The sequence below is a fragment of the Lissotriton helveticus genome, chromosome 7 (genome assembly GCF_964261635.1).
Source record: "Lissotriton helveticus chromosome 7, aLisHel1.1, whole genome shotgun sequence".
Lineage (NCBI taxonomy): Eukaryota > Metazoa > Chordata > Amphibia > Caudata > Salamandridae > Lissotriton > Lissotriton helveticus.
Genome location: NC_136068.1, coordinates 100091831 through 100163919, shown reverse-complemented (window position 1 = coordinate 100163919; position 72089 = coordinate 100091831).

Sequence of the window (72089 nt, the reverse complement as noted above, 5' to 3'; positions counted from 1 at the left end):
AATGAACTCAGAATAGACTACCAATGACCTCAGAATGGACTACCAATGACCTCAGAATGGACGACCCAATGACCTCAGAATGGACTACCAATGACCTCAGAATGAACCACCAGTGACCTCAGAAAGGACTACCAATGAGCTCAGAATGGACTACCAATGACCTCAGAATAGACTACCAATGAACTCAGAATGGACCACCAATGAGCTCAGAATGGACTACCAATGACCTCAGAATGGACTACCAATGAGCTCAGAATGGACCACCAATGACCTCAGAATGGACCACCAATGACCTCAGAGTGGACTACCAATGAGCTCAGAATGGACGCAAATGACCTCAGAATGGACTACCAATGACCTCAGAATGGACCACCAATTACCTCAGAATGGACTACCAATGACCTCAGAATGGACTACCAATGAGCTCAGAATGGACTACCAATGACCTCAGAATGGACCACCAATTACCTCAGAATGGACTACCAATGACCTCAGAATGGACTACCAATGAGCTCAGAATGGACTACCAATGACCTCAGAATAGACTACCAATGAGCTCAGAATGGACCACCAATGAGCTCAGAATGGACCACCAATGAGCTCAGAATGGACGACCCAATGACCTCAGAATGGACTACCAATGACCTCAGAATGAACTACCAATGACCTCAGAATGGACAACCCAATGCAGTAACCTTCAAGGTGGACTGTCCATTAAGGAGCCTGCCCACCAAACATGCTGCAACATTATAAACTGTGTCTCTCATACCTCTTCATCCATCGCACACTGCTAAGCGCTGCGTCTCATAACACAATGACTGCACATCAGTGGTCAGCATGCACAACATGGAAACTCTTACCACAAAAGGCTAAAACAAGCACTACATACTTCCAAGCGCACACCCTACACATAATATCACGCCAGCTGTGCGTTTAAGCACTTCAACGACTCCCTTTAGGAGTAGATGGGGCTTTATAAATATTGCAATACAATAATAACACCAACTGTCATTCCTCCCCATTGACCATTGTCCCATCCCCACCTCCTGTTGACTTCTTCAGTGCCTCTTGGGATCAGAGTGCAACCCGCCCTGCACTATCCAGCATGTAGAGCATGCTACATCCCCGTGTCTTTTCCTTTGCCTTTCTCTAATCTTTTCTTTCTCTCCATCACTATACCCTCTGTCTTTTTCTCCTTTTTACTTCTGCATTGCAGCTTTTACTTTTTCTTTCCAATATATTTTATTCCTTAGTCTCTCTCCCATTCCTTGTTCTTCTCTCTTCCTCTCCTATTTCCTTTCTTATTTTTTTCTCTTTTTACCTTCAGTTCTGTAAGTCTCTTCCCATCTCCTGTTTTTCTCTACCATTCTCTTGCTACTTTGTTTTTCCACCATTTTAGTTCTCCTTGACTACGCCCTTAAGTATGTTTTACTTTTACTCCTCCACTTTTCTTTTTCTGTATCTATTTTCCACGAACCCTCTCCTTTTCCTACTCTCTCCTTTACGCTTCACCCATCTTTTTCTGAATCGTGAAATTCCACATACCACAAAATTACTGAAATGGTGCAAGATTACACTGGTGTAACGGAAATTTTGCCCAGACCCAATCAGAAGCAACCTCTGCTGGAGGGGAGGTCGGAGCAGGGGAGGGACCACCAAGGTTGAGCGACGCCGATGCTTGTCCAAGGCTTGTACAGGCAAGAGATGGTCTGTGGTGGCAGCGCAGTGTGGGGTCCACCGAGAACGGGATCAGGAGGTGATCAACTTGTGGAAGAGGTATGGCGCAGCGGCCAGAACGACTGACTCTGGAACCTGGGTGCTCCCGGTTCGATCCCCGGTGCTGGCAGCAGATTAGCCCAGCACCATATGACTCTGGGCAATAGCTCGCTTAATCTTCCCGACATCCCTCAGCGCCTTGACACCTTCGGGTAATTGGTGCGCTTTACAAATACTGGACATTTACATTTTACATTTTTCACTTGTAAAATGGCTACATGAAGAACGACCTTGGGCTCATGATGGCATCACAAAAATGTCTGCAGCAAGGAGCACAGTCAGGATGAGTGGGCCGGACACAAGCAGCCAGTCAGTAATGGAGACAGGACATCTCTACTCTTGTCGCTGGCTCATGCCCATGGACACGCAGCTAGTCCATAAAAGGCCAGCATCACAGTGTTTACGTCACATTTGCATGTCCACTGCCATGTGGGTACCAACAAAGAGTGAGTTACCTCTTCTTATGTCAGGGTATCTTGCCTACTGATGAAAAGTAGTGTGAATACCAGCTAAATACGGAGCCAGTGACACTCTGCGGCCCAACAGCCAATGACCAACTGACAAGTGCTTCAATCTCCAATCCTTGTTCCCCACTGAATGTATAATGTTACAACGCATACATTTACAACGCATGCCTTTACAAAGCAGTTTTTACACTGCAAACTCTTTTATAACGCATGCCATTTTTAGAAACTACCTTTACAATGCATCCTATTACATCGCATTATACCATTACAGCGCATACCATTACAACGCACACCATTTAGGGGTAATAATTACTATTTTAACTCCAGTGAGTGCAACAGTAGGGTAAGTGTTGGATAGTGTAGGGGTAAGAATTACTATCCTAACTCCAGTGAGTGCAACAGTAGGGTAAGTGTTGGATAATGTAGGGGTAAAAATTACTATTCTAACTCCAGTGAGTGCAACAGAAGGGTAAGTGTTGGATAATGTAGGGGTACAAATTACTATTCTAACTCCAGTGAGTGCAACAGAAGGGTAAGTGTTGGATAGTGTAGGGGTAAGAATTACTATCCTAACTCCAGTGAGTGCAACAGTAGGGTAAGTGTTGGATAATGTAGGGGTAAAAATTACTATTCTAACTCCAGTGAGTGCAACAGAAGGGTAAGTGTTGGATAATGTAGGGGTACAAATTACTATTCTAACTCCAGTGAGTGCAACAGAAGGGTAAGTGTTGGATAATGTAGGGGTACAAATTACTATTCTAACTCCAGTGAGAGCAACAGTAGGGTAAGTGTTGGATAATGTAGGGGTACAAATTACTATTCTAACTCCAGTGAGTGCAACAGTAGGGTAAGTGTTGGATAATGTAGGGGTAAAAATTACTATTCTAACTCCAGTGAGTGCAACAGTAGGGTAAGTGTTGGATAATGTAGGGGTACAAATTACTATTCTAACTCCAGTGAGTGCAACAGTAGGGTAAGTGTTGGATAATGTAGGGGTAAAAATTACTATTCTAACTCCAGTGAGTGCAACAGAAGGGTAAGTGTTGGATAATGTAGGGGTAAAAATTACTATTCTAACTCCAGTGAGTGCAACAGAAGGGTAAGTGTTGGATAATGTAGGGGTACAAATTACTATTCTAACTCCAGTGAGAGCAACAGTAGGGTAAGTGTTGGATAGTATGGGGTTAATAATTACGATTCTAACTCCAGTGAGTGCAACAATAGGGTAAGTGTCGGATAGTCTAAGGGTACTATGCGTTGTACTTGTATGCATTGTAATGACTTGTGATGTAATGCCTGTGTTGTAGTGACAGTGGGGAGAGGTGTGGCGCCGCGGCCAGGGCGACTGACGCTGGAATCTGGGGATCAGGGTTCGATCCCCGGCTCCGGCGGCAGGTTAGCCCAGCACCATGTGACTCTGGGCAATAGCTCGCTTAATCTTCCCGACGGCCCCCAGCGCCTAGAGACCCTTACGGGTGATTGTGCGCTTTACAAATGTGGATTATTATTATTATTATTATTATTACATGCGTTGTAATGACATGCATTGTAGGGACATGCGATGTAATGGCTGCGTTGTAATGACATGCAATGTAGAGGATGTTGCGATGCAATGACTGCGTTGTAAAGGTAGTGCGATGTAATGACTGCGTTGTAAAGGTTGTTTCCCCACTTCCTTACCACAAACATAATATGCTTCCAGCTATCTGATTAATAGTGAGTGTCTGAATCCGATGAACCTTGGCCCAGATCGCTGCTTTTTGCAGGACAAGTGATGTTCATTAACGTATTATTTTTACCCTATCGTGTAGTCACCATCATCTAGCAGCTGTGTAAGTCTGTAGATAAGAATCCAGTTTTGTAACAACGTGTTAAATACACTCCTTTTATGGCATCCAGAATTAGAAGTGTCTTTACAACAATTTGTGCTGTGTAGACAAATTATTGAAACCTTAAATGTTTAACATTTTGTAAGATACATTTACAACGCATGCCTTTACAAAGCAGTTTTTACATCGCAACATCTTTTACAACGCATGCCATTTTTAGAAACTACCTTTACAATGCATCCTATTACATCGCATTATACCATTACAACACATACCATTACAACGCACACCATTTAGGGGTAATAATTACTATTCTAACTCCAGTGAGTGCAACAGTAGGGTAAGTGTTGGATAGTGTAGGGGTAAAAATTATTATTCTAACTCCAGAGAGTGCAGCAGTAGGATAAGTGTCGGGTAGTGTAAGGGTACTATGCGTTGTACTTGTATGCGTTGTAATGACTTGTGATGTAATGCCTGTGTTGTAGTGACATGCGTTGTAATGACATGCGTTGTAGTGACATGCGATGTAAAGGCTGGGTTGTAACGACATGCAATGTAAAGGATGTTGCGATGCAATGACTGCGTTGTAAAGGTAGTGCGATGTAATGACTGCGGTGTAAAGGTTGTTTCCCCACTATCTTACCACAAACATAATATGTTTCCAGCTATCTGATTAATTGTGAGTCTCTGAATCCGATGAACCTTGGTCCAGATCGCTGCTTTTTGCAGGACAAGTGATGTTCATTAAAGTATTATTTTTACCATATCATGTAAGTCACCATCATCTAGCAGCTGTGTAAGTCTGTTGATAAGAATCCAGTTTTGTAACAACGTGTTAAATACACTCCTTTTAATGGCAACCAGAATTAGAATTGTCTTTACAACAATTTGTGCTGTGTAGACAAATTGTCAAAACCTTAAATGTTTAACATTTTGTAAGATAATTTTACTTTCCTGGTGCATGAATTTCTGTTGATTCAGTATTTAAGGAATGGGGTAAATCCAAGATTGCTATTTAATTCAGATGAGTAAATCAGCCAATTACAGGAAGGCAGCATCGACCTGGAACCCATAGCATAAGAGTTATATTAATGCATCGCTGCAAGGCAGCATGATGCTTTCTTCGAATGTTGGGCCAAAGTGTGAAACATTTTCTACCCATATTAAACTTATCGCCCTCCAGACAATTACAATTGCTTTACCTGATCAGTACTAAAAACAGGAAAAGGACACGATTTTTCCTCTGGTCACATGTTGTGATACTGATGATTGTGGCAATCTGAATCCCTGTCAATGCATCAGGAAATGGCCCTCTGTTCAGTTGGGGTACTGTGCCTGAAAAGAATGCCCCTTTTCGAGAGTGTGCAAATATTGCCTCCGATGGGCAAAATCAAAACATAGGCCAATGTCATAAGAATATTGTAGTCTTGTAATACACAGAGGATTTCTGTGACCACATTGCGGCGTAAGCAGGGTTATTTTTATAAGGTCGCAGAAGTACAGGGTGATTTGCAATGACCTTGTATTGTACAATATAAATCTGTTCTATTATCTCCATATATTTTGTGTCATGGGTCCTCGAATGCAGGATATGCTCCTAGTCAGTGCTTAATTTGTAAAATATTAAGTGCAGGTGCTCAAATTTTTAAAGGAGGCCACACCCACACACCCAACTCCACCCACTCACTCCACTGGTTCCACCCACTTCCTCTATTGGCCCCACCGACCCACATCCAGAACTAGTATTGCTGAACGTGCCATAACAAGGGTTAGGACTAACCATGGGTGGAGAACTCCGCTCCGGCCGTGCAGTGTGCAGAGTTGGACCTACTCCGCGTTCCGCAGAGAACGCAGAGTAGGCACAACTCCGCACACTCTGCAGCGGAGCGGAGTTGGCCACCGAGGAAGAGGAGTATGGCAGCCTGGGGATTCCACAGTCAAGCTAAGTGTTTATTTTTTTACCTTTACTGTGTATTTAATGTAATTCTTCCTAGGGAGGGTGGAGGTGGGCGGCAGAGCGGAGTTTCCACGTAGTTGTTCCCCAACTCCGTGGACCTCAGCATAGTGCCACTCCGCCAGCTCTGCCCAGGGTTAGTTAGAACCAAAATCTTCAGGTTGAAAGGTCAGGAAAAGAGCCATGTGCATGGCCATAAGGATGCACGACTCAACAGTCTATACCCTGTACTGTGCACCTGTGGCCGAGGGTCAGTCACTAGCTGCATGTCATCAAAGCAGAGATGGGCCAAGCTGTGGCACAGCAAGAGCCTGAGGAGGTGCCTGTCACCCACAGGGGTGTAAATCTGAAAACACCACACATCAACCCAGAGAGGTGGAACACTGAGCACCACACACCCATGACATATCACCTCCACATCCCTGGCCCACAGGAAGACCATCATGGCCCCATTAGCTCCTGTATACACAGGCTGTCAGGATCTGACTTGTAGAACCCCTGCAGGTGCCCAGCACTGGGGAGAGAGCCATGCAAAGACAGAGCGCCTGTCTTGAGTCCAGTGCTGGCAGCAAGCGGACCTGGATAAACTCTGAAATTAAAGTCTTGCTGTTCCTTTCTGATGATGCTTATTCTGGAATGTCACTTACACCTGACTTCCCAACCCCTTCTCCCTTGCTGCAATCGGACCGAACCCTCCAAAAAAGAAGGATCAATCAATGCAACGCACTTGCAGGAATGGAGGCTCGCAGTCACAATATCCGATCATAACGTAATGTCTTGCAACCCCTGCTCCCTAAATTCAGCAGCAGCCTCTGCCCCACCACAGAGAAGAAGACATATTTTAATAAATAATATTTATACAATCTAAGGTTTTTAGGTGAGCCGCACCAATACTTCATTGACAAAAGTTGCAGTTGAGCTCTATTTGCAATTGCTGCTCATATCTAATTTCCTGCTTAATAAGGTCCTCTAAGTTGTTCATCGCCATGCAATGTCTGGTTTTGTTTAGCATTACTCCATATGGACATAAACTAAACATTCCAGTCTCCTCTAACTATCCCAAGCTTCAAATCGGGTAAACTTTGAGAAAAAGTGGTGACGAATGATCAAGGTAACAGCAAACCAACCCTCTCCCTTTCAGTCTCCTGAGAAATTCCCAAGTTATGCAGGTACAAATTACTTCAAACAGAAACAGCGCTAATTCATCACTTTGCGGAACGATGAAGTGGTCAGGCAGCCAGAAGGTAGCTGTGGGTGCGCTAGTGTGAATTACATGAAAGGGGCACAAAGTGTGTGTGAAAAATACACGTACAAGAGTGATAGTGGTATTCTCTTATTTGGCCAAAACACAAGTAATATAGCATGCACTGTTTACATTCTGCTGTTTAAATTAGTTTCAAGTTCAAAAGAAATCATTTTTAATATGAAGCTGCCCCTTGTTTTTTGGAAAAGTCATTCTCATTTTAACTCCATCAGCAGCCATGAGCGCTGGAGACTGGAGGTTCTCCAAGCAGCTTGCCTGAAGAGTGTAGTATTCATTTGATGTTGCCTTGCGTTGGTGGGGAAGCAGTGCAGATGGAAAGTGCCACGTGAAACGTGACCCAGACCGGGCCTTTGAGATGAATGTGCAAATTTAAAATATCTGTGAGTGTTTACGCACAAGGCCTGTCTGATAATCATTAAACTGCATGATTTGCATCTAAGGTTACTACAAAAATGGAGATGCTAGAGCCAGGGGTCCTACAGTGGACCGATTTGCGCTACACAAACATACAGAACTTGTAGGAACTCCTGTCCATACATGTGTCACTGGGTTCTGCCTAAAACTTGTACTGCAGCTGCAGACAAGGGATGTAACCTGCCATTTTCATTTGCAGATTCTGCAAAAAGAAAAACATGCCGGTTTACATATGCGGAAAAGCACTGGCACTGGCAATTTACTCTGGGTACCCATAAATCGGGAGGTCAGGTGTGGCAGAGGAAAGGGGCCGTGGAGTCACGAGGCACTGAGCTTGAAAAAGCAGAGTTGAGAGTTAACTTATACATTTATTTGTTGCAAAGAAATTAGTGAAGAGGACACACAATTGTAAATCTGTTCAAGATTACTTAAAAGCAATTTGTTGGAGTACTTTCTACTACTCTCTTACCTGCAACCTGCAGTCTCCGTGGCGCTGGCTCCATTAGATCGCTGTCAAATAATGTGTTTTTGTGCGCCCCCAGCCCAGGCCAAGAGCATCAGCATGCAATGCAAACGACAAGTCAAAAGGAATAATTTATGGCCTGCTTCTGCTGGGTCTTTATTTAAGTGCGTGCGAGTTGTTAACAGAAAACTGTTACGCACTTTTTAATACCTTCGACGATATCGCATTAAGTTTATTGCCGAGACTGGAACTTTTCAGGACCCAGACGGTCTTGCCCGCAGCTCACCCATCAGCCTGCCCTCAACCGTAATAATTAACCAATGCAAAAGAAAATGCTTCTTGAAAGGCAGGAGTGAATGACTGACATCACTAACGTGGTGCAGTCATCATGCCTGCTTCTGGGTGGGCCATCCTTTGAAGACATACAAGACATGACATGAATCCGAACAGAAGGTGAAGGACACAGGACAGATATGTACATTTCTTTGTAATAATTATTGAGCTCATCTCACTGGGGAGAAAAATTCAATAGCCCCGGCCCTGTTAAAAAAGTGCCGGTGCTAAGCACCTGAAAGCTCCTGCGCAAATTAAGCACTGCTCCTAGAGTAGATATGTTTTAATCCCCAGTATGTTAAAAACATACAATATATTATTTAGATTGTCATTTTTAGCAAGGAAAAGTTTTAAGCCCTTGAATGGAGTAATTATAATTAGGGGTGGGCGGACATCTCCGTTCCGCCCACGGAATGTGCGGAGATTTGCCCTTCAGCCCTTGCGCAATAAAGGTGGACATTTGCAGCAACCTAAATAAAACTTACCTCACTGCGGCCGCATCCTTGCCCATCGCGGTTTCATCAGCAAACTGCGCATGCGCGGGAGCCTGCGCATGCGCAGTCCTGGCAAGGACTACGCATGCGCAGGCTCCCGTGCAGTTTGCAGATGAAGCCGCGATGGGCAAGGAGGCGGCCACTGTAAGGTAAGTTTTATTTAAGTTTAATTTTATGCTTTTACATAAAATTTAATAAGGCGGGAGGGAGGCGGGCGGGAGGCGGGCGGCGGGCGGGCGGGCGCCGCGTCACGGACATATTGCGGAGAGGCACGGAGATCGGTTCAATCTCCGTACCTCTCCGCGATAGTCCCTTACGCGACTTCCGCCCACCCCTAATTATAATACTGCGATTTATAAAGCGCTTCAAATGAATTGTCCCAGCGCTGAAGTCCAATTCCAGTGGGTCCAGGCACATCTAATGTACTGTAAAACCAGCCAGAGCTAAATAGCAGGTTTTTAATTTTAATAAAAGGTCACCACAGTTTAAGACATTAAGGCCCTCATTACAAGTGGCCTCTTAATTCTAGTGGGAGTGGTAACAGCTGTTACCATCAGAATTATAAGATCGGCAGGAACACTATAGCTCTCTTTACGCTCACGCAGGAATGTCAGCTTTTTACCTTTCTGGCAACATCTCTGTGCGAAAGTCCAGGGAAAAATAAGCACATAAAGGGGAATCAGATTTAAAAATACTGATTTCACCTGTAATTCCACATTTCTTAGTGGACCCCCAGGGTCCAACTTGCAATGAGCTGAATCTTATTCACCCTCTGAGTTACTAGAACCTAGGAACTGGTAACTCCAGGGGGCATATTTACAGGAAACTGATGGAGTGAGGTGTTACGTCAAAGTTGATATTGCCGCATTCCGACAGTTTCAAAAACGCAGGGATGCGCCGTATTCACTAGAATGCGGCACCCCCCTGCATTAGCCCTAGCGCTGGAGCTAAAAAAGCTGCCTAGCGCCAGCGCAGGCACCCTAGTGCCATTTTGCTAGGGTCCCTGTGCTGAGGGGAAATTGTTTATATGCAGGAAGGGACACCTTCCAGCACTTAAACAATCTTTAAAGGCGGTTTGCTCCATCTATGTGTGCTGCAGAATGCAGCACATGTGGAAAGTGCAAAAAACTACGAGAGATAAAAAATTTCGCCTCTAAACTACTGCTTAAGAGCAGGTATTCCCTGGTGGTATTTTTGGAGCTGCCCCATACTTTGTAAATATGGGGCAATGTCAAAAAGCAATAGGTGTTGCGGCGGAACGCCCACTGCAACACCCATTGCACGCCCCTTTCACGCTAAGTACTGCGTGAATAGGGGCATTATTTACAAGGCTGCGCTATGCCACGTTAAGTGGCTTAACGCCACCTTGTAAATAAGACGAAGGAGTTCACGCCTCCAGAACGTCAGAAATAGTGACGTTCTGCTGGCGTTAACTCCTGGTAAATATGCCCCCAATGTGTGGAAAATGCCTGCACATTTTCGGGGGTTTCTCAAACTGGAGGCCTCCATGAAATGCAGATAGATTCTAGCACATATATTGTGAACTGCTGATCGCCAAGCAAACAGATCAGAGGCCTACACATACTTCACTGTCAGCTGATGACTGTTATCTATCAGAAAAGTAAAGTTGACAAAAAAGGGCCTCTGAAGACTCATCCATTTAATTAAGTGTTCGAGCTGCCGCTAAATTGTAAAACATTGTGCTCAGGGAGCTGCTTTTCACATATTGCTGGCAGTACACATTGGGAAATGTAAAGGACCATGGGCCTGGGTTCTGGGATGCAGGGAACAGTTTGCAGATCACTTTTTACTTTAAATTACATTTATTTCCCATTAAAGTATCCATGCAAAGCACTTGGTTTTGCATGCCAACGTACATTTGAATACATATGCTTCGTTCATCAAAATGTTGAACAGTCTGCCCTGTTGTAAGTGATTTTTATGATGTAAGAACTGCCCTGGAAAAAGAAAACAAACTATGCACATGTAGTCTATTGCACTGGTTCTCAGCATGTAGTTTGGGGACCCCAGGGGCTCCACAAAGCCTTCTCATAGGGTCCAGGGCTACTTAGAAAATTAAATATTAACAGATTAATAAAGTGTATATGTTAGACCTGTCTGGCTTTTTGCGTAGTTCCTCCAATTTATTATTTATTTTGTCCCCTTTTTGCCCCTCATACCCTTGTTAATTTTTGTCCACTAACTTTTTATAGGTGTTGGTCAAGGGGATAGGTGTTCTTTTTCCCCCTCATAGTTTTTCACCTCAGGCCCAGAGGCCTGTTCTGACAGGAAAAGTTGGAACCACACAAAATGGTGGCTACCAACTGCCTTAACTGCCAAACCCAGAACTTGCCCATAGACCAGTATAGGGCGTTCCAGAACCTTCTGGTCCATTCTGGACCACTGAGGGTCAGCCTATATAAGGCGGAATGCGGGGCAGCCATTTTGTCTACCTGAGAGAGTCAGCTGGAGGACAGGCTGTAGCTAAGGGTGGGAAGAGGCTAGACATAGGGTTGACCTCCTGGACTGGGAAGCTGCCTTACTGATTTGCCACACTGCCCCCTTTGGGTTACTTGTCCTGGCCCCGCTGTTGAGGGTTACTGGAGACCCTGGGCGCCTAGCTTGCCCCTTGTCTAAATTACACAGGGGGAGTCTACAGAAGAAGGAGACTGCAGCGCTGCGGGGTGCAGTCCTCTGCCCAGTAAACAGACTTCTGCTGTGATTCCTTCAAGCGGAGGAGGGCTAAACCTGGTGCCCCCCCTTGCCCAGTTCGTTAATGGGGTGTTGACTGCCTGCTGGGAACCCCTCCCTTTTGCGCTATATCCCCACCGTGCCTTCTTCCTACCTGTTGCAGTGGAGGTAGTGGGTCGAGGAGCCGCTCTGCTCTGGAGCCGGCGTGTGCGTGCTGAGGGAGCGGAGGTGGCGAGTTGTCAGGCCGTTCTGCCCCATTACCGGCGCGAAGTGAGCGGCGCCGTGGCGGAGCAGAGGCTGAAAATCCTGAGGTGAGGAGCGGATCTGTGGAAACCCCGGTCTGTTTCCGGGTGGGCGGAGACGAGGAGAGGTGTCTCCTAAGGAGCGCGGTCTCCGGCGGGGAGACACTCGCTCTCCGCGCATGCCTAGTGGAGCCGCCGGGCTTTGTGAGGAGGAGCCGGCAGAGGAGGCGTGAGCGGAACCAGCGCTTGCCTGCGCAGCTCAGCCTCGGCTGAATTAACCACGAGGGTGTGTACGGGGGCTAGGCGCCAGCCGCGGAGACGTCCTTAGACCGGGGGAAATTGGGAATTAACGTTTTCCCCACGCCAGCGCCGAGTAAGCAGCTTGCTGGGCGTGGAGTCGTGAACTTGGCAATTTGAGCTATTGAGGAACCCCAGAGCAGCAGCGACGCGTGGAGACTGGGAAAGCATCGTCTCCACGCTACAGTAAGGAGAACGTGGGGGTAGCTTTAACTCTGGTCATTACCCTCAGCTGTGTAGAAGAGGTGGGGCCTGCTGAGTAAATAAAGATAACAGTTCCTCTTAGAGACTGCTAAAGCCCATGTGAAATTCTTGTGGATCTGAACCCTCACAGTGACTGCTTAGTTGTTAGGAGGGTGAGAGGAATTGTGGGAGGAAGATTAAGGGCACCTTATGGAAGCGAAAGTTAATTAATGCTGGAGTCCAATTACACATTCCAGGAGTATTTACAGATTGAATGTAAAATATTAATGTTGGTGTCTGATTCAATGTGTTATTGATAATAATTATTGAAACAGGTTAACCTCTCTGGAAGTGGAACTACCGATTTGAAGACATCTAAATGTAATGTACTGAAGAAGCTAATTGATAATTTGCTTAGCAGTTTAAAAGGTGTAATTGCTATTTCTAAGATAAACTGAAATGTCCTAAGCTGTATATTTGGAAACCGAAGAACAGAGTATATTATTTTTATAAACCAGTACATATTTTCCTAACAAATTGGTGTAGCGTCCTTTTTAAGTGTTATTGCGTGGATTTACTGCTGGGTGGTCTGCAACCTTCACACTTGTGCCTCTAGAATTGCTTGTCTTACCCCTAGGCCAGGCTACCCTAGGTGACCTGACATCCCGGGTTCTAACATTTGGTGCCTAGCGGTGGGATTCTGACTTGGTTGCAGCTACTCATTAGTAATTCAACGCAATACATTGACCTACACTAGGAGTTTTCTCCTTGTGGCCCTCCTAATTTGAATTTTGTTTTTTCCAAATTTATTTCTGGTGGTGGGTGGAGGTTAACCTCAGGTCACACTTCTTGGTTCTCTCCTGAGTGTTTATTTTATTCCATAATAAAGATGGAATTGAATTTTAAAGAGCTAGAATCCTATACTGTGACCCAACTCAAAGAATGGTGTCAGCAACAAGGGGTATTCTTTAACAAAGGTGCCAGGAAAGGCGAGTTGCTGACAAGCATAAGGGCATGGGTGGAAGCTCATTTAGTGGAAGAACCAGATACCGAAGAGAGTGACGGGGACACTGTCCTTTAGATTGCAATGTTGAACCAAGCTGGAAGGGGGAATCTGCTGACAGGTCCCAGGACACCTTCGAGGGCGGGCAGCAGCGTCTCAGAGAGGGGTTTAACTGAAGCCGAGCTGGAAGATAGGAGGGAGGAGAGGAGAATGAAGTTGGAATTAGCTAGGATGGATATGGAAAGGGAGGACAGGAGGTTAGCCCATGAACGAACCATAAAGGAACTAGACCTACAAGCCTTAATACGAAGGTCTCCTAATCCAGATAATGGTGGCAGCGAAAATAAGATGAATACCAGGGAACCCAGACCCTATCTACCCAAGGATGTCATTGCCAGTTACACCACAGGCGATGACATTGCCAAATGGTTAGCCGCATACGAGGTTTCTTTAAGGGCTCACGGGATCTTAGAAACTCACTGGGGGGGTGGGCTGTATAAATACATGCCACCTGCTGGCAGAGACACCTTGTTGGCTCTGGAGCAGGATGAGCAAACCCACTACCCCACAATGAAGGTGGCACTGGTGAAGAAGTTTGGACTTACCCCTGAAAGGTACAGACAGAAATTCAGGGGAAGTCACAAACTGAGTACCCAGAATTGGGTAGACTTCTTAGACTACACCAAGAAAGCTTTGGAGGGTTGGGTCAAGGGCAGCGAGGTGAAGGATTATGAGGGGCTGTACAATCTATTTTTGAAAGAACACCTCCTCGAGAAATGTTTTCCCGAGTTGCGCCAACACCTGGTGGACAGCAAGCTGACCAATCCCCGGAAGCTTGCAGAGGAGGCGGACACTTGGGCGAGTACCCGGGTGTCCTCAAAGGGGACTGGAGGGGATTCTCAAAAAGCCGGACAGGGCGCCCCCCAGAAGAAGGAGGGGGGAGATAAAAAGAAGGAGTTCTCCAAAGGTCCCCAAAATAATTTCCAAGGAAAGGGAGCAGGTTTCACCCCTAAGGCAAACCCGCCCAGAAACCCTAATCCTGGCCAAAGCCAGCAGCCAAGGGTTCTCCACTGTTTTGAGTGTGGTGGTGTTGGACATTATAAGGGAGATGTCAGATGCCCAAAGAGACCACCCCCTCCCACCGGAGGAAAGTCACCGGGAGTAGCTAGTGTAGCGCTCGGGGAGGAGTTGCCCTTAGATAAGGGGGGTGAGTGGGCGGGTGTCACCTTAGTGTCCCTGGGAGAGCGGGAGATGGTTCCAAAGATCCAGGTGCCCCCAAATACTACAAAGTATGGGCAATGGGTCACCATCAATGGCCAGAGAGGGGAGGCTCTGAGAGATACAGGAGCCAGTATGACTATGGTGAGGAGTCAACTGGTGTCTCCAGAGCAGGTGGTTCCCAATGTACTCCATCCCGCCGCGATGGCTGATGGCAGAATGGGCTACTATCCAGTGGCTGAGGTTCCCTTTGAGTGGGAGGGGGTTGCAGGTTCACTTCGAGTTGCCGTAAGCCCTGCCGTGCCAGTCGATTGTCTGTTAGGGAATGACATGGAGCACAACACTTGGAGAGAGGTGGAATACCGGACGCATTCTGCGATGCTGGGTACACCTGACTGGGCCTGTGCAAGCACACGGTCTGCGACTGCCCGGAGAGGGAGTTCGCCTGGGTTGGAGCCTGGAACAATGGCCCAACCCGCTGCCAAAAAGGGACAGACCCGGAGACAGGAAGAGCCTACTTCGGTTTCCACGCCCCATGTGACAGATCGGCCACCTGCGGTGGTGGGCCAGGAGTCCATGGAGGGGGAAGTAGACTCTCTGGAGGATTTACCCATCCCTGCTGAGTGGCATGTGGAGGGAGGACCTACCAGAGAGGAATTCTGTAAGGGGCAGAGGGAGTGCCCTACCCTTGAGGGACTGAGGCGTCAGGCTGAAGCCCAGGCAGCAGGTGATGCTACGGGACACCACCATATTTACTGGGAGGATGGACTCCTCTACAGTGAACCCAAGGTACCCCTACCTGGCTCATCAAGGGCCTTGGTGGTCCCGCAGCAATACCGAGCCTTTCTGCTGGAATTGGCTCATGCAATACCCTTGGCAGGACACTTAGGCCAGGACAAGACCTTTGCTCAGCTTGTCCTCCACTTTTACTGGCCTCAAATGAAAGTGGCGTCCAACACTTACTGTCGGACGTGTGTATCCTGCCAGGCCAGTGGGAAAACAGGGGTGAAGCTGAAGGCTCCCCTGGAACCACTTCCAGTCGTTAGCACCCCCTTTGAAAGGGTGGGCATCGACATTGTAGGGCCTTTAGATCCACCAACAACAGCTGGTCACAGGTTTATCCTGGTTCTGGTGGATCATGCCACACGTTATCCAGAGGCCATTCCTCTGAGGACTGTTACTGCACCTGTGGTGGCTAGGGCCCTGATGGGAATCTTTACCCGAGTAGGATTCCCCAAGGAAGTTGTGTCTGACAGGGGGACCAACTTTCTGTCAGCTTACATGCGGGCGATGTGGAAGGAGTGTGGAGTGACTTACCGGTTCACCACTCCTTATCACCCCCAGTCGAATGGATTGGTCGAGAGGTTCAATAAGACCCTGAAGGGCATGATAAGAAGTCTGCCTGAGAGCCTACGGAGGAAATGGGACGTCCTCCTGCCTTGCTTGCTGTTCTCCTACCGAGAGGTGCCGCAGAAGGGAGTGGGCTTCAGCCCTTTTGAACTGTTGTACGGGCACCCTGTGCGTGGACCTCTCAGCCTGGTGAAGGATGGATGGGAAAAGTCTCCCAGGAAGCCTCCTCAGGATGTGGTGAGCTACATGCTGGCCTTTAGGAGCCAGATGGCAAAGTTGTGGAAGCAGGCTTCTGATAACTTGGAGGCCAGCCAGGCAGTAATGAAGGAATGGTACGACCAAAATGCTCACCCGGTGGAGTTGGAGCCTGGCCAAAAAGTGTGGGTAATGGAACCTGGAGAGCTAAGTGCCCTTCAAGATCGTTGGACAGGCCCATTTGAAGTGTTGGAAAAGAAGGGTAAGGCCACTTACTTGGTGGATCTCAAGACCCCGCGCCAGCCCCTACGGGTGCTGCATGCCAATCGCCTCAAACCCCACCATGAGAGGCCAGAGGTCATCCTGATGATGGTGACGGATGGTGCCGAGGAAGCAGAAAGCGAGCCTCTCCCTGATCTCTTTTCATCCCAAGAGAAGGATGGGTCGGTGGAGGGAGTGATTCTCTCCCCATCCCTAACTCCTGAGCAACGAGAGGATTGCCGCCAGGTATTGGAGCAGTACTCTTCGTTGTTCTCCCTTGTCCCGGGAAGAACCCACCTGTGTACCCATGATGTGGACACAGGAGACAGCCCCCCAGTGAAGTCAAAAACCTACAGGCTGTCAGACAAGGTGAAGGCTAGCATCCATGGAGAGGTTGCCAAGATGCTAGAGCTAGGAGTGATAGAACCTTCCAACAGCCCTTGGTCCAGTCCGGTGGTGCTAGTACCAAAAGCCGCCCCACCAGGCACCACACCAGAACTGAGGTTCTGTGTGGATTACCGAGGACTAAACTCAGTTACAAAGACGGATGCTCATCCGATCCCGAGGGCGGATGAGTTAATTGACCGGCTAGGAGCTGCCCAGTACCTAAGTACCTTTGACCTCACTTCAGGGTATTGGCAGATCTCCTTGACAGATGGAGCAAAGGAAAGGTCAGCCTTCTCCACGCCTGAGGGACACTTCCAATTCTGTGTAATGCCCTTTGGGCTCAAAAATGCCCCTGCCACATTTCAGCGGCTGGTGAACCAGGTCCTCTCTGGAATGGAGAGTTTCTCTGCTGCTTACTTGGATGACATTGCTGTCTTAAGTAGCAGTTGGGAGGACCATTTGCAACATTTGCAAGCAGTTCTCCAGGCCCTGAAACAAGCTGGATTGACCATCAAAGCCAGTAAATGCCAGATTGGGCAAGGGTCGGTTGTGTACGTTGGACACTTGGTGGGTAGGGGGTCAGTGCAGCCCCTGCTGGCAAAGATTGAGGCAATCATGGCCTGGGAACCCCCCAAGACACAGACTGAGGTCCGAGCTTTCCTGGGCCTTACAGGCTACTACCGTCGCTTTGTGAAGGGGTATGGCACTATAGTAGCGCCCCTCACGGAGCTCACCTCCAAGAAACAACCTCGACGGGTAGTTTGGACGAAGGCTTGTCAGCAAGCCTTTGAAAAGTTGAAGCAGGCAATGTGTGTAGCACCGGTCCTGAGGGCCCCAGACTTCTCCAAGGAGTTCATTGTCCAAACGGATGCATCAGAACATGGCATTGGGGCAGTGTTATCGCAACTAAATGAAGAGGGCCTGGATCAGCCTGTAGTCTTCTTATCCAGGAGACTGCTTCCCCGGGAACAGAAGTGGAGTGCAATTGAGAGGGAAGCTTTTGCGGTGGTGTGGGCTCTGAAGAAGCTGCGGCCATACCTCTTTGGCTCGCACTTCCTGGTTCAGACTGACCACCGACCCCTTCGTTGGCTGATGCAAATGAAGGGGGAAAATCCCAAGCTGTTGAGGTGGTCCATCTCCCTACAGGGAATGGACTTCCGGGTGGAACATCGGCCTGGAGTGGACCACGCCAATGCAGACGGTCTCTCCAGGTATTTCCGCCTTAGTGATGAGGACTCCCAAGGGGTTGGGTAGTTCTCCCCACTTTCAGCTGGGGGGGATGCGTGTTAGACCTGTCTGGCTTTTTGCGTAGTTCCTCCAATTTATTATTTATTTTGTCCCCTTTTTGCCCCTCATACCCTTGTTAATTTTTGTCCACTAACTTTTTATAGGTGTTGGTCAAGGGGATAGGTGTTCTTTTTCCCCCTCATAGTTTTTCACCTCAGGCCCAGAGGCCTGTTCTGACAGGAAAAGTTGGAACCACACAAAATGGTGGCTACCAACTGCCTTAACTGCCAAACCCAGAACTTGCCCATAGACCAGTATAGGGCGTTCCAGAACCTTCTGGTCCATTCTGGACCACTGAGGGTCAGCCTATATAAGGCGGAATGCGGGGCAGCCATTTTGTCTACCTGAGAGAGTCAGCTGGAGGACAGGCTGTAGCTAAGGGTGGGAAGAGGCTAGACATAGGGTTGACCTCCTGGACTGGGAAGCTGCCTTACTGATTTGCCACACTGCCCCCTTTGGGTTACTTGTCCTGGCCCCGCTGTTGAGGGTTACTGGAGACCCTGGGCGCCTAGCTTGCCCCTTGTCTAAATTACACAGGGGGAGTCTACAGGAGAAGGAGACTGCAGCGCTGCGGGGTGCAGTCCTCTGCCCAGTAAACAGACTTCTGCTGTGATTCCTTCAAGCGGAGGAGGGCTAAACCTGGTGCCCCCCCTTGCCCAGTTCGTTAATGGGGTGTTGACTGCCTGCTGGGAACCCCTCCCTTTTGCGCTATATCCCCACCGTGCCTTCTTCCTACCTGTTGCAGTGGAGGTAGTGGGTCGAGGAGCCGCTCTGCTCTGGAGCCGGCGTGTGCGTGCTGAGGGAGCGGAGGTGGCGAGTTGTCAGGCCGTTCTGCCCCATTACCGGCGCGAGGTGAGCGGCGCCGTGGCGGAGCAGAGGCTGAAAATCCTGAGGTGAGGAGCGGATCTGTGGACACCCCGGTCTGTTTCCGGGTGGGCGGAGACGAGGAGAGGTGTCTCCTAAGGAGCGCGGTCTCCGGCGGGGAGACACTCGCTCTCCGTGCATGCCTAGTGGAGCCGCCGGGCTTTGTGAGGAGGAGCCGGCAGAGGAGGCGTGAGCGGAACCAGCGCTTGCCTGCACAGCTCAGCCTTGGCTGAATTAACCACGAGGGTGTGTACGGGGGCTAGGCGCCAGCCGCGGAGACGTCCTTAGACCGGGGGAAATTGGGAATTAACGTTTTCCCCACGCCAGCGCCGAGTAAGCAGCTTGCTGGGCGTGGAGTCGTGAACTTGGCAATTTGAGCTATTGAGGAACCCCAGAGCAGCAGCGACGCGTGGAGACTGGGAAAGCATCGTCTCCACGCTACAGTAAGGAGAACGTGGGGGTAGCTTTAACTCTGGTCATTACCCTCAGCTGTGTAGAAGAGGTGGGGCCTGCTGAGTAAATAAAGATAACAGTTCCTCTTAGAGACTGCTAAAGCCCATGTGAAATTCTTGTGGATCTGAACCCTCACAGTGACTGCTTAGTTGTTAGGAGGGTGAGAGGAATTGTGGGAGGAAGATTAAGGGCACCTTATGGAAGCGAAAGTTAATTAATGCTGGAGTCCAATTACACATTCCAGGAGTATTTACAGATTGAATGTAAAATATTAATGTTGGTGTCTGATTCAATGTGTTATTGATAATAATTATTGAAACAGGTTAACCTCTCTGGAAGTGGAACTACTGATTTGAAGACATCTAAATGTAATGTACTGAAGAAGCTAATTGATAATTTGCTTAGCAGTTTAAAAGGTGTAATTGCTATTTCTAAGATAAACTGAAATGTCCTAAGCTGTATATTTGGAAAACGAAGAACAGAGTATATTATTTTTATAAACCAGTACATATTTTCCTAACAAATTGGTGTAGCGTCCTTTTTAAGTGTTATTGCGTGGATTTACTGCTGGGTGGTCTGCAACCTTCACACTTGTGCCTCTAGAATTGCTTGTCTTACCCCTAGGCCAGGCTACCCTAGGTGACCTGACATCCCGGGTTCTAACAGTATATAAATGAAGAAAAATGTAAAACTGCAAATGTTTAAACGTTCTGTAAATGTGAAGGAAATTGAAATGTGATGCAAGAAATAGAGTTTGTATCCTATCTAAACAGAATATAGTGTGGACAGTAAGTGGCCCCAATTGAATTTAGAAAAGTTCCAACCTTCCCATTTGAATGTATTTTTTGTGTGTGTAATTTTGTTGGTGAATTAAATAAGATATTTCATCCTTTGTGTATTTGTTTGATGAATGTTCCTGTATTTTTTCAATATTGTTTTGTGGTTCCAATAATCGAAAATGCACTAGGCCGTGTTCCCAATCTTCCAATAATAACTCAGTGGGGGGTCCCAGATTCCAATAATGATTCAGTGGGGGTCCCCGGGTTCCAGCAATGATTAAGTGGGGGTCCACAGAAGTCAAGAGGCTAAAAACCACAGGCCTCATTTATGAGGCCGTGCGTCACTTTTACGCCGCTGGTGTGTCACTTTTTGTGACGCACCAGCAGCGTAAAAAATGTGCCTTGTTGCACCAAATTTACAAAGTGACACATCTAGGTAGATGCGTCACTTTGTAAACCCCTGCGCTACATTATACCTGCGCAAGGTATAATGTATGCAGGAGGGCGTTCTGGCGCAAGAAAAGGTCATAGAAGTGACGCAGTGAAATCTATAAGATTTCACTGCGCCACTTCTAGGACGCAAATGCGTCAATTTCTTACGCCTGCCTCACAGCAGGCGTAAGAGGCTTGCCCCATGTGAAAGGACACATTGCTGGAGTTGCGTCACTTTTGTGACACACTCCAGCAATGCGTCACTTTTGTGCCATACAGATACGTCAGAAATACTGACGTATCTGTAACTCCTTGCGCAATGATGCATCATATTGTAAATATGACGCATCATTGGTGTCGCAAGGAGGGCGCAATGAAAAGTGACGCATCGCTGTGTTGACGCAGCGATGCGGCCCTTTTCATAAATGAGGCCCCACTGGTTTATTGCATTGCAGCAGCAGCCTATGTGGGAAGAGTTGTGGTTTTGATGCATGCTATGCCGTTGTGGCATGCGAAAGCAAATAAGGACACAATGGGGCATATTTACAAGGGGATGTCACCACCAGAAAGTCACTTTTAGTGAAGTCTGGTGGCGATATCTCCTCCTTATTTACAAGGCGGCGTTAAGCCACTTAACATGGCTTAACTCGGCCTTGCGAATAAGGCCCCTTTCCACACTTCGCTTAGTGTGAAAGGGGTGTTCAATGGGTGTTGGAGTGGGCGTTCCGCCTCTATACCCATTGCTTTTTGGAGCTGCTCCATATGTACAAGGTTGGGGCAGCGCCATAAACTAGGCCCGGACAAAACCTGGTTTTAGTATGGCAATACGTGGAAAAATTATGTATTTCTCGACATATTTTGCTTTTTCTATGCGTGCTTCATTCTGCAGCACACATAGAAATAGCAAATAGTATTTACAGATTGTTTATGTGCAGGTGTTCCTTCCTGCACACAAACAATCACCCCTGCGCAGGCACCCTTGCAGCACGGGGCAAGGGGGCCTGCGCATGAGCAAGGCAGTATTTTAGCGCCAGCACTTTCTGGAAACACAGTTGTGCGGCATACTTTTGTAAATACAGTGCATCCCCATGTTTAAAATATGGTGGAGCATGGCGTTACCAAGTACCAGCGCGCTCACACATTTTATTGTAACTATCCCCCAATGGCTGTTATGTTATTGTGGTGCCTTGGGGCTGGTAAGGATGCCATAGCTGTGATGCTGATGTGGAGGGCGGGAACATGTAAGGATGAAACAGCGTTTAAGCAGCTGTTGTGCACTGAAGCATGCAATGATGCAATGGGTGTTATGCTGCTGTGGTGGGTGAAAGCACATTATGTCACTATGGTTGGCATGCTGGTGTGGTGCCTTCCATCACATAGGCTTGCAATGGTTGTTATGCTTTTGTGGTGCGCCTGAGCCCAATGTGATGAGGTAGGACCAATGAGGTTGTGCTGCCAGGCCATCTGACATTCCTGTGGGGACACTGTCATGAAGACCGAGCAGGAAACCAGAAGATGGACTCACACAGGAGATGGATGGCAAAATGAATAAGGGTCTCTTTGTTGGTGATGTAGAGCATGGCTGAAAGCAGAGTGTTGCAGTATTTCTATTTCTTTCTTATGTTGGGGGAGAAAACAAGGTGTGACTACTCTGAAGGAATCTGCAGCTTCGCATGCGTGCGGCGGCTATTTTCGCGCTGTGCGGCATTTAAAAAAAAGCCGCGTTACATGACGAGCTGAGCTCGTCATGAGCATGCGAGCGGCGCAACTCATGACGAGCTCAGCTCGTAATGAACACGGAAGGTGTTAAGGATGTTCCCGTGAGAATGGCAACCCATCTATGTCACCAGTGTAGAATTCAACAGAGGAAGGATAGACTCCCTGAGGTGATGCACCGTTACATCGCAACTTTTACAACGGGAGTCTTTTACAACTGAACTTTTACAACGCAGGATCCATTACATCGGATGCCATTACAACGCATGGCATTACATCGTAAGTATAGGTAAGTATTAATTTTTTTTTAATTTTATTAATATTAATTATAATTAAATATATTTATTTATGTTTTTTAATATTATTAATTTATTATTTATTATATTAATTAAAGTAATTTTGAAAATAAGTACAGGTGTACAGGGGTGTTTTTAGGTTTCAGGGTAGGGTTTGGGTTTTGGGGTACAGGGGTGTTTTTAGGTTTCAGGGTAGGGTTTGAGTTTTGGGGTACAGGGGTGTTTTTAGGTTTCAGGGTAGGGTTTGGGTTTTGGGGTACAGGGGTGTTTTTAGGTTTCAGGGTAGGGTTTGGGTTTTGGGGTACAGGGGTGTTTTTATGGGTTTTGGGGTACAGGGGTGTTTTTAGGTTTCAGGGCAGGGTTTGGGTTTTGGGGTACAGGGGTGTTTTTAGGTTTCAGGGTAGGGTTTGGGTTTTGGGGTACAGGGGTGTTTTTAGGTTTCAGGGTAGGGTTTGGGTTTTGGGGTACATGGGTGTTTTTAGGTTTCAGGGTAGGGTTTGGGTTTTGGGGTACAGGGGTGTTTTTAGGTTTCAGGGCAGGGTTTGGGTTTTGGGGTACAGGGGTGTTTTTAGGTTTCAGGGCAGGGTTTGGGTTTTGGGGTACAGGGGTGTTTTTAGGTTTCAGGGCAGGGTTTGGGTTTTGGGGTACAGGGGTGTTTTTAGGTTTTAGGGTAGGGTTTGGGTTTTGGGGTACAGGGGTGTTTTTAGGTTTCAGGGTAGGGTTTGGGTTTTGGGGTACAGGGGTGTTTTTAGGTTTCAGGGTAGGGTTTGGGTTTTGGGGTACAGGGGTGTTTTAGGGTTCAGGGTTGGGTTTGTGCTTAGGGCTAATTAAATTATATTTACCATTTATAAATTAATTAAAATATATTTATTAAATTAAATTAATTATATTATATTAATTACATTTTTTAATTAAATTAATTAAATTAAATACATTATTTTAATTAATTTATTTTAATTATAATTTTTAAAAATATTTAAATTAAATTAATTTCATTATATTAATTAATTAAAATTAATTACAATTTTTATTAAAATTAAATTAAATAAATAGATTTAAATTTATTAAATTAAATTAATTACTATTTTAAAATGTATTTTAATTAAATTAATTAAATTAAATTAATTAAATTAACTTAATTACATTTTTTTTAAAAAGATATACTTACCTATACTTACGATGTAATGCCATGCGTTGTAATAGCATCTGCTATGTAATGCCATGCGTTGTAATGGCATCCGATGTAATGGATCCTGCGTTGTAAAAATTCCGATGTAACGGAATGCGTTGTAAAAAACCGCGTTGTAGTGACACCAATCCACTCCCTGATCATGTAGGTAGCTTATTTAATATGTCACATTAAGGGCCAGATGTAGGTAAATCTTTTTTACCAATTCTAAAATACCGAATTTTACGGATTCAGTATTTTAGAATCGGTAAATGAGATGTAGGCAATAATTCGGTATTTTTTACCGAATCGGTAAGATTCGGTAATTACCGAATCGATATTTACCGATTCAGTAATTGCCATTCATTCCTATGGGCCTGGATTGTGAAATAGTCAAGGGTGGCAGGGTGTCACTTTGACACCCTGTTGCATCCCTGATTAGTGCTTGTGTGCCATGTGGCATACATACATGCCCTAAGTATGTCTGTCACATGACACAGGTGTAAATGCACATATTTGCATTTACATAGGAATTCGTTATCCTTAAAGCCCTGAAGCACTGTTTACAGTGCTTCCTACATTTCATTTACCGATTCGGTAAATTTACTGATTCGGTAAAATTACCGAATCGGTAAAGTTACCGAATCAGTAGTTTTTTGAACCCCTACATCTCAATATCCATATACCGGTCAAAAACGGCCAAAAATCTGTTTTTTCGGCCGTTACCGACCGGTATTTGGATACCTACATCTTGCCCTAAATGCCTGGAAATGCTGCTCTACCAGAGGCCCTATTACAAACAGAGCCCCGGGTACATAATAGGCATGTGTACCCTTTAACTGCCCCCTGGGACACTATAGTATTACAGAAAAAGGCAGAGACGCTTGTGCACCCTCTTCAGTAATACAGATAGTGCTGGTGCACACTGAGCGCTGGCACTATCTTCAGGACGCTTTCCATCATTAGCATGGAGGCATGGGCCCTTGCTAATATGAGAAACACTTTGGGCCTTATTTATGAGGCCTTGAGAAAGTTTTGCGCTTCCGTTGCGTCAATTTTTGTGATGCATCGGCGGCGTAAAACATGCCTCCTGTTGCACCCTATTTACAAAGTGACGCATCTAAGCAGATGTGTCACTTTGTTAACCCTTGCGCTATGTTATACCTGCGTCAGGTATAATGTATGCAGGGTGGGCATTCCCACGTAAGTAAGCCTCGTAGAAGTGACGGAGTGAAATCTACCAGATTTTCCTGCACCACTTCTAGGGTGCGAATGCGTCATTATCTTACGCCTGTCTCACAGCAGGCATAAGACTGACGCAGGCCCTATCACATGGGGCTTGCCCTGTGTGAAAGGACACATTGCTGGAGTTGCGTCACTTTTGTGCCACACTCCAGCAATGTGTCACTTTTGCGCCATACAGATACGTCAGAAATACTGACGTATCTGTAACTCCTTGCGACATGATGCGTCATACAGTAAATATGGTCCATCTATCATGTCGCAAGGAGAGCGCACTGAGAGGTGACGGATCTCTGATTTCACGCAGCGAAGCACCACTTCTCATAAATGAGACCCTTTGCCTCTGTGCTTGCCCTTTTATGGATGTGGGCACAGAGGCAAAGAGGCCTTCAGAGAAGCACTGACTGCAGACCTCAAAATGGTGGTGCACCGTCAGTGCTCGCCCTGTGTGTGACACCTCAAAGGGAGCCAAGGGGATCCATCAACACCCAGACATCCCCCTGCAAGTGGGTGCCGTCACTCATTACACCTGCCTGCATGGGGAATCTCTCTCCTTTCCTTAGTGCATTCTGGTGCCGTCTGTACAGAGAAAGATGGAGTGGCTGATTCAAAACAGCCACTTCCTATTTCATTAATACACTGTTCTGGGGCAGCTGGAGTTCGCGCCTGCTCTAGGGGCAGCGCATTACTTGTAATAGGGTGCACTTCCCCTGTTTGCGCTTAGCAAAGCTGCTTAAAGGTGCACTGTGGTACAAACCATAGGCTGTGCACTTGTTCTGTAATATGGACACAGGAACCAGATATCTTTATGCTCAGCCTTCTTATCAACTGACCTCTGACCTTCACAGACCCTAGATGACATGCTACATATTCAAATCGGACCACAGAGGAGCATTCTAGTCACAGTCGCACTGGAGGTTATGCAATGTCTCCTAAAACATATGGACAGGACATTAAACATGTCTATGTGTACATAGAAGCACAGTCCACCATTGCGAACAGCCAGGCTGGAATAGAATGTAGCATCCTTTAAGGGCTAGATGCTGTAGTTGTTGTTGGATGAAGGTGAATCTTTGCTAGGGATAGCTCAGTAGCAACTTCAGGGAACCTTGAATGAGATGTGTCTGGTGACAAGCAGTGAACCGTGAGGGCACGAGTTACAGTTACTTCAGTTAACTATAACTGGTGACTTTCTGTAGCTTTTTGAGTTTAAAATTTAATGTTTTAACTGGCTTATTCACCTAACTATAACATTACTGTATCCTTTGTTTTTTTCAGTGAATTACTATGATTCGATCGGTTACCGTGGAATGCGGACAATCGCATAGCGTGGCATAATTAGGAGCCGACATCGAAGACTGTAGGAATTATATCCTATGTAATTTCAGTATGCATTAAAGAACTTTAGTAAACTGAATAAATAAAGAGGAACATAATATACCAAGGACTCTGAATATTAAACACTTTACAGTGTTTTTAGAATAGCGTACAGAAGTAAAAAAAGACCCTGCTCCATAAAAGACTTGCATCTTTTTTATGACACAGGCTTAACCAGATCAGGTACATCAAACAAACTACTGAGAAAAGAAACTTATGGCTATATTCTTATAAGCTCCCTGCCAATACAGAAATAGAGAAAGTTGAGACGGTCCCCTGATGAAGACACCTCAGCCGAAACATGCATATCTTCCATCTACCACCAGCCTTCCCATTGTTTATGGTTTACCTGGATCTCACTTCTTGTATATAAATGTGCAATGAAACAAATTATCTCATTACTTGCGTAAATCAATTGCACTGTTTTCTCATGAATACATGATTATATTGTACTGTTCTTTATGTATTGACAATTTTAATTAGTTATCATAAATTGAAAATAATGTTTTGATACTTAGATAAACATAAATGAAATAAAACTAAAACAAAAAGTTTTTTGATAATAAATAATTCAACATGGTCATGGTCATTACCTTACAATAATGCACAATGTTTTCATGTATGATTATTGTTATGTTGTCCTGAAATTTATAATTTTTTAGTATTGTGCACTTGTTTCTAGCTTCTCTTTTTCCCTTTAATGTCAATTTCCCAATGACTAGCAAATACATTTTTGCATGTAGGGGGTCCCCATCTTCTCATCTATTATTCACCTAACTATAACATCACAGTATCGTTTGTTTTTTCAGTGAATTTCTATAATTTTTTAACCTAAAGTAACATTTTATTAGCCATGCACGTCCTTTGGCTGTGCACTGTGAGGTGTTGGCCGCAGGGCATGGCCTGCTTGGGGTTGGCCTCAGGGCCAGGCCATCACAAGACAAGGGTGTGTCATGTTAAATAAGACCTGCCCATCACAATACTAGGGACTGCTGTTTTAAGTAAGGCAGACCTACTGGCATATATAAACATATAGAAAGGCAGGGGTATCAGTTTTGTTAGGATGTCAGAACACCAATCTATATATAAAGCGGGCCTATTGGCTTTGTCAAGGGGTCTCCCAAATAATAAATTAGCCACATCTCATAGTTTAACATAAAAAACAATAGAATCAATAACTATACTCGAATGCATTAATTAGTAAAATATATATAGCATTGTTATTACTGGCAGTTGTTTTAAAATGTTTAAATAATACATCTTCAATAAAAAAATAATTACAAGCAATGTGTTTGAGGCTTATTTTAACATTCTTCCGGCCACAAAATGCAGCTCTAGGTGAAGAGCATACATTCCAGGGGGCTGCTGTGATCCCTGCAGCACCCATCATGGAGCCGGCAGCATTAGTTTGCTCCTGCCCGGTGGGAGCAGCTTTTGTTTATGCTTCTACCAGGCATGAGCAATCCTATGTTCCCTGCCCAGTTCAGTTTAGGCAGGGAGTTGTTCCCTGTCCATGCTCTTCTGGCCAGAGAACAACACAGTGTCCTGGGGAATGGGGCCCCTGGTGAGGTTCTGTGAATTCTGAACCCGTGGGTTCCATTTTGTGTATGGCAGCCATTTTTTGGTTGCCCTCACATAGGCCATGATTGTGGCTGAAACTAGTCTTTTGAGGACATGTATACCTTAGCTCGAGTTCATGCTGACTCCTGTTTGACCTGAGTGAACTGACCCTGTTGCCTGAAGCTGACCTTGTTAAACCAGTTCCTGCCCTTTAGCTGATCAAGATTGAGGATCAAAGCACAGGACATTGTAGAGTTTGGTATGCACACACACACCCCTTATCCTGCTTTCTGTTCCTTCTTTTATGGTCTGTTTATGATATGGGTTGTGGTCCTTTTATTATGGGTTTGTCCGGCTTGTCTAAAGAAGAATGTTAGGTTTGTTCAATGATTGATTATGGGCCGGACAACTGTAAAATGGGTTTGTCGTTTGGCAGACCTTGCATGTCCATGTTAGGCATTTTTTGCATGCTTGCAAAAGCTAGGACTGCCCCTTACTTGTATGCTGAAGTTTGTAACCCTAAGCATATAAAAGGCCTCTGTTTTCTGTATTCCTCAGACTACCTCATTCAGTTGCTACGGCTTCTGTGTGACGTTGCCTCACTTATAATTTAATAAAGATGTCTTTTCATATTTTCAGCTTCTGTGCCAAGTTCTTTTTTATTAAGTAAGTATTCCCTGAGAATGAAGATTTCAGTTCTTCAAATGGCGCGGCCAACGTGGGCTTCATCAGAGAAGTGACTTTCTGAAGGAGTGATCTTGTCAGGAGACTGAAATCTACTGAGGAGGAGAGGATGGGACTCTGCTACTTTGTGCACAAGGATTGTGGAGATTCTCTGTCTTCGCAGCCCGGTATATTTCTTATCTTCCTGATTTTGATCCTCCACATGATGCCACTCCTGACTGAGAACCTTTTTTTGGCGTGAGTATTCTAAAAAAAGACCGTTAGGTCATGTAGAACTTGACAATTAGAATTTGGATAACCTTTTAATTAGTAAAAATAAGAAGTACAAGTGGGTCGCTCCCACGACTTTGTTTGGTTTCTTGGTTTTGATTTGGTTATTGCAATTACCAAAGCCGAGGGGTTGGTTTCTTGGTTTTGATTTGGTTAGTGCAATAACCAAAGCCGAGGGTCTCGTATATTTGCGAGTATATCGTTTTTGATAACCCCTTGAAGTTTGAAGCTAGATTAGTGAGCTATAAGATGCCTGGTCTTAGCAAATTTAGGACTGTAACTTTGGAACTTTGGAATTTGTGTTGGCCAACTTTGGATTTGTATAGGTTTGTATATGCGAATTGCAATTTGTGTAGAACAGGTAATGAGGAGAATTTTCTCTATTTGGTTTAGTTGAACGGTGCACGTACGAAAATATTTTTGGCATGCCTGTTTAAAAGCTCACATAAGAATATGTGGCTTTATTTGGACGGTACCATAGTGTGATGTGAAATTAATTATCCAGCTCTCCTAGAAGGAATACTTAAATAGGTTTAAGTATACAAACATATTTCTTCCTTGGTGATTCTGTAATCCCCAGGGAATTAAAATATGACATAATACATATAAGGATCCTTTGTTCTGCACAATGTTATGAAGGAAGATATGCAGAGCGATTTTTTGGTGTTCTGCTAGCCAAAGCTAGTGAATTGAGTGTATTTTCGCTTCTTGGACATACATCAGTCTGTTGGGCTGTTTTTGCAGTCTTTTGAAACACTATTGAGAAGCGTTTCTTGTAAATATGACTTACAACTAGTATTTACAAATGGTTTGGTTTAAGTACAGTCTGTGGGCTGTCCTTGGTTTCTGTCCTGAGTATTGATTTGTGGGTTAAATTTGTGTTTAAATGTCTATGTGGTTTTCCCATTAGTGCAATTTCTGTAAGTGAATAGCGTTGGCGCTATTTATGAAATGCATGGCTAAAGCGCGCCGTATTGTGTGTCCGGAGTGTTTCACTCCTTTCTGTTTAATTCTGAAATAACGGATGCAGCTTGCTTTTATATGTGAAATTAGCCAAAATGATTGGGTTTATTAAAAATAATTATTAAATTATGAAAAATAATTATTAAAAATAAGTGCTACAAAATTCGTTTTTTTACTATTCATGAAGCTTAATGCTCATACTGTGACATCCTAGCATTATAATTTAATTTGAGTTGTGTTGCACTGCATAATGAAGACATTAGCATATGACATTTCACTTAGCGCCGGCGTAAAAAACTCATTTTTCTAAGGATTTACATGAGATATGTCTAATGTCTATTATCTGTATTGTGTAAAGAACATTATGAGGATGATTAATATGTAATATACTTATAGGATATTTATTTTTAAGTGCCCCAAATATCAAAGTCGATTTTGGGTATTTTTGCCATTTATAATAGCTTTAAAGTGAGATCCATTTAAGGTTGATGAAATAAGTACCATTGCAACAAGCATTTGTTCTAAAACTGGTATGTGTGTTATTAGGTTCTGTGAATTATTCAATGTAAATGTTGTTTAATAATCTGGAAACAGAGATAATTTTTTTAGCGCCTAAAAAGGAGACATTATTTTTCAAAATAGAGTGAATTATTGCAGGTTAGAAGGAATTAGGAAGGCCTTTTGCCTTTGTCAGCCTCAAAATGAGCAGAGGGTGGGGCTAGTAGAAATGCAGAGGCTTGCTCAAATCGCGCTGAGGTGTTATCTTTAGTTTCCTTGTAAACAATGGAGGGAGGCTGCCATGTCGACATCTGTGACCTCCTAAATTAGAGCCTTGTCTCTCTGAAGTGTAGAATGACCTTGCTAAACAAGCCTCTAAAAGGAAGGGTTTCTGATTTCTCCATAAAATTAAAGATTTAATTCCAAAGGGAAAATATGAAAAAGGTTTCTTTGAAAGTCCCAACACATGCTAAATGCTCTGCAGAAATGATATATTTGTATCTCTGCCTCTAAAAAAATAATGTCTGCTAGTTGCTTTTATTTGACCGAAAATGAAGCATTGCATTAAGTCTTAGACAGAAAATAAGACGAAGTTTTTTTTATTGAAATTGTGAAGGCTACATGCCTAAGTGAGAACGAATTGTGGCGCAAAGATAACATGGAGTGTCAGTGAAATAATTTTACTTTTGGAAAGTTAAAATGGCTTAATGTTGCAAGCTGACTGACAAGATGGTAACAGTTAAGTAATGGAAATTTATTTTTGTGTCTGTTCATGTGTATTATGTTTTGTCTTCTGATTAAACGTTATAATTGATGTCTGTTTGTTATGAGAAATGTCTCTCTTTTGTGTGTTGTGTATTTTTTTTTTTGCTTCTGCTCACAGATCATTCATGGATTGTTCTGGGTGATTTTAAGGCTGACAAGACACGTGAGTTTGGTTGGTTGAAAAGAGATGTGTTTTTGCGTAATTTCCTTGAAAAGAAATGTTTGTGCATTTTACATATTCTTGCATTTTATCCTTTTATGAATTGTTCCTGCTGGTCCTGTGTGTCAGAAGTGACACACAGTAAGTTGCATTTGACAGCCAAATCTCCACTACCTGATGATTTGCTGTCAAAAGGAGGGTGAGGATTTTAAACCTGACAAATTAAGCAGGCCCGAATATTGTTAGTACATGACCTGGTGTTGTGCGTCATCGCTCATTTATATATGCTATTGTTTTGTCTATGCTTTTTTGTGCTTGATATACAGCAAGTATATCTGATGGCTTGACATGTGCGTTTTGTGCATTTTTTATCTTTTTTTTGCATGTTTTTTGTTTTATGTTGCTGCTTCTGATACTATTACAAGTTTACCTGTGTTGTGAAGGGATATACATGACGATGTGTATCCTGCCCAACAGTTGGGTAGATTTGCTCTGACACTAAATTTCACAGAAAGACAGACAACACTTCATCAGTGTATGTCAAATTTGGCTTTAATGGTATTTGAAGGAAAATAAAAAAGAGATATACAGAATCAAAGTGTGTCACATGCTGGTAGTCACGTACTGCCCCTCCCCTTAAGGAACAGGCAGCCCTAAAATTATGTATCCTGAATTGGACGTAAGGATAAATTATAGATCTGTGACTTTTGTGCATGGTGACCTAATTTTTATATTACATTAGTCAGTTTTGTTCTGTTTCCTAAATAGTGTATGGCCTTGTACCATAAAGGAAACAAGGTTTAATTTTTTTTCCCTGAAAAAGGAACTGGAACATTAGCTAAGATTACCGTATATGATGTAGAGACCAGCGGTAGAGCTGACTATCATGAACTATTTTGATTTTTTATGTATCACCCCCACTCTTGGTGTTGTGTCACATGCCTGACCATCACCTGAGTAATTTCTTGTTCTTCCGATAGATTTTTCTTTTGACATTTCTCCCCTGATTGATGTCACATTGTGCCTAGTAATTGGGGATTTTAGCTGTGTCCTAGTCCCATTTTCCCTTTTCCATATTCCTTTCACCAGTTAGCCTTCTTTTATTATTATTATTGTATTAGGTTCACACTTCCAGATTACAGTAATGTACCAGAAACCCCTATATTATGTATAATTCCCTTTTGTATGACCAGACTGTTTTTTTAAAGAATTTTCTTTAGGCCTACTTTATGTCCCTGATAATCTGTATTATGCGATTTTTCTTTTGAGATGTTCTAGATAAGGAATTTAGGAACACCTAGACTTGATTATTGAGAGAAAAATGTGTTTACCCCTTTAGACGATGTCACTATGTGTGAGGACATCCATTTAGATAAAATTCTCATATAGTTATCTACCCTTAGATGGTAGAGGATATGCTCTCACATAGAAACCCAATTGAAGAAATTAGAGGCACTGTTTTGCTTATTGCCTTTGTCTTTGCATTCTATGAGAATGACAGTGTGTTCTAGACCAGAATTGTCTCATGGCGTATGGCCACTCCCTCGCAGATTGCAGGCCACCTGCTTGCAATCCTCTTGTTAAAAACAAACTGTTTTTGTACTAAATTGAAGGAAAATAACAAATGTGTCCCATTTCCTACGTCACTAGGTTCTGCGGGATTAAGTCATAATAACCTGCGGACCTTTGATGAAAAGCTAATTCCCATCAGTGACAGTCCCAGCACCCAGACAGCGATCACCAATGTGTCATCAGTGGTATCTCCAACGTTTTGTACTTGCTTCATCAGAAGGCGTTGAACATCAGAAAAGAAGGAGGAGCTGGTTTTGCCACAGAACCAGAGTTTCAGTGCAAAAGAGCGAAAGAGAAGGATTCCAGTTATTTTAAATTTTTAGTTTCTCACCTGTCATGTGCTCGTATCCTCTGACAGTAGACATTCCATTGAGCCCCTTGACCTGAGTTTTGGCCACCCCCCCCCCCCTTTTCTTTGCTCCAACGGAAAGGCAGTGCACCAGAGGATCCAGGATTGGAAAAAGCACTACATTGTGGTACCTATGATTAAATGGAAGAGCAGCCCGAGCATCCTCTGACACTGAAAAGCGAGTGTTGGAGTCTGAAAGTGTTGCTGAGTTTGAAAGCCTGTTGCTCTTTCCTGTTTAATAGTACTTGGGTCTGCCTGAGATGATCTGTGCCCATGATCAATGGAGAGCACACTATCTGTAGTGCCTGCCGCAGAGGAGAGATATTGGTGCACTGCCTTGAGACATTGAGACTTTCAAATAAGCTGCGAGTGTTTGCCAGGAGGGCACTCCAACGGATACTGAGAAGGACCATTTTCATGAAAGACCTGAATGAAGAGGCCCATGCGGAAGAAAACAACACAAGAGGACTTGATGAACAATAGAAGCCTGCCGGAGAGGCTTGGACGGACTCTGGGTATTTCCCGTGCGATTGCATAAAATGGGTGTTAGGAGACTAATTTTTGCTGTTTTGCTGGCATTGTTTTAAAGTAGTATTCTGTTTAGTAAAAGCATAATAAAGTCCATTCTCTGTCGAAGAGTATCCCTTTTCATCTGAGAGCATTAATAAGGATCACCACTGTTTCACCTGAACATGTAATAAGTTACTGAAATGCATAGGAGCCATAAAAAATGTTACTAGATAATTTTAGGATTTGCTTTCTGCTTAGAGTTGTGAAAAATTATAATTTTGTTTGTAATAGTGGTCATTACTTTCTCCTGTTGTCCATATGTTCTTAATAACATGTTTATAGTATTTTTAAGCATGACGTTGTCTTTTGTGGGTTGGATTGTTTTCACTACCCAATTGACTTCTGCACCCACCTCCCAACCTATGTCTTTTCCTACTACTACTTCTTTGCATTCTTTTCATATCTTACCTGAACACGAGCAGATTAGAAGGTCGGAATTTGTGAATAATTTCTTTGTAAAGTTTCAGCATCAATACCAGTTAGTAATGAACACCACTAATTGTTGGGTGTGTGGTCTTATGCCACATACTACAGATAGAGGTATTCCCTATTTGTTTCTGTCATTTAGTTACAATGGGTCTGTATGGGCATATCAGATGATGTTTATTTATGCCAACGAAGTTTATCCCTTGCGTTCCATGAAAGATAATTTGAGTAATAATGTCTTAGAGAAGGGAATAACGGATAATATTGACATCGATTCAGATACAGACCGAGTGATTGCCTATGTAAGGGCAAAAGGAGGGTCTGAGGTTCTGTGAATTCTGAACACGTGGGTTCCATTTTGTGTATGGCAGCCATTTTGTGGTTGCCCTCACATAGGCCATGATTGTGGCTGAAACTAGTCTTTTGAGGACATGTACACCTTAGCTCGAGTTCATGCTGACTCCTGTTTGACCTGAGTGAACTGACCCTGTTGCCTGAAGCTGACCTTATTAAACCAGTTCCTGCCCTTTAGCTGATCAAAATTGAGAATCAAAGCACTGGACATTGTAGAGTTTGGTATGCACACACACACAGCCCTTATCCTGCTTTCTGTTCCTTCTTTTATGGTCTCTTTATGATATGGGTTGTGGTCCTTTTATTATGGGTTTGTCCGGCTTGTCTAAAGAAGAATGTTGGGTTTATTCAATGATTGATTATGGGCCGGACAACTGTAAAATGGGTTTGTCGTTTGGCAGACCTTGCATGTCCATGTTAGGCATTTTTTTTGCATGCTTGCAAAAGCTAGGACTGCCCCTTACTTGTATGCTGAAGTTTGTAAGCCTAAGCATATAAAAGGCCTCTGTTTTCTGTATTCCTCAGACTACCTCATTCAGTTGCTACGGCTTCTGTGTGACGTGGGCTCACTTATTAAATTTAATAAAGATGTCTTCATATTTTCAGCTTCTCTGCCAAGTTCTTTTTTTATTAAGTAAGTATTCCCTGAGAATGAAGATATCAGTTCTTCACTGGGACACTGCCTAGAATCAGACCCTGGGGGATGGGGTCCATGTGGCCATTACATTGATCTGGGAGGGTGTGCTTTGCACCACTTCTGAAATAAATATTACATCTGGACCAAGGGAACAGGATCTCAGAGACCATTAATTCCCTGAAGTGGGGGTGGGGGGTTGCATGGCCCCCACCGAAAACAACAAAATTATCAATGAGTCCCTGGGGATGGGGTCGAAGGGGGGCGGGCGCATGCTCCCTCTCCTAATATAAATCATATAAATCATATGGCTTTGACCCTGACCTACCCTAGGGGATGCAAATTGAAAAAGTGCTGTTTTCTGTATTTATTTATTTTACCACTCTAAAGAATCAAGTTTTGGGCCCCAAAGGAGTTGCTCTGGTACCTCCCCATAAAGCCTAGGGAGTCAGCTTATCCCTACCCTGCCCCCTCTTTATGTTTTTTTTTTCAGGATGCAGGGACTGAGTCCCTGAGTCCTAAAATGGCTGCTATCCATCTTTGTTGATGTGAGGCAGCCTATCAGTTCTCATCTTTTGATATGCCAGTCGTGCGGTACTTCTGCGTATAGACGTCTATAGAGGTAGCTATAAATTTCAAAACTCAGTTTCTCATAAACTACCAGATGGATTTACACCAAATCAAAAAAGCACACTTTCTGGGTAAAGATCTAGCTTTCTGCCAAATGTAGTGAAATTTCATTAAGCCATTCCGGCTGCAGCTGTGTCTAAAGTTCTTATGGGAAACGGATGGGGTAAATGTGATTTGGGACCCCAACATTTTCTCAACCCCCACATGATGGATAATCCTGAAATTTTCTAGAAAGGAACTGAGGTTAATGTACCTTCTGTTTGGTAAATTTTTTTAAAATTCATCAAATAGTGCCAAAGTTATTAGCAAGCCCAAAAAATCTATTTCATACAGAAACATGGTCCTATACAGTGGCAACTTTCAATATCTATCTATCTATCTATCTATCTATCTATCTATCTATCTATCTATCTATCTATCTATCTATCTATCTATCTATCTAGCTATCTACCTACCTATCTATCTATCTATCTTTCTATATTATAGTTAGGTGAAAATTTCAGTGACAACGCTCTAGTGAAGTTCACCAGTCATTAATAAGTCTAGTAACTATGGGACTGATTAGGATGGTGGGGAGAACACCACCAACAGGCTGTTAGTGGCAGTCTAGCCAACATCCTAAGCAGCTTTACCACCCGACACATTTGGATGGTGGGCTGGTGGAGGGGTGGGGCTCAAGGAGCCCATCGGCCAGCAAAGGGCCTCCCAATCCCTACTATGGTGGTAGTGCCTTCCAGGCACCGCCATAGGGATCTGCCAGCCTTTCCATGGCCATTCACCTGCCATTAAAAGTCTGGCAGGGATGGACATTGGGGGCCTGTAGAGGCTTCTCTTCATTCTTGGCCCATTCCTTTGGATGTTGGAGGGCACCTATGGTACCCTCCTATATATCCCTGTACCAAGTGACAGGCACCACATAGTACAGTAGTACAGGGATATATAAAACAGCCAGCAGCATTTGCCGCAATGGAAAACATGTGCAATGCAACCGCCACTGTGGCAGTCGCATTGTAATATGGCCTGTGGGACCCCCGACACTATAGCGGGCGGTCCCCATCTCCGTTAGGGTGGAGGGTGGACATGAGTCCGCCGACCATCCTAGTCAGGCCCCATAACTTGTGCCCTAAGGTAACTATAATTCGTGCCCCCATACTAGCTTCAGATATCTTTTATGTTATTTTAAAAATTGTGAGAAATGTTTGCAGCAGCATTCATACCCTGCGTTTTCTAATGCAATTAGAGTGTCACTCCATTGTGGTATTTTTCTTTTTGGTATATATGGGTTAGTTTGGATGGGGGTTCATCTTTGCACTGTTCCTGTCCCATAACACCCACTCTGCATGCACTATAGCAAGGGTCTCCAACCTCTTCTGAAGTGAGAGCTGCTTCTGATCAATGTATATCATTGTGACCTACTGAGGGCTAAGCAACTCGCGCATTGTTACCAGACACCCCCACGCCCAGATTCATTGACCTTAAGCCTAAAGTCCATGGAGCCAGATACTATGGTTTGAACAAAATACTTTGATGAGGGACAGTATGACAGGGCTGCCATATGTATCAATGAGAGCGTGGTCTTGGGGATGTTTGCTTGTGTGTGCATATGAGTGGGATATATGTGTACGGGTGACTGAGAGCCTACGTGGTAGGTACTTGTGGCCCAGCACGTACCATTCATCATACGTGGCACAGTTACTTGTATAGCAAAAACATATAACCAATTTTTTTAATTGGAGCAATTTAAAGTGCAGAAACATTTCTGCAAACATGATCCTCACATAGAACATTTTTCTGCACTTAAAATTTTTCCCACTCAAAATAATGGCTGTATTTTTTCAGTTATATATATGACACTGTGTCTATTAGCCATGGGGAGCACAATGCCTGCTGTGTGTAAAGGTGACACTTTGAAATGGGAGAAAGTTAAACTGAAGAGTTAACTTTATGTTTGTATGGATTCCACAAACTAATCATTTAAATGTTCTACTATTTCTAAGTGTCGCACTTACAAACAGGAGGCATCTTGCTGCCAGTGGCCTGTAGATACGGTGTCATATTTATAATATAAAAATTAAAATATTGTTTAAATGTGAGGAATTTACAGTGAAGAAACATGCTTCATAAAACATTAAGACGTAATCGGCTTAATTGAAAGTGGAGAAAAAACATTGAGATCTAATGTTCCCTAGAAATATTTGTCATCTCTTAAAATTTCTCCATTTTAAAAACAAAGGACTGTATTTTTCCAGTTATAAATAAGGCACAGTGTCTCACAACAACTTTCAGCACAGAAAGGCTTTGGTTACTAAAAGTTAAGCGACGCTGTAGTTTGAGCAACTTTACGCTTTTGAGCCTCAGCCCCGACACCTTGCTAAACTTTGGCCCAGTATCCCCTATTCCCATTACCGGACGTGTACAACTATAGGTCTCAGCATCCTGAACACTGTTGGCTTCTAGTAGTGTAGACATGCTGTCCATGCCCTGACATTGGGAAGTTCAATGTTTTTGCTTTATCATAGTTTAAGGGTCCTGCACATCAATGATTGAGAGATAGGATCATTCTTATTTTGCTTCTCTTGCAGGAAAGGTAATCCAGAAATGTTTAATTATTCAATGGATTGATTAATTGCTAATTAACACTCATCTGGGAGCTTGCTGTGTAATGACTTCTCACAGTGAGCAAAGCTCTTGAGTCAGAAAGAGGGCAGGGGAACACCCACAGGCACATTTTGGGCAGTGATACCCCCACCTCTGAGAGCACCTGGGTCTATCCTTGTTTAGGACAGAGTGGTGAAGGTACATCCTAGCAGAAGCAGACTAATCTGTTGAGAAATCTGCTTATTTTCCAACATTCTAGCATCTCTAAAAGTAAGGCAAGGCTAAGGCTTAGTGCTATTGCAGGTAGAGTTGCCACCTAGCTCCATGTCTTCAGAACAGCAGGGTTCCGCCTCTAGGTTTTCACAGGACAACCTATTGTGTTCTGTAAATTGTAGTTATGCATTGCAACTGTTGAAGGAAGAAGATGGACACAGATGGAAACAAAGATTTGTGACAGAAAGACCTAGGAATGCCCACTTGGTCTAATCAGCAATACTAATGTCTTGAAGAGCTGTCGCCAAAGACCGGCATGCCACTATCTAAGGCATAGGCACTCACAAACATTTTCCCAAGGGCCGCAACGTTTGGTCTGCAATGTGACTGAGGGTTGCCTCGATGCCAGCAGGGTGGCGACCAGGGGAGGGAAGTAGAGGCATGCAGTGAGGTGGGTTAAGAGGAAGCTAAACATATACATCTAGTGGCTGAATTGCAGATTGTGAAACAAGAAATCCTTGGATTAATCCCAGCTTCCCCACATTACCAAATTGTGTGATCCCAGGCAATTGTTTAATTTCACTTTCCCTCCTTTTTCTTTTATTATCACATATGAGAGGACCTCGAAATACATGACTTGAGGATGTGCGCCTCACAAAACCTTCTCCTATGTTTGATTTAATAACCTATAATGTTGTTCATGTATAATAGGAACCCATGCCACTCTAATAGTGCACATACAGCTAGATTCATCAAAGACCCGTTTTGCGAGTCTTTAATAGCGATTCATAAGGAATCGCTATTAAGGACTTGCAAAACGGGATTCATGTAGGAATTGCAAAAAATATTGCGATTCCTACATGTTCCTTATTTGCGATTAGCTAATTGCTAATCGCAAATAAGGAATAACTCCTCATGCATTCCTATGGGCCTACAGGCCCATAGGAATGCATGGGGAGTTATTCCTTATTTGCGATTAGCAATTAGCTAATCGCAAATAAGGATGCGATTTCAAGGGTGCCAGGGGTGTCCAGAGGACACCATGTAACACCACTGAAATGCAACATTACACAGGTGTTGCGCACACACATGTCCAAAGGACATGTGTGTGTGTAACATGCAACAGAGAATAATGCACTAAAGTGCTTTTTTCTATTTTTTTCGCTATTTACCACGAAGTCTGACTTCGTGGTAAATAGCGGCCAAATATTGCGAATTCGCAATTTAAAATAGGTTCATGAATTGCATTTAAGGAATCTCAAATAGAGATTCCTTAAATGCAATTCCTCGCTAAAATGCGAATTCTGTAATAGCGATTTTTGCATTTGGGATGAATCCCAAATGCAAAAATTGCGCTCGCAAAGGGCCAGATTCTGAGAATCTGGCCCTTTGCGAGCCGATTTTTCTTTCATGAATCTAGGTGATAGCAACTGACTTACCTCTTAGTTCACTATTGGTATTGTTGTCAGTATGGGAGGAAGAATGTATGTTTCCACATTCATATTTGTATACTATCACTTAAAAATATATTTCTCAATGCACTGATATAATCTGATATACTAATGTGAAATGGTTCTGCATGTTAATGAAATACGCTTTTTGAACTTTTGAAGAAACCTTATCATATTTTTACACTTTTGCTGCAAGATGACTTTGAAAATGAAGGTGTTCTTAAAGTTAAGTGGTGCAGGACAAACTAGTTACTTCCTTGATTTAACTTCAATTAACCTTTATATAGGCTTGCATGTATATTTAACATCGTTTTAATGTTAGTGCTGAGTGAGGTGAACAGCAGCCCAGTGCTGCCACTCATCAGGGAGCCGCATTTAAAGGTCAGGAGGGCCGCATGCGGCACTGTGCTGTACTTTGAGTATCACTGGTCTAAGTCCTTCCAGCATTAAAGAGATGCCAATCTGTTTGGGAAGCACGATTTTCCTATTGCTTTTTTTCTGGCCAAGGTTAGGTTGGTTTGTAAATGACTCCATGTCCTCAGGAAGACCACAGTCAGGTTTAGATTTTCTCAAAATAAGGCATTGAAATCAAGAACTTTTCATGTAGTGGTTTAATTAATCCCTTGCATGCGGCGTGAATTTTCGCGCTGTGCGGCGGTTTTAAAGAGTGGGCGGGATCATGACAGCCCCCAGCCATCATCAGCACACGCCCACCGTGGGTCATGACGGACGAGGGCCGTCATCAGCATGGAAGGGGTTAAGATCAACCAGGACATATTCCCAGGATGCACTGGGTTGGTAAATAAAAGATCAGACCGACCTGGAACATGGTGTCTTTCATGAAATGGAGACATTGAGTAACCTTAGGACAGGGACACTGGAAATATGGGGCAGAGCAGTGCTTAATTAGTAAAATATTAAGTGCCAGGGCTGTCATCAGTGGGCCACTACAGCTTGCACCACCCTTGCCCATGGCAGCACCGTCAATGACAAAACTACTAACAATCACACTGCTATAAGTATGACAATTCAGACTTTTCCAGGCCCCAACAACTACGAGAATGGTTTGAGTGGCATTTATTAGTAATTTCTGATGTACATTGAATTAATTAACAACTGTTGTTTTGCCCATCTCTTAGTTGCACAAACAGTGCCACCATGTGGTAGACTGTAATAAGGGATGGAGTTGACAATTACGTGCCGGTGCCAAGCACCTGAAACCACAGGCTCAAATTAAGCACTGCGGCAGAGGAAGACCAAATTATGCAGCAGAGCTGAATAAATTATACTGCAGAAAAAGTCAAATTATGTGGCGTAATGCTTCACATTTTGTGATAGTATAACTTCATTGTTTTGTCATTTTTACAAAGATTAGCACTAAACAAATGTTTAATTTCATTAGTACCAGAATGGCACCCAAGTACACCAATTAGCAACAGAAAGGGGACCAGTCAGCGCTGCAAATGACCTTCCACGGTGCGGCAACATGTGATGCTATGTTTTAGTAACTTTTGATCCATTTGAGATACAGTTTTTTTAAACATTGGCAGATTTGCAGCTGATTAAGGATTATGTGGCAAAAGCGGCAAACCCATAAATATGCATAAAACGCAGCAGTCGCTAAATCACATAATTCCAGGGGCCAAGCCTCAGGGCTATGCCATAATATTGATTTGAATATGCTTAATGGTTCAGAGTATGAGTAATTAAAAGTAACAAATATAGTAATTTCTTATAATTATATAGCCACCCCTCCCTTACAGTCTTCGTATAGATGCCTACGGGTAGCATGCCATGCGTGATACTTTCAGACAGTTGTTTCTTGTTTGTTAGCAACATGCTGAATTCTGGCATCCAAACTGTTGTTGTCTGAAAAGTTGCAAATGACTGAGTGTGTCACACATGGTACACTGCCACTTGCCAGTAAAGATTATGTAGCTCTTCACTGTTCAACTGCATAGAAGTAGTTGCCTGATATAGACAACAGAAGTCTCAAGAGAAGATGTTTTCAGCTGCATTATTAGGGCCCAGGTAACTGGCCCAGTATTTCCACCTTGAGATACCCATACAATGAGCACAGCTAACTCTAGGTTGAAAATAACACACCACCCTTCCCAGGTAATTCTTCATTTATCCTTGGAGTTTCACCTATACATTTCAGTTGCTGTCAGAAGCCAACATGTCTTTCGGTTCATGTATTTGTCCTGAGGAAGACGGTGGTAAAGAATTTTACTACAGATCCATGGGCTACGACCAACAGTTCTCCGGAACTATGTTAACATTTTATAGGTTGACTAGTTTTGCATTTTAAATCACCTTCTCTTTTATTTAGAGATTGCCAACAGGTGTAAACAATCATCTTGAAAGTACAGAAAGTGGGTGTCCTTGAATTTAACACATTTTGTTGTATTTAAAGGAAAGCAGCATTACTGTTTTTATGAATGGGATCATGCAAATTCTCTGCATGGGAAAGTCCATCACTGTCCAGGATCCTGGAATTGTGAGGATTAGGGGTGGTTGCTTTTTGCGTAATTATGAAATTGCTATTCTGACCACACACTTGCTCTTTCACATTACAACCAAACATTGTTTTTCACTCAAGGGGATCAAACGTGAGTAAAAAGAAACAGACATGCTGCCATTCATGTGAATTCACCCAAAACAAAGAGGTAGCAGAAATTACATCACTTAATACATATTTTGACGTTTTCTTTGGAATGTCTTTTTTGGCCCAGAGTCTTGGATTTGTTTAGTTGAGCAACATTTCTTCTTCAAATGCACCACATGAACCTTTGAAAACAACAGAAAATGCATTTCCCGCCCAGCGGCCTTCCATCTTCATCACCTGAGTCACTCTTCCATGAGCCCTGAGGATGTGGCTTAATGGCCAGAGCTGCAAACTTTGGAGCGGAGTAACCAAGTTCGAGTCTCGGTGTTGGCTCAACATCCTGTGATTCTAGGCAAAACCCTTAATCTCCCCTTGCCTACTGGAAATGAATGTTCTGTAATGTAACCGATGCTCATGTAAAGTGCTCCAATACCTTTAGGTCAAGTTTGTGCTATAAAAAACTGCAAAAAAACCTAAAAACCATCAGCAGTAGGGCCACAGTTATGTGCAAAACAGCTCGAAGAGCAAGATTACCATGCACAGGGAAGTCCCAACTACAATGACTGAGCATTACTGATGCATCTATAGCAACATTTTTCTGAGATATAAGGGTCCCGGCAATGGTGGTCACTGTAGAAAGTAAACATAATTTTCAGAGCCTCTTATACCTTCCCATCATAGTACTTTTTTCTAGCCTGTGAGGACAGCGGTCACAAGAAAAGAATATGAAGGGTTACAAGGAGCTTGCCAGGGTCACAGCTGTGACCTCTGGTCACCCCTAAATGACATCTATTGTGCTGCTGCATAGTTTAACCCCTTGTGTGCTTTGGACGGCCCCCGGTCGTCCAACGTCACGGTGGGCGTGTGCTGACGACGGCCAGGGGCTATCCGAATCCGCCAACTCAATAAAACCCCTGCACATCGCGAAAAATCATGCAGCGCGGAATGGGTTAAGGCCCTTTGTTATTTGGCCACCTTTCAGTCGCTCATTGCTATACTGCCGTGTTATACTGGTATTAATGAGAGGAGTCTTTTGTCCAACCACTACTAATGTCCAGTTGATAAATTGGGAAAAGACTTTTGACTGCAGCACAAAGGTAATCCTGACCTATATAATGTAATTCAAACTGGGTAGTTCCTGCATCAGTCATGCAAATATATGTTACAAAACAGATACTCCATCAAATTACAGTTATTTCAAGAGGGCAGCACAATCTTGCATTTTCTCTACATATTCTGTGGAGTTCAGAGGAGTCATCTTTGCCCATTCAGGCCAGCCTGTTGTTTGCTCCTGGGAGGCATTTCCCACCTATTCAAGGCTAATAACTGGTTGGGAGAAGTTGGAGAGAATATGCAAATTACTCCTCAGGAACTTCAGGTAGGAAAAAGGTACCTTTCTAAAAGTTACAGTTCCTTAATACTAATTAAAAGTCCGACTTCCTAATTGAATTTGATGTTTAATTACTACTAAAAATAGCTGGTTAATTATTGTTCTAGCTGGGCCCTTTCCTGAGATAAATTACTAGTAATTCAATCTGTACTTTTGGTTTTCTACATAGGCCTGTCACAGTGAAAATAGTTGTTTTGCTAACCATTGTAAGGACATGTTAACATTACATTTCTACGTGTCCTAATTTTAAATGTGGGCAACAAGGCCTACATAGGGGTTACTTACTAATATTTAAATGGGGGGTTTTGTCCTGCCAAAAAGGATTATTTTGACATGTTGAGTTGCAGTTTTTGCATCACTAAAGTCAGGCCTGATTAAATGTTTCACACTGTCACTGTAGTGGATAGCACAATATGTGCTGTAGTCCTCCACGGAAATTTTACTTATTGGCACTGAGTACACTTTGTACCACCTTCTAGGGACTTATAAGTAAGTGAATATACCAATTAGGAGTATGCCAATTCGGCTAATTTTGAAAGGGGGAGCACAAGCACGTACTAATAGTGAGGAGAGGTAAAGTGCAAAGAGTTCTAAAACTATTAAAAAAAAGGTTCAGGAAAAGTTGACCACATAGAAAGGATAGATTTCCAATGCATGCAGTCTGAGGAAATTGAAGTACTTCTTGTCTTCTTGTGTTCTTATGTTGATGTTCTGCAGCATAAAATATCTACTGGGGTTGATATGTCTCCTGCCAACTGCGGTGACACTGGCTCCTGATTCTCAAGGCTCATTGGGTTGTTTGCCATTGATTGTCGTAACAAGGTGGCTGTGTTCTTTAGAGACAAACTAATCAAGATTTTTGCTGACTATCTAGAACCCTATGATAAGCCAGTTGCCTCCTGGATGGAAGAACTTAATGATAGGCCTATCACTACTGATGTGAAAGGGCTTACTCTTAGATAGTCTACTCATTGCACTTTGCCAGGTTCTCCCCGATCTCTGTGGCAAAAATTCAAACTCTTCTAGGACAAACCACATTGGGCTCATCAGATGACCCTTGCCCTCTCAGGGTACTGCAGTTGGACCCTGACTACAGGTATTGGAGTCTGGGGTGTACCCTCAGTGTTGAAAGGAGGAGATTGTCATCCCAATTAGGAAAAAGTCTGACAGTGACTCAGGTGATCTAAAAAATCTACACTCAATCTCTCTGCTGCCTGCTCCAGCTAATATCCTGGAGAAGCACATCAAGCAGGAATTGTCCCAGTTTTTCACCCACCATGAACTCTTGGACCCATCTCAAAATGGGTTTAAGAAGTATCATAGCACTGAATTGGTGCTTCTTGTGGCAGCTGATTCAATTCACAGGCAAGTCGACCAGGGAGGTGCGGCCATTCTAGTTATGCTAGATCTGTCCATAGCCTTTGACACCATATCTTTATCTTTGTTGGTGCAAAGGCTGTGGCAGGCTGGGCTTAGGGATGTTGCCCTCAACTTACTAGAGTCCTTTTTTATGAATAGGACTCAATCAATTAGTCAATCAGGGATTTGTATGGCCTGGCTAATCACCAGTAAGGTTCTCACGGCCCTGGGGGAGGGGGCTGCTGGTCGGACTGGATGAAGGATCATTCAAAGAGCCAGGTCTTGAAGTCCTTCCAGAATTGGGTCAGTGACACGGATAGCCTGAGGTGGAGGGGCAGGGTGTTCCAGGTCATGGCACCAAAGTAGGAGAATGACCTTCCTCCGATTCTGGCCTTGGGGATCCTGGGGATAAAGGCAAGGGCGAGTTGGGAGGATCGGAGTTGTCTGGTGGGTATGTGGAAAGTAAGGCAGTGGGTCAGGTATGCTGGTCCTTCGTCATGTAGAGCTCTGTAGGCATGAGTGATAAGCTTGAAAGTGATTCTCTTGTTGACTGGGAGCCAGTGGGATTGTTGGAGGTGTTGCGTGATGTGGCTGTGCCTGGGAATGTTGAGTACCAGTCTGGCTGCGGTGTTGTGGACGTTCTGTAGTTTCTTGAGCTGTTTCTGGGTGATGTTGGCATAGAGTGTGTTGCCGTAGTCAAGTCTGCTGGCAGGCCAAACTGGCCATAGTTGCCACCCGGTGTTCCCCCGGTGGGCCAGTGGGCGGGGGATAGTTTTCTGCTGTGGGGGCCGGTTTTGTCACTGGGGGCCAGTTTTGCAGCAGTGCTGCAATTTCAGCACCCTGTAACAAAAGCAGTAGCGGTACGTTTTACTAGCACCCCCTGGGCTCCCATGACCGGTCGAGTGTGTGGTTGACAGTCTTTCTGGACTCTGCGGGGATCCATCTGAATGTCTTTCGAAGCAGGCGGAATGTGTAGAAGCAAGCTGAGGAAACTGCGTTGAGTTGGCAGTTCATGGTGAGCAATGAGTCCAGTATGATGCCACGGTTGCCTGCGTGGTCCGTCGGGGTGGGAGGAGATCCTAGAACGGCTGGTCACCAGAAGTTTTCCCAAGCTAAACGGGTGGGACCCAGGATGCGTGCTTCGGTCTTGTACAAGTTGAGCTTGATTCAGAAAAGGGGGTGGTGATGAACAGAGTGCCTGAATTAAGCAGACCACTCTTACCCAGTCCAAAGATCAGGGCTTGATCCATCACCGTTTTTTAGCTCACTGCACCATCCCAGCTCAGAACTTGGCTATATGCAAATTAGTCTGTTCCTGTCCCAGTGCATGATGGGAACAGGGCAAACCAAACTACCAAGCAAATTCTTATACTGGGAAGGAAACAAGCTTCCGGGGACCGGTTTCTGCCATTTCAGGCGTCGTCGGCCCGGCTTGCTTGAATCCTGATGGTGCAATGAGCAAGGGACTCACATCTGAGTATACCCTTCCACGCTTATGGTGGACAAAATGATTCAGAAAAGGGGGTGGTGATGAACAGAGTGCCTGAATTAAGCAGACCACTCTTACCCAGTCCAAAGATCAGGGCTTGATCCATCACCGTTTTTTAGCTCACTGCACCATCCCAGCTCAGAACTTGGCTATATGCAAATGAGTCTGTTCCTGTCCCAGTGCATGATGGGAACAGGGCAAACCAAACTACCAAGCCAATTCTTATACTGGGAAGGAAACAAGCTTCCGGGGATGACGGTGATGGATCAAGCCCTGATCTTTGGACTGGGTAAGAGTGGTCTGCTTAATTCAGACACTCTGTTCATCACCACCCCTTTTTCTGAATCATTTTGTCCACCATAAGCGTGAAAGGGTATACTCAGACATGAGTCCCTTGCTCACTGCTCCATTAGGATTCAAGCAAGCCGGGCCGACGACGCCTGAAATGGCAGAAACCGGTCCCCGGAAGCTTGTCTCCTTTCTGGTGAAGAATTGGCTTGGTAGTTTGGTCTGCCCTGTTCCCATGATGCACTGGGCCAGGGACAGACTAATTTGCATATAGCCAGGTTCTGAGCTGGGATGGGGCAGTGAGCTAAATAACGGTGATGGATCAAGCCCTGATCTTTGGACTGGGTAAGAGTGGTCTGCTTAATTCAGACACTCTGTTCATCACCACCCCCTTTTCTGAATCATTTTGTCCACCATAAGCGTGGAAGGGTATACTCAGACATGAGTCCCTTGCTCACTGCTCCATCAGGATTCAAGCAAGCCGGGCCGACGACGCCTGAAATGGCAGAAACCGGTCCCCATAAGCTTGTCTCCTTTCTGGTGAAGAATTGGCTTGGTAGTTTGGTCTGCCCTGTTCCCATGATGCACTGGGCCAGGGACAGACTAATTTGCATATAGCCAGGTTCTGAGCTGGGATGGGGCAGTGAGCTAAATAACGGTGATGGATCAAGCCCTGATCTTTGGACTGGGTAAGAGTGGTCTGCTTAATTCAGACACTCTGTTCATCACCACCCCCTTTTCTGAATCATTTTGTCCACCATAAGCGTGGAAGGGTATACTCAGACATGAGTCCCTTGCTCACTGCTCCATCAGGATTCAAGCAAGCCGGGCCGACGACGCCTGAAATGGCAGAAACCGGTCCCCGGAAGCTTGTCTCCTTTCTGGTGAAGAATTGGCTTGGTAGTTTGGTCTGCCCTGTTCCCATGATGCACTGGGCCAGGGACAGACTAATTTGCATATAGCCAGGTTCTGAGCTGGGATGGGGCAGTGAGCTAAATAACGGTGATGGATCAAGCCCTGATCTTTGGACTGGGTAAGAGTGGTCTGCTTAATTCAGACACTCTGTTCATCACCACCCCCTTTTCTGAATCATTTTGTCCACCATAAGCGTGGAAGGGTATACTCAGACATGAGTCCCTTGCTCACTGCTCCATCAGGATTCAAGCAAGCCGGGCCGACGACGCCTGAAATGGCAGAAACCGGTCCCCGGAAGCTTGTCTCCTTTCTGGTGAAGAATTGGCTTGGTAATTTGGTCTGCCCTGTTCCCATGATGCACTGGGCCAGGGACAGACTAATTTGCATATAGCCAGGTTCTGAGCTGGGATGGGGCAGTGAGCTAAATAACGGTGATGGATCAAGCCCTGATCTTTGGACTGGGTAAGAGTGGTCTGCTTAATTCAGACACTCTGTTCATCACCACCCCCTTTTCTGAATCATTTTGTCCACCATAAGCGTGGAAGGGTATACTCAGACATGAGTACCTTGCTCACTGCTCCATCAGGATTCAAGCAAGCCGGGCCGACGACGCCTGAAATGGCAGAAACCGGTCCCCGGAAGCTTGTCTCCTTTCTGGTGAAGAATTGGCTTGGTAATTTGGTCTGCCCTGTTCCCATGATGCACTGGGCCAGGGACAGACTAATTTGCATATAGCCAGGTTCTGAGCTGGGATGGGGCAGTGAGCTAAATAACGGTGATGGATCAAGCCCTGATCTTTGGACTGGGTAAGAGTGGTCTGCTTAATTCAGACACTCTGTTCATCACCACCCCCTTTTCTGAATCATTTTGTCCACCATAAGCATGGAAGGGAATACTCAGACATGAGTACCTTGCTCACTGCTCCATCAGGATTCAAGCAAGCCGGGCCGAGGCCGCCTGAAATGGCAGAAACCGGTCCCCGGAAGCTTGTCTCCTTTCTGGTGAAGAATTGGCTTGGTAGTTTGGTCTGCCCTGTTCCCATGATGCACTGGGCCAGGGACAGACTAATTTGCATATAGCCAGGTTCTGAGCTGGGATGGGGCAGTGAGCTAAATAACGGTGATGGATCAAGCCCTGTTCTTTGGACTGGGTAAGAGTGGTCTGCTTAATTCAGACACTCTGTTCATCACCACCCCCTTTTCTGAATCATTTTGTCCACCATAAGCGTGGAAGGGTATACTCAGACATGAGTCCCTTGCTCACTGCTCCATCAGGATTCAAGCAAGCCGGGCCGACGACGCCTGAAATGGCAGAAACCGGTCCCCGTAAGCTTGTCTCCTTTCTGGTGAAGAATTGGCTTGGTAGTTTGGTCTGCCCTGTTCCCATGATGCACCGGGCCAGGGACAGACTAATTTGCATATAGCCAGGTTCTGAGCTGGGATGGGGCAGTGAGCTAAATAACGGTGATGGATCAAGCCCTGATCTTTGGACTGGGTAAGAGTGGTCTGCTTAATTCAGACACTCTGTTCATCACCACCCCCTTTTCTGAATCATTTTGTCCACAATAAGCGTGGAAGGGTATACTCAGACATGAGTCCCTTGCTCACTGCTCCATCAGGATTCAAGCAAGCCGGGCCGACGACGCCTGAAATGGCAGAAACCGGTCCCCGTAAGCTTGTCTCCTTTCTGGTGAAGAATTGGCTTGGTAGTTTGGTCTGCCCTGTTCCCATGATGCACCGGGCCAGGGACAGACTAATTTGCATATAGCCAGGTTCTGAGCTGGGATGGGGCAGTGAGCTAAATAACGGTGATGGATCAAGCCCTGATCTTTGGACTGGGTAAGAGTGGTCTGCTTAATTCAGACACTCTGTTCATCACCACCCCCTTTTCTGAATCATTTTGTCCACCATAAGCGTGGAAGGGTATACTCAGACATGAGTCCCTTGCTCACTGCTCCATCAGGATTCAAGCAAGCCGGGCCGACGACGCCTGAAATGGCAGAAACCGGTCCCCGGAAGCTTGTCTCCTTTCTGGTGAAGAATTGGCTTGGTAGTTTGGTCTGCCCTGTTCCCATGATGCACTGGGCCAGGGACAGACTAATTTGCATATAGCCAGGTTCTGAGCTGGGATGGGGCAGTGAGCTAAATAACGGTGATGGATCAAGCCCTGATCTTTGGACTGGGTAAGAGTGGTCTGCTTAATTCAGACACTCTGTTCATCACCACCCCCTTTTCTGAATCATTTTGTCCACCATAAGCGTGGAAGGGTATACTCAGACATGAGTCCCTTGCTCACTGCTCCATCAGGATTCAAGCAAGCCGGGCCGACGACGCCTGAAATGGCAGAAACCGGTCCCCGGAAGCTTGTCTCCTTTCTGGTGAAGAATTGGCTTGGTAATTTGGTCTGCCCTGTTCCCATGATGCACTGGGCCAGGGACGGACTAATTTGCATATAGCCAGGTTCTGAGCTGGGATGGGGCAGTGAGCTAAATAACGGTGATGGATCAAGCCCTGATCTTTGGACTGGGTAAGAGTGGTCTGCTTAATTCAGACACTCTGTTCATCACCACCCCCTTTTCTGAATCATTTTGTCCACCATAAGCGTGGAAGGGTATACTCAGACATGAGTACCTTGCTCACCGCTCCATCAGGATTCAAGCAAGCCGGGCCGACGACGCCTGAAATGGCAGAAACCGGTCCCCGGAAGCTTGTCTCCTTTCTGGTGAAGAATTGGCTTGGTAATTTGGTCTGCCCTGTTCCCATGATGCACTGGGCCAGGGACAGACTAATTTGCATATAGCCAGGTTCTGAGCTGGGATGGGGCAGTGAGCTAAATAACGGTGATGGATCAAGCCCTGATCTTTGGACTGGGTAAGAGTGGTCTGCTTAATTCAGACACTCTGTTCATCACCACCCCCTTTTCTGAATCATTTTGTTCACCATAAGCGTGGAAGGGAATACTCAGACATGAGTACCTTGCTCACTGCTCCATCAGGATTCAAGCAAGCCGGGCCGAGGCCGCCTGAAATGGCAGAAACCGGTCCCCGGAAGCTTGTCTCCTTTCTGGTGAAGAATTGGCTTGGTAGTTTGGTCTGCCCTGTTCCCATGATGCACTGGGCCAGGGACAGACTAATTTGCATATAGCCAGGTTCTGAGCTGGGATGGGGCAGTGAGCTAAATAACGGTGATGGATCAAGCCCTGTTCTTTGGACTGGGTAAGAGTGGTCTGCTTAATTCAGACACTCTGTTCATCACCACCCCCTTTTCTGAATCATTTTGTCCACCATAAGCGTGGAAGGGTATACTCAGACATGAGTCCCTTGCTCACTGCTCCATCAGGATTCAAGCAAGCCGGGCCGACGACGCCTGAAATGGCAGAAACCGGTCCCCGGAAGCTTGTCTCCTTTCTGGTTAAGAATTGGCTTGGTAGTTTGGTCTGCCCTGTTCCCATGATGCACTGGGCCAGGGACAGACTAATTTGCATATAGCCAGGTTCTGAGCTGGGATGGGGCAGTGAGCTAAATAACGGTGATGGATCAAGCCCTGATCTTTGGACTGGGTAAGAGTGGTCTGCTTAATTCAGACACTCTGTTCATCACCACCCCCTTTTCTGAATCATTTTGTCCACAATAAGCGTGGAAGGGTATACTCAGACATGAGTCCCTTGCTCACTGCTCCATCAGGATTCAAGCAAGCCGGGCCGACGACGCCTGAAATGGCAGAAACCGGTCCCCGTAAGCTTGTCTCCTTTCTGGTGAAGAATTGGCTTGGTAGTTTGGTCTGCCCTGTTCCCATGATGCACCGGGCCAGGGACAGACTAATTTGCATATAGCCAGGTTCTGAGCTGGGATGGGGCAGTGAGCTAAATAACGGTGATGGATCAAGCCCTGATCTTTGGACTGGGTAAGAGTGGTCTGCTTAATTCAGACACTCTGTTCATCACCACCCCCTTTTCTGAATCATTTTGTCCACCATAAGCGTGGAAGGGTATACTCAGACATGAGTCCCTTGCTCACTGCTCCATCAGGATTCAAGCAAGCCGGGCCGACGACGCCTGAAATGGTAGAAACCGGTCCCCGGAAGCTTGTCTCCTTTCTGGTGAAGAATTGGCTAGGTAGTTTGGTCTGCCCTGTTCCCATGATGCACTGGGCCAGGGACAGACTAATTTGCATATAGCCAGGTTCTGAGCTGGGATGGGGCAGTGAGCTAAATAACGGTGATGGATCAAGCCCTGATCTTTGGACTGGGTAAGAGTGGTCTGCTTAATTCAGACACTCTGTTCATCACCACCCCCTTTTCTGAATCATTTTGTCCACCATAAGCGTGGAAGGGTATACTCAGACATGAGTCCCTTGCTCACTGCTCCATCAGGATTCAAGCAAGCCGGGCCGACGACGCCTGAAATGGCAGAAACCGGTCCCCGGAAGCTTGTCTCCTTTCTGGTGAAGAATTGGCTTGGTAGTTTGGTCTGCCCTGTTCCCATGATGCACTGGGCCAGGGACAGACTAATTTGCATATAGCCAGGTTCTGAGCTGGGATGGGGCAGTGAGCTAAATAACGGTGATGGATCAAGCCCTGATCTTTGGACTGGGTAAGAGTGGTCTGCTTAATTCAGACACTCTGTTCATCACCACCCCCTTTTCTGAATCATTTTGTCCACCATAAGCGTGGAAGGGTATACTCAGACATGAGTCCCTTGCTCACTGCTCCATCAGGATTCAAGCAAGCCGGGCCGACGACGCCTGAAATGGCAGAAACCGGTCCCCGGAAGCTTGTCTCCTTTCTGGTGAAGAATTGGCTTGGTAATTTGGTCTGCCCTGTACCCATGATGCACTGGGCCAGGGACAGACTAATTTGCATATAGCCAGGTTCTGAGCTGGGATGGGGCAGTGAGCTAAATAACGGTGATGGATCAAGCCCTGATCTTTGGACTGGGTAAGAGTGGTCTGCTTAATTCAGACACTCTGTTCATCACCACCCCCTTTTCTGAATCATTTTGTCCACCATAAGCGTGGAAGGGTATACTCAGACATGAGTACCTTGCTCACTGCTCCATCAGGATTCAAGCAAGCCGGGCCGACGCCGCCTGAAATGGCAGAAACCGGTCCCCGGAAGCTTGTCTCCTTTCTGGTGAAGAATTGGCTTGGTAGTTTGGTCTGCCCTGTTCCCATGATGCACTGGGCCAGGGACAGACTAATTTGCATATAGCCAGGTTCTGAGCTGGGATGGGGCAGTGAGCTAAATAACGGTGATGGATCAAGCCCTGATCTTTGGACTGGGTAAGAGTGGTCTGCTTAATTCAGACACTCTGTTCATCACCACCCCCTTTTCTGAATCATTTTGTCCACCATAAGCGTGGAAGGGTATACTCAGACATGAGTCCCTTGCTCACTGCTCCATCAGGATTCAAGCAAGCCGGGCCGACGACGCCTGAAATGGCAGAAACCGGTCCCCGGAAGCTTGTCTCCTTTCTGGTGAAGAATTGGCTTGGTAGTTTGGTCTGCCCTGTTCCCATGATGCACTGGGCCAGGGACAGACTAATTTGCATATAGCCAGGTTCTGAGCTGGGATGGGGCAGTGAGCTAAATAACGGTGATGGATCAAGCCCTGATCTTTGGACTGGGTAAGAGTGGTCTGCTTAATTCAGACACTCTGTTCATCACCACCCCCTTTTCTGAATCATTTTGTCCACCATAAGCGTGGAAGGGTATACTCAGACATGAGTCCCTTGCTCACTGCTCCATCAGGATTCAAGCAAGCCGGGCCGACGACGCCTGAAATGGCAGAAACCGGTCCCCGGAAGCTTGTCTCCTTTCTGGTGAAGAATTGGCTTGGTAATTTGGTCTGCCCTGTACCCATGATGCACTGGGCCAGGGACAGACTAATTTGCATATAGCCAGGTTCTGAGCTGGGATGGGGCAGTGAGCTAAATAACGGTGATGGATCAAGCCCTGATCTTTGGACTGGGTAAGAGTGGTCTGCTTAATTCAGACACTCTGTTCATCACCACCCCCTTTTCTGAATCATTTTGTCCACCATAAGCGTGGAAGGGTATACTCAGACATGAGTACCTTGCTCACTGCTCCATCAGGATTCAAGCAAGCCGGGCCGACGCCGCCTGAAATGGCAGAAACCGGTCCCCGGAAGCTTGTCTCCTTTCTGGTGAAGAATTGGCTTGGTAGTTTGGTCTGCCCTGTTCCCATGATGCACTGGGCCAGGGACAGACTAATTTGCATATAGCCAGGTTCTGAGCTGGGATGGGGCAGTGAGCTAAATAACGGTGATGGATCAAGCCCTGATCTTTGGACTGGGTAAGAGTGGTCTGCTTAATTCAGACACTCTGTTCATCACCACCCCCTTTTCTGAATCATTTTGTCCACCATAAGCGTGGAAGGGTATACTCAGACATGAGTCCCTTGCTCACTGCTCCATCAGGATTCAAGCAAGCCGGGCCAACGACGCCTGAAATGGCAGAAACCGGTCCCCGGAAGCTTGTCTCCTTTCTGGTGAAGAATTGGCTTGGTAGTTTGGTCTGCCCTGTTCCCATGATGCACTGGGCCAGGGACAGACTAATTTGCATATAGCCAGGTTCCGAGCTGGGATGGGGCAGTGAGCTAAATAACGGTGATGGATCAAGCCCTGATCTTTGGACTGGGTAAGAGTGGTCTGCTTAATTCAGACACTCTGTTCATCACCACCCCCTTTTCTGAATCAAGTTGAGCTTGAGGCATCTGTCTTTCATGCAGTCCTTCATTCCACTGTGGAAGTTGGTTCTGATGGTTGTGGGTTCGTTGGTGAGGGGGAGGATCAGCTGGGTGTCATCAGCCTATGAGATGATGTTCAGTCTATGTCTTCTGATGATGGCTGTGAGGGGGGCCATGCACGTTGAAGAGGGTGGGGCTCAGGGATGAACCCTGGGGCACTCCACAGCTGATCTCTGTGGGTTTCGAGAGCAACAGTGATAGTCTGACTCACTGGGTCCAGCCGGTGAGGACGGAGTGGATCCAGTACGGAGCCCTGTCACAGATGTCGGTGTCGTGGAGTGTTGTGATTAAGGTCAGGTGGGAGACAGTGTCGAAGCAGGCCGAGAGGTTTATTAGAATGAGGGCTGCAGTCTTGCCCCGGTTGAGGAAGGAGCGAATGCCATCGGTAGCGGCGATGAGTGTGGTCTCCTTGCTGTGGTTGCTTCCGAAGTCAGATTGAGAGGTGTCCAGGACGTGGTTCACTTTGATGAACTGATGGAGCAAGGATTTGCATATAAGCAACTTGCTGGATGAATCCTCTCATATAATCATAATAAAGTATTAATAAATGTCTGTTATATTAATTTATACGAATTTCGTATACAATGTAGAAACAGTGGAAGCTTGCCTATGTGTCTACTAACAAGTAATTGAATGAGACGAAAATGGCCGCTAAAAACGTGGGAAACGAATTGCACATGCGCCAACTGCATGATTACAAAACGCTTGGAGGGAAAAGCTTTGCTTCTGTGCACTAATGTGCAAGATGGCCGCTTCAGAACTCACATGCTAAGCATCTGCTTTGCTCAAAACTAAACTGCATTTTAAACTAAGTGCTAATGCATAAATAATTATTTTAATTAAATGGGATTAGAGTAGACATAAGTGGTATACAGTGAAACCATTTTATTTGAGTCAAACATCTTGTCTTTTTGACTTCTTCATTAGTTCGCTATTGGGACTAAATCAAGAGATGAGGCTTAAACTTACGTGGGTAACGTGTGCAGTCTCAGTAGAAAGTGACCCTGGAGTAGTGATTCCGAGCATTGGAACATGGTCAAGGACGATGTTTTCTCATGGGAGAAAGTGACTGAACAGCCTGAAGACTCAATGAACAAATGAATAAATGTAATACAATGTTTTAATTTAATATGAGAAAACGGGTGGGAATAAAGCTTGGGAGAAACAAATTAAATGGGCGGGAACATAAGACAATGCTCTTTAGAAAAGTATTACATTTAGTATGGTGTGACGATCATCCCCTTGGTTTGTCCAATCAGAATACACAATTTACACAAGTTCAAAACATTTGGAGGTGGATCATGCCACCAGAAGGTATAATTGGGATAGTTAGCAAATTGAAAAGCTGATCGCTGCTAGAACGCTGAGAGATAGAGATGCTGTCCGATTGCTGATCAATTTACCTAAAGCAGACTTAGAATTTTCAAATAAAATTAGGAACGAGAGTAAGGAAGAGGACCGAGGAACCGGGGGACTAGGAACGAGGTGCGGAGGATAGTCGAGGAGGGAACTAGTATCTGAGAGGGGTTTGACGTTGGCGTTGAATCCAGAAGAGGTGATATGTCCTGTCTTAATCGTGTCCTGAGCTGTTACCTGGTAATTCGTGGGGTCCAAACTGTTGGCCAGAGGGGTCTGATCTCACACCATCCTAGGTAAATATAAATGTATTGTGTCCATATGCCTTTCTCTCTGTCCTCTCTTCCTGAGGTACTCGTCATTAAATCTATAAACTAATTTAGGCAACTGAATCTTACCTTTCCAGAATGATGGAGTTAACACTCTAATTTTTATTTGATTCACTAAAATATTTTCAGATAAAACTTTAAACTTAAAACTGAGTCTGTGGTTATTTAATTAATACATTAGGTAAATGTTTAATGTTTTTAATTACCATCTCTAAATCAACTAATAGATCCATGAGTAAGGAAGGGCTTAGTAAATAAATAGACAGACATATAAAGAATCCCTAAATTGATTCCCGGTGGGATTTTCATCAACTGGATACTGTAAGTGAGAGTGGTTAATGGGCCAGAATGTGTGTATTTTAGTAATACTTGTCGCAGGTGGGTGTCCCGCTGGATCACTTTGCTGGTAGCAGAGGCATGCTTATTATTGATTAGTTTGGTGATTATTGGTTATAGATTTAAATATTAACTTTGTTTGTATATTGTTTAATGTTGTCTGGAAATTCCCAGGAAATGTTTAGCAGGTGATGAATGAAAATTACAGTAAAGAGCGGTTACTTGTTGATTTTAGAAATTTAGTTGAGTAGAAGGGCTGCAGTCTTGCCCCGGCTGAGGAGGGAGCGAATGCCATCAGAAGCAGCGATGAGTGTGGTCTCCGTGTTGTGGTTGCTTCGGAAGTCAGATTGAGAGATGTCCAGGACGTGGTTTACTTCGATGAACTCTCACTGTCAGCTGTGGGGATTTTAGAGCCAAGCCTTTTCAGCTTTCGTGTGGGGTTCCGCAGGGGTCCTCCCTCAGCCTACTTTATTCAACTTGTATGTCCCCCCTTTGGTGAAATTAGTGTGCTCCTTTGGTTTCCAGGTATCGTCCTACGAGGATGACACCCACATCATCGTTTCCATCTCCGATGACTGGGAAGGGGTGGTGGACAAGTTTAGGGCCTGTATAACAGAAATCTGCACTTGGATGGGGGAGAACTGGCTTAAAATGAACGGGAAAATTGTGGGGCATATTACCAAACAATAGCGATAATTATCGCTATTGCTTGGTTAGAGACAAAAATGTATCGCCGACCTGCGGCGATTTTTATCGCAGATAAACCTTTATATTACCAAGGTTTATCGCAAATGCGATAAAAATCGGCCGCAATGCATGAATATCGCTGAAAAGTCAGCGATATTCATGCATTACCGAGCTAATGCTCTTAGCCATGTTATCCACCTCCCATTGGATAACATGGCTAAGAACTGCTCAGGGCAGGTGTTAGCTTTTGGAGATATTCGCGCTTAGCGCGAATATCTCCAAAAGTTGGTAATAGGAGATAGCGATGTTAGCGACTGTTTCCAGTCGCTAACATCTTGGCACGCCCACTTTGCATGTCATTAGTGATAAATTTCTCTGACATGCAAAGTGGGGCCCACGATGGTCGCTATCTCCTACTAGCTGTCGCTAACTGGTGTTAGCGACAGCTGGGTAATAGGGAGATAATTGTATCTCCGCTTTCTTGGCTTTTAAAGCCAAAAAAGCGGAGATAAACCCCCTTGATAATATGCCCCAGTGTTTTTTTGGAGCTGAAAACTCAATCTGAAGCAACTGTTGGTGTCAGAAACTTGTAGCACCTTACCTGTTCCGGTGGCCCTGGTAAAAAATCTGAGGATGATCTCCGACACCCAGATCAGTAGAACGGTGAGCTCTTGTTTTTTGATTAGTAAGACTCAGAATTTTTTTTATTTCTTCTCTCCTGAAGTAGTTTATGGTGTCAGTGGTCATTGCGCTTATCACATCTCGCTTGGACCACTGTAATGCCCTTTACCTAAATGCTATTCAATATTCCTTGAATAAGCTACAAGTCATCGAAATCACAGCGGCTCAACTGGTTCTGGGTCTGCAAAAGTACAGCTCAGTCCGGGAGGGCTTGAGAACTCTCCACTGGCTGCCAGTGAAGAGGCAGGTGCATTTTAAAGCCTACCTGGTTTAAAAGGTTCTCCATCTGCAGGGCTCTTGGTATCTTAGGACTGCCTTCAACTGGCATGTCCCAAGCAGACATTTGAGATCGGCAGGACAGAGTAAGGTGATAGTTCCTAGGTGCAGAAAGGTTAGATAGAAGGAAAGAGCTTTACGTGGCAGCGGCCACGTACATAACAGGAGCTTAAACTCGTACTTGATTTTCCATAGGCAGGAGAAAACGTGGTTATTTCCTTTTAGATTTCCTTGAGAGATGCTTGGCCATTTCTGCCTTACTCTGTTTCGGTCCCCGCCTTCCTGACGGTTCTTATTCGGTTCAGCGATTTGATGCCTTCAGGTTTAATGCGCTTTTATAAATCCAAATTACAATTACAAGGCTAATAATGCACAAGAGCTGATTGGTATTTCAAGGTAACTTGGTCAACACATTTAGAATATCAGACACTACCTCACGGGACTCCTTTGTTGAATATCAAATTGGCCAAATCTCCCTTTCAGGGAAAATTTAAATGGATCCATAATATCCAGGGCTATTTTTACCATGGATTAGGAGGCCACAACACCAGCCCATTGGAGATGTGGACACCTTCAAAAACCTGTCACTAAAATCATCCATCACCCGCTTACAAATCTGTCAATACAACTATCCATATCTGGATACCAGAAGCTCCCCATAACCAGTCTTAGAGGAGATGACATTTCTGCATGCTCTACATGGGCTTTCATAAGCTACATTCTTAATTCAGCTGCCAGAACAAATCTTCCCTCTCTTTTAACCATTCGCCATCCAAAAACAACTCTTTAGCCAAACCGCCCATACTCCATGAAGAGACGGCCAACCTTCATGAGAAACCTGCACCGGTTCTTGTCCCATACACATGGTGCTGCTGACATACTTCCTTGTATTTCTTACCGTGGACACAACATCTATTTCAACAAATCTATTGTCACATAACTTTTCTTGGGACCATACAGCAATGATAACATTTAGGTCTGGAGTTTCACACTCCACCATGCTATCCCTACTGTAGAATTATTATTGACAACTGATACGAAAATGTGTATACCCATTGTTAGCACGAAATCAAATGCCAAATGTGTTGTATTTCGAAATATTTAACGTTTGTGTATCTTGTTTTTTGTATTTCTTCTTCTTTGATGTTTTACAGCGGTCAAACTACAAATCTCTATCATAAACTAGGGCTAGCCAACAGATCTGTACAGAACCCAAATAGCTAATTGTATATAAAAAAAGAGCTTTTGGAAGACTTCTTTAATCAAGCATTTTTTGGATACTATAAGACTATTTAAAATTAGTTGAAAATGGTTCAAACGGAATCTGTTTTCAACCACGTACTGAGCATTGATCTTATAATTTTCATAACAACACCACATAATTCACACAATGCAATAATAACTTGCACACAATAGTTCTGAAAGCAGGCCCATAAGATGTCTAGAAATGGTTAATACATCATTTAATTGCATATCTTTAACCAATAGAAGGCCAATGTGAGGTAGTTCTGTGAAATCACATAAAAGTGTACAAATGTAAACATAAGTGTAGTTATAAGAGAGTACGAATGACATGGGGATTCATTGCCAGCAACCCTGCCAATACATTTTAAGGTCATCATCAGGACTTGTGAATTTGAGGCAGTAGGCTAGAGTTTTTTATGGTCGAAAATCAAACATTGGTGTTGTGCAAAACCCTGGACCTCTCTCTTGTTTTAATTCTAGCTAATTATTGCTTGGATATTTTTAAGGATGCTGGCAGTCCCAGGCCAGACTCAAAGATGCCAAAAGGCACAAGAAATGTGTTTTTTTAAAAATATTAGTGTAGATCTGTGGAGTGTGACCATCACTATCTACTGCCTGGATATAATGCTGCATTTGAATGAGTCAACATACAGTAACAATTCTCACTGCCCTGATCTATCCGCCCCTCTTATGGTGGAGGAATTTCGCCAGCGGATTTTTCTCTGAATTTCAGAATTACTCCAGTAATTGGGGTATTTTCCACTCCCACCCATCTCCGAATCCAGTTGTTTCCTTACTGTATGTTTTTTATCAGCTTTGTCAAGGTCTATGCCTCTTTTTTGTTGACCTGGTCTTGCTTTTTTCAGTTTGTTGAAATATATCTGTATAAATATATCTTTATAATTATATATCTTTCTAGTTGAGTACTACTATGTTTCTACGCTATGCTGACCTCTTCTTTTAACATCTTGATTCTTCATCATGTATTTTCCCTGTAGTTCTTCTTAGCTTTTCTCTCACTTTCATTTTGTCTGCAATAGAGGTTCTATGATTATCGAGATTCTCTAATGTACAATAATCTTCGGTGTAGAAAGAGACTGATATTTTGCTTGGTCTATTTCCAAATGTGATGTAGATGGACTCCCTAAAGAAAGAGAGAAAACAGAATGAAAAAATGGTCTTAAATCAAATTAAAAAAAACTATGTGCTAGGACTTTAAAGATTTTCTTAGATCACAAATGTTGTTAATCATAAATGTACATTTTGAAGTCTCATAAGTATTCTTAATCTGGCCAACATGCAATTTTTTCATCAATAATTGTAATTTTGAAGTCTTATAAATATTCTTAATCTGGTCAACATGCAATTTCTGTTAATCATAAATTTTTATTTTGAAGTCTCATAAGTATTCTTAATCTGGGCAACATACAATTTGTTTCCCCAACTGTAACTTCCGCAGTCAATCCCTTCACTCCCAAAATGTAAGGCATGGAATTGTAAGATTTTCTCCCCCCCCCCAAAAACGCTAACAGAAGCCTAGGGTACCTCAACATCTTAAGGTAGGGTCCGAGTACTCTTGATTTTAATCCTTTAATAGGTTTTGTGCTACATATTCAGAAAATCTATGTAAATTAATATACTTAAATTAATGATATAGCTTTCTTTTCAAATTGTAATTAACATAAAAAGTCAAAAGTGCTGATTTTCATGCATTATCATTGAATACAACCACATTTTACTGTTTGTACAGTAAAAGAGAGATTGGTATTACATACACATAATCAAAGGTTGTCTAATAGGTATTGGGTTTTTAGAGAATGTTCTGAATATTGAGTGGCTATGTGAGCATATTCATGATTGGTACCTCCACATAAAGAGCATGGACGAAGCATCATTTGTAACATTCTTATTGTTTGTTCGATAACTTTATTTCGGCCGCCAAGGACCATAAAAGTTCATACATATAATACAAAGTTTAAGACAATAAATAGAAAAAACAATTAAAAGTACATTGTGTATAGAGATATACAAATACATACAATAACGTACAGAGTATAAAACAAGCTTAAACTACTTCTCATTATTGAACTTCATAGATATAAAAGAAAAGCAATCTCATGCTACACACTAGGAACAATAATTAATTTCCTGCGTTTGTGCCACATTGCGTTTAAAAAACGGGAAACTGCAAAAACTATTGGGGGATGGGTATCGTATTTTAACACCCTAAATGCATGTGCACACTGACGAAAACCTAGATTTCTGAAAATTGCAATAAGCCAGTGCTTGCGTGGACCCTGATACGCTGGGCAGGAGAAAAATACGTGTATTTCATCCTCTAGACCAGAGCCACACGCAGGGCACTCCCCACTCATGGCTCTATCCCATTTGCTTGTAAGTGCTCTGAGTGGGAGAGTGCCAAGTCTGAATTGCATATACAATTTACGTGCTACTGCGGGGAATATCAAGTCTAGGAATTCCTCCCTTTTGTAATCTTCTTTGACCTGGAGGAACTCAATGGTCAGTCTCCCCCCGTAGTTCTCTCTTGCAGGGAAGCTAGGTTATAGTTCTTGTAGTGGCGTTTCAGGTCGGCTTTAGATATCTCCGGGCAAGCAACTTCCGGTGTTTCCCAAAGATTCGGTATGCCTAGCATGTAAATTGTTAACTTTATGTGGGCGAGCCACCTAATATTCTTGCTTCTTAATGCGCCCCAAATTTCCACAAATTCATTTTTATAGGAGGACCACAGTCTTTTCCAATATAATAGAGGATGTAAAGGCATAACTTCCTCAATAGGGAGTAGCCCTAGGTCCATACGCAGTGGTACCAGAGGGGTACTTACAGGAAGAACCAGTAGGTTCCTAACAAATGCATGCTCTACCCTGACTAGATTTTGAGATTTCTCGTGCCCCCAAAGCTCGGCCCCATAGAGGGCTGCCGCTCTAGCCTGTACACCGTAAATTTCAATTACTGGGGCCGCAAGTTTAAATTCGGACATTCTATGCATCCGCTGGATACCCCCCACCACCTTCGTTAGCTTGAGTGCGGCTTTAGCCAGCTGCGGGTCCCATTCCAGGTGTTCTCCCAGAGTGATACCTAAGTATTCGAACGTCTTCACTCTCTCCAATGGGGTTCCACCTAGGAGGGGATTGGGGCGTTTCTGTCTCGGTGGGTTGAAGATCATGAACTTGGTTTTATCCAGGTTGATCTCCAGCCCCCTCAGTACGCAAAAGTTGGCAAAGCCATCAAGGATACGTTGGATGCCCGTTGATGTCTTGGACAACAACAAAGTGTTGTCCGCGAACATCAGAGCGGGCACCCTACCGGTGGCTAATCTTGTGGCATCGATGTTACATTCTCCAAGAAGATGGTCAACCAAACCATTTATATAGAGGGAAAAGAGGGTAGAGGCCATTACACAGCCCTGGCGCACCCCTTGGTTCACCGGAAAGTGACCTGACAGGACTCCCTGTTTCCCACACCTTACCCGGGCATAAGTGTCAGTATGGAGACTCACCAGGACCCTAAGTAAGTACTGTGGTAGGCCCAGGACTTGAAGTACCTTCCACAGTTTACTTCTAGGTACTAGGTCGAATCCCTAGAAGTAAACTGTGGAAGCTACTTCAAGATCTGGGCCTACCACAGTACTTACTTAGGGTCCTTAACATTCCTATCATATCCACTGTTCAGAGACAGATATTTTTTATTCGGTTCTAAATTCGTGTTTTCCAAATATAGTAAACAGTGTACACTGAAAAACAAGAGCCATTTCTCTTAAATAAACCAAAATCTATGTGCATTCTACCCGTGAACATTCTGTCCAGATATAATACACACTTCCCCAAAGGAACAAATGTGTATATAGACCAGGAAAAAAAGTGGAAATGGAGAGCTGCAGAAAGATGGGAGGTAGAAGGGAGATTCATTAGGTAAGATGACAAAAATATCGCAAAGCGCGAATCAGACCAGTGATCCTGGAAAGGTGCAATGATACTTCCTTTGAAAAGTTTCCAGCTGAGTTGTTCAGGGGGAGGGGGGTGGAGGTGCACCAACAATGTCAGCGATGCCTTTCAAGACCAATCAAACATTCACTTGAGAAATGTGGTTGCTGGTGTCCACTCAGTTCTTCGACCACAAAAACACCCAGCATAGTGCAGGGCTGCAGCACTTGAACTGTGTGTGTGACAATCGGGATACCTTCTCCTAGAACAGAAGCAGAACTCTTCCCTGGGGAGACTTGCTCGTTTCACGTGTGCTGGTGTCCAGTGCATCTAGGTATGAATTTAGAAAAGAAAAAAAACTTCAGTCTGACCTTGTTATCTTATGTTATGTTAATTTGTATAGCGCACTAATCACCTGGGAGGGTATCCAGGCACTTGGGCAAGTCTGTAGGTGTGGGGAGTGTGTGCGAGTGAGAGTGAGGCAGAGCATAGGTGTCTGGTGAGTCAGAGAAAGTGTCTATGACTGCTTGGGTATTCTGTTCCTGTGTTGTGTAGGGCTTTGTATGTGTGTGTGAGAAGTTTGAATTGCCTGCACTTGTGAATGAGGACCCAGTGAAGCTTCCTGAGGTGCAGTGTGATGTGGGTGTGGCGTGGGAGGTCGAGTATGAGTCTTGGGGTGGTGTGAATGACTTTGTCATAAGCCCTTTAACTGAGTCTGTATGCTGGCCGCAAACCTGGCGATGCACAGATAGTGAAGATTGTAGGGCCTATGCGGTCTACACCCTTTGAACTTTGCGGTCTACTGGTTAACAGTATTCCAACTGTTGTGAGTTCTTCGTGTCACATTCTGTTTGTAGTTCCTAATAGGATGTGACCCCACTGTCTGGTAGTAAATGCTTTACCTGGTCCCATCAGCTGGCATGTGCCTAGAGCTCTGATTGTCAAGCAGGACACTTTATGTGACTTTAGTCTCTGAGGTTCAGAGACTACAGGGCATAAAAAGCTGAATAAGGTAATTTTCAGAGAAATAAAGCAAAAAGGAAAGGCATGGTGAGACAGCTGTTACAAACAACTTCTGATGCTTCTTCTAACATCTATGAATTATTCAGAGACATGCCCAGGGCTTCAAAACAGATCATTGAAAAGCATTCTGCCCTTGTTACAACGGAGACAGTACCCAATCCTTTTATGGCACAGTTTTCTTGTCAGTGTGCTGTGACCTCTGGTCGATTTAAGCTTACACAGAAAGAATTTAACTTTGTGATCATTTTGAGAAAGTATATTTTTTTCTGGATTGAATAGCAAGGGTTTTTTCCTTAATAACCCCTTTTTCTTCCTCAATACTAGCACAGCTGAGGGCTTCTCGAGCAACAAATGTTGGCTTCGATCACTCTATTGCTGCGAAATTTCCAACTGAGCCTGAAAATCGCGAGGTCTACACAACATGTCTGCCTGCCGGGAGCCTGAGGTGATTGCAGTTCATTTTGCCCTTTAACTACCTAGAGGATTCAGTATTCAACTTATTCAGGGGAAGTTTAGGAACCAACACCAAGGCCACAACACTTACTAATCAATTTGGTGTCTATTAGGCCATATTACGAACTGACCGGTAATTTAGATTTGGCTGGTAACAGCAGTTAGGGAGATGACGTAAATTAGGGATCACTAGGGGTCACATGCTCCCGTATGTTTTCTTCCCATTATATTTCTTCCTTTTGATAACTTGTAAAAATATTTTTGTGTTAGTCTCCTACATTGTGTAACGTCCTCCCCTGCCTGGGTACCCGCCAATGACTACGCCACACATGGAGCTTAATATTACATGTCTTTATTCGTCTGCGTGTAACTGTGAGCTCAACATTCTAAAACAAGCTTTCATTCCATTCCACTCTGATGCCTATCTCATAACTCTACGGAGCCCCTTAAGAGCCAAAAGGGCTCCGTCATAAAACTCACCAGAAACTACATCTCCTCCTCTGTTAAATAACAATTATAATTTTTTTACAAATCAGTATATATATATATATATATATATATATATATATATATATATATATATATATCGCGTCACATCCCTTCGGTTGAAGAAATCAGAGGCCAGAGGGGGTTTCAAGGCAGGTAACTTGCTTTATTAAAATGTCCCAGTGGCAGCGAATGCATTTCGGCAAACTGCCTTCTTCAGCGCCCTGCACTGTAATGAGTTCTTCTCCCAACTGCTCCATCCTGCTTCTAAATGTGTGCTTGCACCATAATCTCCTCCCCCTGATGCAATCGGCACACCTGTTGTATATATATATATATATATATCCCTCGACATTTGCTTTTGCCGAATAAAAGATCTTTTCGGATGCACTACGGGCTTGTTTGGATTCATTTACCTGGATTCTGTTTCTGTATATATATATATATATATATATATATATATATATATATATATATATATATATATATATATATATATATATATTCACTGAAAAAACCATAGGTTATACACCATATATAGTTAGGAATTAGCATTTAAAAAACCTTATTTTACTCACACAAAACCATTGAAATTCCATATATAGTTAGTTGCACTAACTATATATCGCGCACCCGCAATCCACTGCTGATGATGTCACATATTACATCATTCATGACATGGTCAGTGACATCACTGATGACATCACTGATGACATCTCAAATGACATCACTGATGACATCACTGATAACAACATCCAGTGATTTTATGTTTCTGTAAAGTTTAAATATGTCTTACATATTGAAGAATGAGTGGATGTATAAGTGTCTGGATGAAGGATTTAGTAGGTGCATGACTGACTGTATGAGTGAGTGATTAAATGTATCTCACTGAGTGCATGGGTTAGTGACTAAACTGTCTTAATTTGTGCATCATTATGTCTGTTGTTCTGTAAACTGCTGCATGTGTTGATCAGTAGCTATATGAGTAACTATATGGGTTATTGATTGATTGTCCAAGTATTTGTATGGGAGACTGAGTGTGTGTGTGGCTGGCTGGGAGGTGTGTGACTCTGTGCAGATCAATGTGTACTTATATCAATGATTGTATAGCAAGGTAAGTATGTGTTAGTATATGTTTGAAAATGTAAGGTGCTCTATGTTTAACTGTATAGACAAGAAAATGGAAGTGTGATTGATTCTTTACAGGACTGACTAGGTGTGTGAGTAACTCCATGGATGAGTGGCAGAGTGTGAGTGTCTGTATAGGTGTATGAGTGCATATGATAGTGTTGTAAAGATGAGTGATTGTATGTATGAATGATTGTATGGGTGAATGAGTGAATGTGTGTGTAGACGTAGGAATCAGTGAGTACATATGTAGTAACTAGTATTGGTGTGTCAATGGTTTCAAAAATTATACTCTGTATTTAACACTGGGTGAAACAGAGGTTATATTAAAATGTGAGGAGATGCATTGTATTGTCACATGAATGATATCATCAGTGATGTGGTCATTGATGTCAAATGAGATGTCATCAGTGGAGTCATCAGTGATGTCATTTGAGATGTCATCAGTGATGTCATCAGTGATGTCACTGACCATGTCATGAATGATGTAATATGTGACATCATCAGCAGTGGATTGCGGGTGCGCGATATATAGTTAGTGCAACTAACTATATATGGAATTTCAATGGTTTTGTGTGAGTAAAATAAGGTTTTTTAAATGCTAATTCCTAACTATATATGGTGTATAACCTATGGTTTTTTCAGTGAATTTTCAAGGTTTTGTAAATGCTAATTCCTAACTATATATGGTTTATAACCTATGGTTTTTTCAGTGAATTTCAATGGTTTTTTAATAGCAAATATCTATAGCTGTAAAATGTATTCTTATTTAAATCCAAAAATATATTTTATATGTTTATTAATAATTTTTTTAAAATATTTTTTTTGTTTCGCTCCCGGTCCGCGGACCGGGAAGCTTCCCGTTAGCTCAATTTGATGCCGCGACCCGGTCCGCGAACCGGTAAAAAATCAACATAGTGACGGTATCGCGTTGCCGCGTAATGCGTCTTATGACGTACTGCGTTAGCGCACCCGGAAGTGCCCCGGGGCGCGGACCGAGGCGCGAAACGCAGCTCCCCGGAAGCGATCCGCGGCGCTTCGCGAAAACGCGACGTATCGCGTTGCCGCGTAATGCGTCTTGTGACGTACCGCGTTAGCGCACCCGGAAGTGTCCCGGGACGCGGACCGGGGCGCGAAGCTTAGCGACCCGGAAGCTAACCGGGGCGCGTTCCGCAGCGCGTAACATGAGCGTGAGAGGTCATGTGACTTGTTAATAAAACTTTTCATTGGTTCATTTCACTTTTGGTTTCATAATGATGTAAGGCTAGGTCAGGTGACCTAAAAATAACACTTTTCATTGGTTGAGAAGTATTGTTTTTCCCAAATGATGAAAACCCCTCCTTCTTTCCTCACTCTGACTTTCATCATTGTGAGAGGAAGACCTATTTTGCTTGTTGGAAAATGGCTTCATTGGTAGCTTCAGCTGGTGCACCCCCACCACCACCTCCACCTCCTCATGGGAAGAGAGGACCACCTCCCCAGGTCATTACCAACACTGAGGAGGAAGATGAAGAAATGGATGAGGAGGGAGAAGAACCACAGTTCTTAGAAGAGGTGAACGGGTTTCCAGAAAGAAAGCCAGTTTCATCTGGCAGTTTTATTCGATCCCTCGTGGCCCAAAAAAAGTCAATGCGAGGTATGTCACCTGCCGCATATGCAAAGAACAATTGTCCAGAGGGACGGACAAAAAATATAGCTATGGAAATCACACAATGCACAGGCACATGACAAGGAAGCATCCACTAAATTACAGCCGGGCGGAAATAAGGGATATGCTTGACAATCCAAGACCAACTCCTGTGGCCAGACCAACAATACCGATTTCTCTAACACCAGAAGAGGCACGGGAAACTGTGCCAAATATTCAAGAAAATTTTGGGCACATGATTCACTTATGTATGCACTGTCGTGCATTATTAGCTTGTGGCAACATGAGCATCAATGCACTCAACCTGGCGTATGAACACCATGATTGCCCTAACCGCCCCCAGTAATTTTTTTTTGCTCCTGTTGAGCCCTTTTCAACGCCTGTTTTTTGTTGTTCCCCCCCCCCAAAGAAAAAACAAAAAAAATATAAAATCGTTCAAAAAATACAAAAAAAACAAAAAATGTTCAAAAAATAAAAAAAATATATAAAACAACAAAAATATTTTTAAAAAAGTTCTTTTCAGAACTACCTTCCCTTTCAAAAAAAATTGCTAGAATGTTTAGCACTCTGGCAAGCTCTATTTCTTTTGGTTCGCTCCCGGGTTAGCTTCCCGGTACGCGGACCGGGAGCTAACCAAAAAAAAAAAAAAAAAAAAAAAGTGTAAGTATAAGGAAAGTAAACAGAGAGTGATGTTAAAAGAAAGACAGCTATAGGGAGTAAAGAAGAGATACTGTTTAATAGATCTATTTACTGAAGAAAAGACAGAAGAGGGTATAATTGTGAAAAACAAAATAGATAACGAAGTGAAAGAAAAAAAAAGAGAGTATAACATTAACAAAGAAGAGTTTCTTGGAGAATGTGAGTGAATGTTCAAAATAAGATTAAAACATGAGGAATAACAGAGAGAAAAAATAGAAAACAGAAAACAAAAAATAACAGAAAAAGATTAATTGAAACAGCAAAGAAATGTAAGTAACATAGAGCCATATCATCAACATAGGCAATAAAAGTTTTGCAGCTTTTATTGGCAGAAATGTGTCGCTAAAGCTGCTTTTGTGGCAGAAAACTGCCGCTAAAACCACTTTTGCACCAGTTTTCTGCCAATAAAAAGAGCAATAATTTTATTGGCTGTGTTCATAATATTCCCCTTAGTGTGCTTCAACTACACAGAGAAAGCATTATGAACAAGTAGTGATAGAGTGATCAGTCAAAGACACTAAGAGTAATAGAGACGGAGTGAGTGAACAAGAGTGAGGAACTATGAGAAGAGAGGGACTGAGGAAAAGAGTGGAAGGAGTTGAGTAAGTAGGTAATAGAGAAAGGAATGAGGAAAGTAGCAAAGGCAGGAAACTGAGGGTTAAAGAAATGAAGCTGTGGAACTAATAGTAGGTGAATGTGATAGAAATGTAACGAAAAGAATACAAAACATTTACCTTATAATTGTCGTTAAATTACTCACTTTTTGTTTTTATACTTTCAATCTGTGAAAGAGAGAACAAACATTTGAAAAATATTAAAACATGTATTTAAAAATTAGAAAAGACAAGGGAAAAGATTGAAGGACAAACAGTTTTTCAACAACTTTGACACTTACAGAAGCTTCTGCTTCTCCAGGCCCCCTACACAGTCCTAAAGATATACATTTTAAACTAACAGTATCTTGATGCAGATGAAGTGAGGCCTATCTTAAAACATGGTGCATCTTTTGCATTGCTGTTGTTTCAGAAAAGTGTCGCAAGACACTAAAATTTTAAATAATTGCTTCAGGATGCCAATAAGATGTCTACTATCCAGAGGTTTGTTTGAGGTGAGGCCTACTCAGGGTTGCAGATGAGATTTACACTTGTTGAAGAGTACAGAGGAGATAATACATGTGAAGGTCTACCAATGAAGTGAGTCATGTCCACTGCACTCTTGAACAAAGTCCAAACCTCCTATGTTTCCCTGGACAGACCTAAACTTGATCTGCACAATGTGATTCGTAATGATAGGAAACACAGGTGATGTAAATGAAATACGTGCAATTTATTTTGCTCATTTCACAATCACATCACTTGTGTTTCCTTTGCTTAGGTATCTCATTGTGCAGATGTAGTCCAGCATATGAAAGAATACGCAGAAGTGCAGCACTGCATGCAACAACTTTGACACTTACAGAAGCCTCACCTTCTCCATGCCTCCTACACAGTTCTACATATACATCATAAATGCAAACAGTACAGAATTAATTATACATGTTAAATGGTTTATTTTTGCTGTTCTCAGAATGTATCAAAATTCACTAAAAACAGTGACTTGAAGGTATTCATCATATAACAGCGGGGAAAAAAAACACAATCAAAATGATTGTGTTTAAAAAACCCATACAACATAAGAAATCAAAATTCAGAACTCCTTAAAGTTAACTTACTTTCCATGACGTCCAAGGATGTCCTATGAACAGCTTACACTCTTTTGTGCTGTTATTACTTTCAGCCCGCCACTTTCTGAAAGAAAATCTCCATCGTTTTTAAAAACACGTTACATGCAATAAATGACTTCTTGCTCTCTACCACAAGTTTCCACAAGGCCAAATCTGGTCAGAGCCATTTATAACTCTTGGATTTCTTGTAAGCCAATCCCGTCATTTGGCATTTCCGCAACTTTCAGAATTAAAATGTTGAAGATCATTTTCACAATCCTGGAATAGTAATATCTTCCCCTTCTTGCTCAGTCATGTTCTACATTTCCTATGACACTGATACTGCTTACTATGAAGCAGACTTACACTACCTCTATGACTACTACAATTATTTAATTCTCTACATCACTTTCAATCACAAAGCAATGTAAAACAGTAGACAGCGTTGCAGACTTACATTCCCTCTACTCTATGTTTTGATTGGCTGCTTCAATTAGCTTATAAAAAGAAATAGTTTTTCTGAACTCGTTCAAAGTGCATGTATTTCTCCATGACGTCCAGTGTTATGGTAAAACGTTATGTCTCTGTACTACACTTATCCTCAAGGCCAAATCGTGTAGGAGCCATTAGAACCTCTTGAAATTCCACAGAGCACATCCCAAGATTATTTCCCTAAAATTTTGGTTTTAAAAACACCAGGTAAGAGTTTTTAAGGTCATACGGCAATTTTTTTTTGAAAATTAAAACAGAATCGTTGCAGAATGACCAGCCATTTCTAGACTTTAAATAAGCTGTGTAATGTCCTGATGTTATTGAAGGGCCGTCATGATATATAATTGCTGCAGTTACAAAAGTCCTTCCTGATATTGACAACTGCGAAGCTACAAAATTTTTAATTAAAGTTGTCAATTTTGTTCCATCAGGCCTACATCGTTGGAACATTAAAATGACATACTGGCCATATGTTCGTATAAATAATGTTGACATCATTTCAGATTTACATTGGCTACACTCCATGTTGTGATCAGCTGCTTTTACTAGCTTATTAAAGGAGACTGATTTACTGTCTGGCAAAGTTAAATATATAAATCTTTCTGAGTCTACACTAGTAGTACTTGATACCATACAGTTCTCGCAGTCATGCTGCCATTGATA